The sequence below is a fragment of the Jaculus jaculus genome, chromosome 14 (assembly GCF_020740685.1).
Source record: "Jaculus jaculus isolate mJacJac1 chromosome 14, mJacJac1.mat.Y.cur, whole genome shotgun sequence".
Taxonomy (NCBI): Eukaryota; Metazoa; Chordata; class Mammalia; order Rodentia; family Dipodidae; genus Jaculus; species Jaculus jaculus.
Window position 1 is genome coordinate 45,392,356 of NC_059115.1, and position 72,089 is coordinate 45,464,444.

Sequence of the window (72,089 nt, forward strand, 5' to 3'; positions counted from 1 at the left end):
TAAAAGAGTATAACATTAGGTATTCAAAAAGCAAGCCATATTGTCTTTGAACAGCAATGAACTTAAATGACCTATTTGTTTATATAAAGAGACATTAGTGTTGATTATTTAGTAAAATGCAGTGTGCATGGCACAATACAATCCATGCACTGCAGGGGAGACATCATCTATTTATTCTCAAGCATATGGATTTTTGAGGCTCAAAATTAATATGGATCTATTTTCAGAATAATAAGTTGAAGAATCTTTAAATAATGATCGATAAGTATTTTGTCAAATTTAATCAGGAGAGACAAATCCATGCCATCCATGTTTTCCCTTCTCATACCCAAGTGTCCTTGGACTTAAAACCAATGCCATTGCTTTCCACTGAAACAGCTGCAGTGAATGAACCATGCAGTGTGATGGGAAACTGCCACAGTGATTTGTTTGTACAATTTTTTTCTGCTCAACAACCTAATGGCATTATTGAAGTTTATACAAGGTGCAACATTTAGGATTCTCTTGATAAATAGGAAAAAAAGAGGTGGATAGATGATAGAATGATAAATTAGCAGATGATAGATTTATATATGGAAGTGTTTATCTGAACATATTATATAAACCAATTACTATGATATTGGAACTTATTGTGCATCATGAAGAATTGGCCCATATGGATACAGAGGTTGAGAAACCTCACCATCTGCACACTGGAAACTCAGGTGAACAAGTGGGATAACACTTGGGAAAACTGGAGAATCAGAAGCAAAAGTTCCATCTTGGAAACAACCAGAAAACAGTGAATTATACCTACAATGTCCCACACAGGGGATCACAATCTGTTCTCAATCTAATGATTCTCCTGTTAACTTCATCCATATACACAATCTTATATGAATTATAACTTATGAATAATGTTTGATCAGATATTTGGGCACCCTATGGCCCATTCATGCTGACACACACATTAACCATCACGGAAAGTGAGCAGGATTACAGAGGAAAGATCCTTGATGTGGAACCCAGCAGTGAGAATGCAAGAGTCGGCTGTGCTCCCTGAAGCTCTGCAAGCCTCTCTTCTCCTGGGCTGCACTGACTGTACTCTCAGGCCCAGCATGGGGCTCTGGGAGGTCATCACCAGTGATCAGAGTCAGCTTCTAGCAGCCGGCTATGTATCTCAAGAAATAAAGTGTCATGCAATGGAGAAAGAAAAGTCAAGGAGAATAGATATAGTTAGATTATATCAAAAAACCTAGAAAACAACAGGAGAATTTTTATTCTGGATGGAGGGCTATAGACTGCAGTAAGCAGCTTGTCCTGTATGCTCTGAGATTTTCCCAGCTTGAGAAATGAAAGGTCTATCTAGGTCCCAGAATGGGGTTGGGGACCTTAGAAACACAATGGTGTTTTAAGTTGTCTATGGTAAAAGTCACATTTTTACTTCATGATCTATCACATACCCAAACTTGAATAAAATACAATTATAACTGGTGACTAGAGGAATTAAATTTAAAAGTACCAAAATGGGGCTGGAGAGATGGCTTAGTGGTTAATCGCTTGCCTGTGAAGCCTAAGGACCCCAGTTTGAGGCTTGATTCCCAAGGACCCACGTTAGCCAAATGCACAAGGGGGCACATGCATCTGGAGTTCGTGTACAGTGGCTAGAGGCCTTGGTGCACCCATTCTCTCTCTCTGCCTCTTTATCTCTGTGTCTGTCACTCTCAAATAAATAAATAAATAAATGAAAAAAAAATTAAAAAGTATAAACACAACATTTCATAGTAGGGTTAACAGATATAGAATTAACAAATAGTTATAAAGGTTATTAATATGCTTAGCTGCAGTTGCTTTACTCATGGGGGACCAGCCGCACATTGTTTGAGAAGGGTTGTGGCCATAGCTCACTCTGATTCAGTATGAGCATGTTTTATAGTCTGATAAGAAAAAAAGCAGCATGAGTACCTTTATTATGCTATCATGGATCAGAACTGTACAGGACTCAAATCACCTGACCAGTATGGCCATGCAAGGTAGAGATTGTGAAGGTGGGTAGAAAACAAGTGTGCAAATGTAGATATCCCAGTAAATCTGGTATAGACATTGAGAAAATAAACACAGAGTGGAATAGTTACATCTGCATCACTGCTAGAAACTATCTGACATAAACAGCTTAAGGGAGGAAGGATTGATTTTTGCTTAGTTTTGGAGGGCTCAGTGCACAGTTGGTTAGCCCCATGCACGTAGGCAGAGATTTATGGCAGCAGGGGTGTGGGATGGAGAAAGGATGTTCACCTTGTGATGGAAACAGAGAGAGAGGAAAAGGACCTTCAATTTCCAGATCAGGGCCACCAGCAGTGGATGACACAGTCAACACATGAGCCTGAAGAGGATATTATTTCACATTCAAACCACAGTCACCCTAATCCAGAACTTTCTCATCAAGCAATATCTTTAGAAGTAAAAAATCTAATGAAATTGTAAACATTTAAGATAATAAAATAAAAATGAGAATGTAGACAAGGAGAGAATGGACTTTGGTTATATGCTCACAGGAAATATAGTGCAAGAAACTCTAATGCTAGTTAATTAGGCAGGACCATATATAGCTGCTTACTATCTCAATTCTTGTGGTGCATCTCACATTACGTGTGCCACAATATAGTTGTCTTGATTACGTAAAACACTTGATATGCATAATTTATTGCAATATGCACTGATGCATATTTAATACATGACATAGAATTATTTCTATCAATATGATCAATATGTACCTGAACACATAAATAGATATCTATCATTTTGTAAGATATTTGGCACATCAATTGTGGTTATTCTTTGCTTACTATAGTTATAATGGATTCAGCATGATATAATGATATACTCAACAATATGATTCCAACTTTATTCCTTTTATAAAGCTTTTGTCCACAACTTATGTACATATAGACCATAATCATAATCCCCTCACACCACTCTTCTGACACCTCCCTCTACTGAATTCCTTCATATTTCTAAGTAGTCTCTCTTCTATTTTGATGTCATCATTTTTTCCTCTTATTCAGGTATTGTATAGATATTATAAGCCACTGTGATGTCATGAATACCATAGCCACTTTGTGTCTGGAACACATTATTGCAAAGCATTCCTCCCCTTCTTTTGGCTCTTAGATTCTTTCTGCAATGAACATGAGCCTTGGAAGGTGTGATAGAGGTGTCTCACTTTCTGCTGAACATTCCGCTGTCACTCATTCGCAACACTGGTGAATTCTGAATCATCCTAGTGGTAATAGCCATTTGAAAAGAGAAGCTCTCTAATCAAATGTGAGAGTAACAATAATATATTGGCATAAACATGAGTTTTTAAAAATATGTTATTATTTATTTATCTATTTGACAGAGAAAGAGAGAGAGGGAAAGAGAGAGATAGAGAATGAATTAGAATGGGCACACCAGGACCTCCATCCACTACAAACAAACTCCATCCACATGCATCCCTTTGCACACCTGGCTAACGTGGGTCCTGGGGAATCAAACCTGGGTCCTTTGGCTTTGCACACAAACAACTTAACTGCTAAGCCACCCTTCCAGCCCTAAGCATGAGTTTTGAGAGCATGATATAACTTGACCAGACAATAGTAGTGTTTCCCCACTAGGGCTTATGACCTCTCAGCCATAGGATATTGATTAGGTTTCCAGAATCAGGGACAAGATCCCTCCCAAGGAACCAGCCTCAAATTTAACTAGACAGCAGTTGATTTACCCCATAACAGACATGCCATCATTGCACCACTTGACACATTTGGACAACTTCATATCTTTTGAGAATAACTGTCTTGATATGCAAAGTGACTCATTGTAGTTATGGAATAATATGATTCTTTAATTGTTAGGGAAACTTTTCTTTCATTGACTTTTAGATTGCTTAACATTTGTCAACATTGTATTGCTGATTTTCTGCTTGGTTTATTGCCCAAACTGATATTTATCATTTGAAATGCAGAAATTCAGTAAGAGTGACTAATTTGCCTTAATTTGTTCTGGGGATATTTGAAAGCCTCATAACCAAAGTTGTCATTTAATTGCTTCACGGTATTTTCTTTTTTCTTCTGTTTTCATGTCATTCTGTAGGCACTGCTTACAATTCCTGTCCAGGGCATCTGCTTCATAACATCATGAACCTTGACTAATACCAGTCCTGGCCCACCCCTCCTCCCCATTCAGCATCACACTGTGGTCTCAGTACATATTCAATGCAGAATGAGTAAAATTTACAATAGCTTTGAGACAGTAGGCTCTCTGGTATGTCTGAATAATAGCAAGAGAAACATATGACAAGAAGAAGCTGGCAAGAGTGGAGAAGAGTGCCCGTTGAAGACCAAAGTGAAGAGCATGAAACTTCTGAGATATGTCAAGAACTTTAAGGGTAATAGAATATATTGGACGACTGAACAGAGCATGATATGGACAGATTCTAAAAGGCCCATTCTGACTGCTGAGTACCAAGTTCAGAAAGGCAAGAATGGAAACTTGTAGGGAAGGAATTACTCAGTATTCTAACACATAACCTTCAATAGGTTATTTCTTTTTCCCAGTCACTGGTACTCAGCTGACACTAGGTAAATACACTCTGCTCTTTTTTTCTATAAATTATATAAAACCAGAAGGCATGGAAACCCACACAGGTCTGCTGAAGGAGAATAGAAATACAAGAAATGGTTACATAGTCTCAATTGCCCAAGATACAGTGAGAAGATTTGGTGGATCCTTGACCAGTTCTGTATACTACCTTTTTTGACAACCACTGTTAGGTGTAATGCAGTGGTATTTCTGGAAAAGTAAAAAAAAAAAAAAAAAAAAAAAAAAGCAAAAACAATAACCTTTTCTACATTCCAGAGTGTGAATAACTCTACTGTGACCAAATTCAGGCTACAAATGGGATGTCAGTGGACATAGGGTTGGGACCTGGCAATAGCCAACTGATGCTCTATAAGAGTTGCAGTTGCTTCCAACAGACTTCCTAATTTTTAACTTCTTTGAATTGCTGCCAGGCCTTGTGTACTGGTTCCATTTTACCTCTTTTTACCTTTTACTTTTATTTTAAAGATTTTTCAATCCTTCTATCTTTTCCTTGCTCCCACTTATGAGAAACACAAAATTAGAGTAACTTCTCACTTTGATTACATACATGATTTTACTCTGGTCTCTGAATATAACATTTGCATATTTCCCTTAAACTCTAGACTGACCATGTGGGTGCTCTCACTAACCCCAAGCCTATTATCTGTAATTTCTTTAAATTTGGATTAACCATGAGTGTAACTTTCTTCACTTCTCGTCTCTGGATTGCTTGGTCTCTGCATTGATATTTTCCCTCTTATTTCCCCTTGAGCCTCACCATTTACCCTCTTAACTTTCCTCCACAGGAAAGCATATGGCAGATGCCATGTATGTTCCTTCTAAGTCTTCATACATATACACACCAAGTTCTGTCTTTCATGTTCTTGAAGCCCTACCTTAGTCTTTCCTTGAAAGCCTCAACTTAACTCCCCTCCACAAGCTTGTGGCTGTACTCCAGTTTCCCCCCCAAACCTCAGCTTCTCTTAAATGAACCTTTAAACTAGGCTGTGTTTCCACTTGAAAGTGTGGTTCCTACTTCCCATGTGCTTATGACTCTGCTCTAGCTCCCAACTGCCCTTAACAAAAACATAACCTGTGATTTCTCCCTAAACAAGCTTAATAATTCATAATTTAAAAAAGAAATACAACACACCTGCCTTCATTACATATATATGCTTTTTTTTTCAAGGTAGGGTCCCACTCTAGCTCAGGCTGACCTGGAATTCACTATGGAGTCTCAGGGTGGCCCAGAACTATGAAAGTCCTCATACATCTGCCACCAAGTGCTGGGATTAAAGGCGTGAGCCAGCATGCCCAGCTCTACATCAAATATATTTAACTTAGAATATGATATATGAGGAATCATGAAGAGTTTCCCATGTTTTATGATTCACCACATTTTATTTCTCATACCAGTGCTGTTACAGTTATAGATTCCAAAGCAGATATAATTGTTAATAAAGTAGGAAACCACAATTCTGTTTAGTACCCTGACATTTATAATATCAGCCAAAAATACCTCTAATTAAAGCATTATAAAACATCCTGCACTGTCTACACATGGGAAAATTTCCTGGAATTACTGCTTTTGCAGCCACAAAAGCATTAGATGTTTAAGCATTCTTTTATATCCAATTATTTCCCAGAAGTAGGTAGAGGATTGCTGACCTGTGGGTGAGCCTTTGAAATTAACTCATCCTACTAGACAACTGAAATTCTCACCTGTGAACAAGGGGACAGACTGAGTGAATGAGAAATGAACTACAGAACTACCCATTATTCTTGGCAAACTAAATTATAGTCCCTACTCCCTACTGAAAATAAGTGCTTTCCTCTGGTTTCAAATGTGATCAGTAAGAGTGACAGCAAAGAGAAAAAAGAAGATGGCCTGGCCTGATACCTTTGAATCAGCAACATGATCACATCATGAAGCCATGGAATAGATTGTGCAAACCCTGGAGTTGTTTGCAGATGAGTAGTATTGTGCCAAGCCAAGGGTATCTGAGCTTGCAGCCAGGATGGGTATGATGAAGCATAGAATATAAATTCACAAGCCTCGATCAGTTCTTTGAATGTGCAGTGATTATTAAAAGTATGCTTATAATTTGCAAAAAAATCCTAATACATCTGCTAATTAAATTACTAATCATGTAATAATTCCTAATGTTATATTACCTGGAAAATAGAAGGACATGGTCACAATCATCCAAAGCCTTATTTAAAAGATTTGGGGAGGAAAACTAAGGAGGCTACAACTGGATGAAAGGAGTGAGGTGACATGAAAGCTTTCAGTGAGCATAGCTCATTAATCCACCTTCCATGCTATTCAGAAAATTGTGTTCAGTAGTTCTTAGCTCATTTAATACTTGGAATGTGCCATTCAGATGGTTAAACAAATGATATTCCTCCAAGCTTCGTCACCTGTGATTTACACCTCATTTGCTCTTTCCTTTCTGCTAACACCTGCTACATCATGCTTACTGTTTGAAGAACTCTTGTAAATGTCCCTCCTGAAAACTTGGGAGGCCGTGTTCAAACCCATTGACATGATATATGTTCTGCCATCTCTATGAAATGGAATGTAGGCACTTTTATAATGTGAGGTAGTACTGGGCTTCAGGAAATACCTTTGCAATTTTAAAATTTTAAACCTCAGAGAACCAAAGCCTGCTTTTCTGAACCCAAAGTCATATTCCTGAAATCTCATGTCATAGAAGTCTAACTCAGCAAAATAGGTTTTCACACCCACTGAGCCCTCTCATAGTGAGGAGCATCTGGTATTTCAGATAACCCAAACTGCTGACTTTACAAAACCTTCTGAGGCCACTAAATGAACCTTTGCAAAAACATCAAGCCTTTCCATTGTCCTGGGTAGTTGCTGACACCCAAATAGAGCTGAGTCTCAGCCTTTAACTTCAATCCAAGACTTATGTGGATATCTCTAATAAGCTACCACATTTCACAGATCAGCACAGCAGATAGTGACCACAGAAATTCTATTATAAATTGTAATTAAATGCCTTATTTTCTACAAGGAAAATTTAAACCCAAGGATCTCTTGTACTACTCTTGTAAAAGAAAGGAAAGATCCTTCTCAGAGAAGAATTTGTGTAGGACAGTCACACTCCTAAGGCTTTGAAGTGTTTGGAGTCACATATTTCCTGCCTCTCGAGACAATATTAGGATATTTACTATAAGGCAATCTTTTGTAAAGCAATTTTTGCCAATATCTAACATCATTTTCTGGTAAATGGACCATAAGACTCATCTCTAATACCAATACAAATTTCAGCTAATTTTCAAAAGATATGACCATCACTTTTGAGAATATATTTACATTTTGGCTCAACATATTGAGGGGCTATTCCACAACTGAAGACCAGTGAAGAGTAGTAAAATGTTGTCACTCATTTAATGGAACTTACAGCTTGCTTGAGCAGACAAAAGATATGTAAGGTGTTTTTTTTTTTTTCCTTTAATATATTAAACCCATGACTTTGCTGTGAGAATGTGTATCATTGTAATTTATTCTCCACTGAGACTCTGATGCTAATTATGGTGCCATGTGTACAGATCATTAAGCTACCACTTGTGGAAGGAAAGAGAGATAGGAGTACAAGTGTGTGGTCATGTGGTAGCAACAAGGTCCCCACACTACAATGCAGAGACTGATTCCTAGAAGGCTTTCAATCTAAATAATGTTTTAAAACTAATTTGGCAAAATCCAACCTGTTTCCTTTGCTTTCCAAATTAAGCAAACAGCTTGAACACAGACCCCTAAATCAGAATGTTGTGTCTGGGAAACAGAGGCAGTTTGGTTTTATCATGAAGTGGAAATGCAAGACGAACAGAGATAGAAAGTGCATGCCAAAGAGAGACGGGGAATCAAAGAAACCTGTGTATTACATGCAACCATGGAGAGGGTTTTCAGAAAACTGTTGTTTGGTCATATTTGCTTTTGAGATAGATCTCAGAGAAGAAGATCAGTAGAAGAAATATGGAAGGAGAGAGACTGTGAAGTCAATTGTAAATAGTAGTCTCAAAGAGAGGGATAGCAGTGACATGAATACAGGTAGTAATTATAGGCACAGTGTATAAAAATGCACATAAATATTTAGGAATTATAAGTGGGGCTTGACAATAGATGAGGGATGAATGCATGGGAAAATTCTCATGTACTCACCACCAAATGAGCTGGAGAATACAGAGGGGCTAATTTGCTGGTGAGGCATCCATCTCTAATACTATGGGCTTTGTGGCATATCCCTGTGGATATAGATTATGGACAGAAAGGGTTAGTTTTGTTCTTGAAAAGGTCAGATTTGGAGATTCTCTGGCTTCACTAGGTAATGGATGTTTAACACACAGGAATTCAGAATATTGCTAGGGAGTTTTATGTGAATTATGTAAACCCCTAGGATTATGACAGAAGGAGTTTATCAGATTCACCCAGATCTAAAATGCTCAAAGTCCTGGACAAAAATTTTTACCAACTCCCCAAGTTATGCCTCTCTACAGTAGAACTTGGGCATCAGTTAAAGGAAGAATCTTGTAAAAGAAAAGAATGGTCAGTTACTAGTGGCTACAGAGAGATGTCAACTGGATCAGTGTCTTTGGGGGGCACTGGTAGTATCTACTAAATGTTTGTCATTTTTGGCTCAACTTCAATTTTCAGTAATTCATCTTAGAAAAATATGCCTACATGTTCACAGAGAGAAAATATTCATATCTTCAGGACAGCATTAGTTTGTTTTATATTCTAATGACAAAAGATGAGAAATAATCTAAATGCCTATAAATACCAGAGGTAATTTTTTTTTCCATATTGTGTGTGTGATGTGTTGTGTATGTATATGTGTGTATGTGTGTATCAGGGTGTGTGTGTGTGTGTGTGTGTGTGTATCTATGCATGCCCATACTGTTCATTACTGCATATACTAGGCTATCTGTCCCACAAGCTTCTGGGATTCTCCTGCCTTTACTTCACATCTTGCCTAGGAAAGCTGTGGTTACAGACACACATTTTTGGGTCTGACTTTACATGGGCTCTGTGGATCTGAACTCAGGTCATCATGCTTGGATAACAAGTGCTTTAGGCATTGAGCTATCTCCCCAACCCACTATCAGAATTCTTAAAGAATTTACTGTCTATTGCTTCAGTAATATCAGTGGAGAGATGGGAGAGAATCTTGACATAAGTGGCAAGGAGTAGAGAGAAGATGGTAAGGCAGTGGAAAAGGAGAGTGTAGACAATTCTTCTCAGAGATTTGTTGAGAAAGAAAAGGTGCAAGAATGGTGACTGGATGGCATAGGATCATAGCTGGGATTTGTATGTGGCAGTGGAGGTTTTCAGGTCAACAGAGCAGAGAAAGTGCAGAGAGAGAGAAGGAAAAGGTTAATGGCAGAACTGTTTCACTCATCTGTGTCACTTGGTGACCCCTAGAATGGATACAGTATTGTTCAAAGTGGCCATGCCATGGTTTGCTGTGGCACTGATGACACTCTAAATCTTGTAAATGATCTCATTCTCACACTGTACCAACAAAGCTCCAATATTATTTACTTTTACAATAGCCTGAGAAGAAAGAAAAAGGCAAGGTATATATGCCCTTTGTTTAAAACTTTGAAGTGCCAGTCTGCTCTGGATCATTTAGCACGTACATGATAGTATTTACATTGTGAGATTGTGCACCATGTGTTAACAGATGTTAGAATAATAGGGTCAAAAGAATCCTTCATCCATCAAAGTGAGAGTTGCCCAGCCTTCTGGTATGGCTACTTCCCAAACCAGCAAATCCTGAAAACAATCAGATCCTGTGGCTCCTTGAATAGCATTCCTGAAAAATGTCTATTTTATTAGTCATGTTTATGAACTAGATCTTATTGTTCATAGAAGCAATTATCTAACAAATTGCTTTTCTGATCATAAACAAGATACCATAAAAGTAAGTGCATAAAAATACATATCTCTATAGCCACTCAAATTATTAACCTTCTATAGTACTATAAAATCAGAGCTATGATATGAATAATAATGCATGATCACACTATATATGAACTAGCCACATCTGTTCAATAAAAAATTTAAATAGCATATTAAATTATTTTATTCAATTTTAAAGCAATATTTTAAAATTTTTAATAGAAGTTCTAAGGATTTTGTAGGCCCTTAAAAGTATTGTGAGGCTACTACTCCACTCTGATGGAATAGAAAGTTGGTCCTATTTAAAATGAGCCAGAATAAATAGTTAAAGGGAGTTTGTACACTATTTAAAAAGCATCACCTTTGCTTTAATTGCTACTTGTATAAAATTTAAATATTTGATAAATCTCTTATTATTTTTAGAGTAAGTACACATTTTATTTCTTTGTCTTTTAATGAATGAACCAATCAACCCATATCTCTAAGGATCTGGTTCCTAAAGATTGTGCCAATAATTCTTCATCTCCTCTTGGAGTGGAAGGAAAGTTATTTTTTTAAATATGATCTTTCTATATTCTTTCCATTTTTAGCTCTCATCTATGACTGCCATTCTTTTAACATCAAGGACACCTTCAAGAAGAAAATGAATCATAAGGAAAATCCAAATTAAAACCAGCTAAAAGACACTATGGCTTAATCTAAAAATGTAGAAAAACATAAAAGTTGTATCATATTAAGAAGTACTGAGGTACCTGGGATGCTCACACAGACATGGAGAGAAAGTGTTATCTAGTTCCTGGAATTCCATCTGATGGAGTTGAAAGTAACAACACACCAGAACACAGTTAGACCCATTGTTTCATGTCTGTCTCCAAAATCCACAGTAATTGCTAGGATGTCTATTGCTGCTCTGTGATAACACAGAGTTGGACACAACCTGATAATCATTATTAGGGAAAAGGAAAAATGAATACATATGCATGATAGAACATTCTTCTGTAGTCACATATAATGAACTTTATGCATGGCCATATGGATCTTAAAAGCAACATTCTATAAAAAATACAAAATGAAGGGCTGGAAAGATGGCCTAACAGTTAAGGCACTTGCCTGCAAACCCAAAGGATCCTGGTTTGATTCCCCAGGACCCAAATAAGCCAGATACACAAGGGGGCACACACGTCTGGAGTTCATTTGCAGTGGTTGGAGGCCCTGGAGTTCCCATTCCCTCCCTCTCTCTCTGTCTCTGTCTCTCTCTCTCTCTCTCTCTCTCTCTCCTCTCTATCCTCTCTCTCTCTCCCTGCCTATTTCTTTATCTCTCTGTCAAAGAAATAAATAAAAATAAAAATTTTTTAAAATACAAAATGAGGGCTGGAGAGATGGCTTAGTGGTTAAGCGCTTGCCAGTGAAGCCTGTGGACCCCGGTTCGAGGCTCGATTCCGCAGGACCCACATTAGCCAGATGCACAAGGGGGCACACGTGTCTGGAGTTCGTTCGCAGTAGCTGGAAGCCCATTCTCTCTCTCTCTCTCTCTCTCTCTCTCTCTGCCTGCCTGCCTTTCTCTCTCTCTCTCTCTCTCTCTCTCAAATAAATAAATAAAAGTAAACAAAAAAATTTAAAAAATAAATCTCTAAAAAAATACAAAATGAAATGTGTGTTATGCAATTATTTGTGCAACTTCATACTCAGAAGACTATATGACAATAAATTGTCAAGTAGCTATGCATCTAATAAATGTTTGTAAGGATCCATTTAGCAAAATATATCTCTAAAATGTGGGCAAGAAAGATATCTGTTAAATACAGTGAAGGTATGTCCACAGTGTCATGAGTAAATATGTCAAAAACATAAAGGGAAAATTTTGGGTTCCTCCAGAATGTCAGAATTTATTTAATAAAAATGAATTAAGCCAGGTATGGTGGTGCACTCCTTTAATCCCATCACTCAGGAGGCAGAGGTAGGAGGATTGCCATGAATTTGAGACAGGCCACCCTGAGACTACATAGTGAATTCCAGGTCAGCCAGAGCTAGAGTGAAACCCTACCTCAAAAAAAGAAATGAATTAATAAGCACTTATTTGGCTTTAACTCTTAAAGTACTCCCAGTTTTACTTGATAGTATGGCTATTGGCAGTTATAGGCTTTATGTATTTTTTATGATGTGTGTATGTATGCATTCGCATGTATATTTGTGTGTGTGCGTTGTGGGTGCGGACATGTGTGCACCTGTCGTTTGTGTGGAGGTCAGAACAACTGCGGTGTCAGTCCTTGCCTTCTACCTCGTTTTGAGGCAGAGTGTCTCATTGTGCACTACTGCATTTGCCAGGATACCTAGCCTATGAATCTTCCAAGCAATGTTGTCTATGCCTCTTTTCTTGCTAGGATTATAGATCCTTGCATTTTAGCATCCAGATTTACATGGATTTTGGGATGTGAACTCAAGTCCTCATGCTTGTGCAGCAAATGCTTTATCCACTGCGCCATATTCCAGACCCTTATAGGCTCTTTTATTTTGATCTTAATTACTAGTAATTAACATACCATACATCAACATTATACAGCGAGTATGTGTGAATTATATTGACTACAAAGGGGTTGAAGATGGTTCCGAGTTTAAAGAGGCTTTACTGAAGAATAGGACTGACACAGATGCAAAGAGAGTGTGATGGTTTGAGGTATAATCTCCACCACAGTCTCGTGTGTTTATGGCTATACTTAGTCCCCAGCTAGTGGAGACTTTGAGAGGCATATCCTTGCTAGAAGAGGTGTGCCACTGAGGGCAGGCCTTGGATATTATAATCCAGCCCAATTTACCAGTGCTGTCTAGATTTTTCTTGTAGCTTTCCTCCCTGTTAATGTGGGATGATGTGAGTCAGCTTCCTGCTCTTGCCTGGCTTTCCCCACCATAATGAAATTTCCCTTGAAACGGTAAACCTAAGTAGATCTTCCTGCCATAAGCTGCTTCTAATTGTGTGTTTGGTCTCAACAATGAGAAGGAAACTTCTACAGAAAGTCATTGCTGGTATCTAGATAAGATAGTAATGAACCTGCATCACAGGGCTCCTGGAAAAGAGTCCATTCAAGTCATTACAAGGCCAGGAAAAGCAGTAATGCACAGAGCTCCTCGGATTTGGAAGAGTGGTATTGAACAGAATTGATATTCCATCATCTACTGATCAGACAACACATGAACTGAATGGTGCCACCATGTTCCACTATCAAGTGACCCTCCTGTATGTTCCAAGTAATGGGATTGCATCCTTTTTTCTAATGAAGGTTTGATATCACACGTGTCCATGTGTACTTCTAAAAGTTTACAGGTGGCAATGTTTTACTAGCATGAATAAGCTAGCTATCAGTGTTTGCCATGGCTTGTGCTAAACAGATAGTGCTTGTTTAATAAACAAGAAAAATGTAACAATATTCTGTCAGCATCTACATCAAAATGGATCCAACTTCCAGGTGCGGTGGTAAGCACCTTTAATCCCAGCACTGGAGAAGTATGAGGATTTCCAATGATTGGACACCACCTTGAGACTATATAGTGAATTCCAGGTCAGTTTGGACTACAGCGAGGCACTACCTAAAAGATAAATAAATAAATGGAGCCTATCAATCATTTGTAAAATGAGTAACTTAATGTAAGGCACAGCCTCAAAGCCACTTTTCCATACAAGATTAGAGAACCCATCTCCACATATAGTAATAGAGTGTGTTAGAAGTGGAGACACATTACCTAAACATAAGAGAAGAGAGTGGCAATGACTACCATGTCATGAATTCACTAAGTATAAGCAACTTAGTTCTGTGTACCTACATGCCAAATAATTTGATTTTAAATTAACTAAAACTTTACTGGCTTAAAGAGAATATGTGAGAAAAACAGTTTTGACCTCAAATGCTGATGGCGGTTCAAAGACAAATGAAGCCCACTATCCCCCTCCCATGAGCTGCCACTGAAGCAGTTTCGGGGTAACAGACTCCAAATTGAATAGCTTTATTTTATTATTTGGATAAATTCAGGAATTGCCCTTGGGCATGTAGAAGAAAATTTAGGTCATTACACTTTACTATAGGTCAGAAATATCAGAAGGGTTTAGTCTTTTCTTATCTCTGCCTCCTTAGGGGGTCCTTCTACTCCCCACTGAGAAGGCCCTTCCTATAGAATTATGATTTCTGGGTGCTGGATAGATAGCTTAGCAGTTAAAGCATTTGCCTGCAAACCCAAAGTACCTCAGTTCAATTCCCCAGGACCCACATAAGCCAGATGCACAAAGTGATGCATGTCTGGAGTTCGTTTGCAGTTATTGGAGGCCCTGACACACCTATTCTCTCTCTGTGTCTGTCTGTTAGTCTCTCTATCTCACTCTCACTCATGAAAATAATAAAATATTTTTTAAAGATTTATGAAAAGATTGCCATTTTCCAAATATTCTGACCCCAGACACCAAGCATCTGGACTAGATTTGCTAAACCAGTCACCCATCCATAAGGCTCATAACAAAAATAAATTTAAGGGCTGGAGAGATGGCTTAGTGGTTAAGCATTTGCCTGTGTAGCCTAAGGATCCTTGTTCGAGGCTCATTTCCCCAGGACCCACGTTAGTCAGATGCACAAAGGGGCATATGCATCTAGAGTTTGTTTGCAGTGGAAGCCCTGGCATGCCCATTCCCTCTCTATCTGTCTCTTTCTCTCCCTCTCTCTCTCTGTCACTTTCAAATAAATAAATATGAACAAAAAATATTTTAAAAAATAAAAATAAATTTAAAATCTAACCTGAGTCTTGAAATGGGCTTCTAAAACCCCCTCTTGCCTGCATTTTTTCCTTCTCTTAAGTTCAGAGTTTCTCAAAACCCATCTTGCCTTAATGGGCAAGAGCTGTGTCTTCCTTCTCTCTCTTAACTATAATCCAATCTTTTTGAACCTAGTTCTCTGGTCCATAGATTTCATTCTTCAAATTCATAAGATAAGAATCTGGAGGGCATCGAAGGGATGGGAAACACAAATCTAGACCCAAATGGCAATGGTACCATAAAATTCTACTTCCTAAAAGGCAGACCAAATGGCTGAACCTTCACCGGGCCCTTACAGTGAACACGTGAACCACAAGACACTGGAGAGGGTAGGATCAAGGCTAACTTTAATCTTCTACATCTTCCCTCCTTCCCTTTCCTTCTCCCTCCCAATCTCTCTCTCTCTCTCTTCTTTCTAACTCTTGTATATTAGTTATCATTTTCCTCATTTTCTTAGTGGGCACTGACCTGTAACTCCCAGTACCAGCATGGGGCTGTCATCCACAATGAGCTTTGATCAGAGAGACCTACAAGGTTTCCTAAAGACAGACAGATTTTTGTCCAAGTACTTGATGACCCACCAAAGGTAAGTGTTAAGACCCTACTGCTGAAGACACCATATGCAGTTGACACATAAAATGGAATGGCATGGCAAGAAGCTAGAAGAGAGTCAGTCCCCAGACAGTCAGTGCATCTAGTGCCAGAAGGTGCTACATGGGTGACTGGGGGAAAATGACCAACATCTCTCCAAGCAACTCATGGTCTAGCCTACTTAGCAGCAAATAACCTGTTGTGATGCCCACACAAGTGCATAAAGCCATGGTGGGGAACCAACTGCTCTTGATTCAGCTAACTGGTCCCCTCAGTGGTACGGGACCCATAGCTGGAGCTGGGAAACAAGTCACAACCATATCCAAACATAAGCCTTCTCTCCATTATCAAGCTACCATCAATCGTGGGCTACAAGAGGGCCACCCCATCATACCTCACAAGGGCCCCGGCTGAAACTAAGAAAAATTGGCGAAACAAGCAAGGGTGCTGTTTTCCTGGTGAACCTGGTACCAGCACAAGGGTGAAGGAGATCAACACAGAGAAAAATAAACTCCTACCAAATCAGAGAGCCAGAGACCCAGAGGCCCCCAACACCTCATCACTGAAGCAGACCAAAAATGAACCCAACATGTCTCAGGGAAAGTTTGTGGAAGAGGAGGCAGAAAGAATGTCAGAGCCAATCTTGGGTCATTATATGCAGAGACATTTATCCTACCCATAACTGTGGGCTAACTCCACAAGGCATGACCCATATACCTCAACAAGGAGGGACCATTGGGGGTGGGGGGTAGGTCACGGATGAGCCTAATAATTGTACCAAAGTGACTGTATTTGCTGAAAACAAAACATATTTATATATATATATAATTGGCACCACTCCATAATGATCAGTTCATTAGTGTTTTACATTGATGTATTGGCAAGGAATTCCAAATGTTCTCTATCACCATCATTAGCTAAATCTTACTAATATCTTCAAGAAATATAAGCCTGTCTCCAGAGGGTGTGCACTTTGAGTGAATAGGGCAAATCTCCCTGTTCCCACCAATTCACCAAATTCTCTGGTCCCAGTAGGTCCTCCTCCTGATTGAATGGCTTCTGTGTCCCCAGCTCCTGGATCCCCCACTCCAGAGGGTGCTTGCAGGAAGTGAATATAGCAGAGCCCCTGCTTAATTTCCCACTTTCCAGTTCCCTGGTAACAGAATCCTTGCTGCTGCCTTAGAGAGACCTGGTCCCTTTGTGTGGACTGTGGAATCAGGCCATTTGCTCTTGTTTCCTGACTGACTGGCCCCTGAGTAGCCACATACTTATTCCCCTGAGTCAGAGGGTGCTTAGACCAATGTGGAAGCTGGCCTCTGGTTCCTGGCTATCCAGCATCCTGGTTTTTGGCTCCCAATCCTTGATTCCTGTGTGATGAAGAGTATATGCATGTAGAGTGAGTTGGCCAGAGCTCCCAGTACACCAGGTACCTTAAATGTACTTGCAATCTCCACAGTCTGTACATGTGTAATTATAAGCACACTGTACACCAATCCAATCCACATTTAAAACAGTGCATCTTCTGAAGATGCTACAATGACAAATACTTGTTTTCCTTCAATATAATGAAACATTTCCTCCAGAAAGTTAGGAAACTAAGAGATCTCCACAAAGGATGCCTAGTCCCACAGTAGAAAGCCTCCAATGAAAACATAGAGAAATCAACAGAAATTCAATACAAAAATGAAAACAAAACAACCAATGTAATCCTGATTTAAAAAAATATTGCTTAAATGGAAGCAAACCATCAAAAAAACAACAATCTTGAGCTGGAGAGATGGCTTAGCAATTAAAGTGTCTGCCTGCAAAGCCAAAGGATCCCAGTTTGACTCTCCAGGAACACATATAAGCCAAATGCACAAGGGGTTGTGCATGTGTCTGGAGTTCATTTGCAGTGGCTGGAGGCCTTTGTGTGTCCATTTTCCCTCTCTCTCTCTCTCAAATATATAAATAAAACGCACTTTTTAAAAAGCCAACAATCCTAACAATGAAATTAAGAGAATTGTCTCTTAGAGCACTCACCTTTTGACAGTAAGCTTAACTTAATTGACGAAAATTTTAGAAGCCAAAAAATAGGTATAAATATTTGATGCTTAATCCACAAATGGAAGATCTCAATAACCAATTGATTGAGCTAAATGAAGACTTGATGGAATGGTAGAATGAATACTAGGAAGCATCAAGAAAATCATAACTCAAACTGAAATTTTACCTCAAAAAAGAGGAGGACATGATATAAAATAACACAAAGGAAAACAAAAAAATTAGATCTTATAAAAACCTCTCTGGAACCCATCACTAACAGACTTATTCATGTAGAAGGCAGAATCTCTGACTTTGGATGTCAAGAGAGAAGAAATTGATCAGGGAGGCCAAAAACTTTGCTAAGTTCAAAAAATCATATGAACAGAATATGAGGGAACTGTGGAATACCCTAAAATGACCATACCTCTGGATCATGGGTATACCAGAAAGGAGGAAATCCAGGCCAGAGGCACAGACAATATACCCAACAAAATATTGAAGAAAATTTAACCAATCTCTCAAAAAGGAGGACCATCAATATACAAGAATCCCAAAGTACCCCAAACAGACAGGACCAAAGAAGAAACTCTACAAAGCACATCACAGTTAAAACTCTTAAAAATGAAGACAAAGAGAGAGTGCTAAAAGCAGCAAGAGAGAAACAATGCACTACATACAAATGCAATACCATCAGAATTACCAAAGATTTCTCAGTGGAAACCCGGAAAGCCAGAAGGGCCTGGAATGAAACACTTCAAATGCTATAAAACTATGGCTTCCAATAAAATCTACTGTACACAGAGATATATCCAACATAATAGAGGATGAAAGGATAACTTTCATGAAAAAGTCAACTCTATGATTATATGAACACAAAGCCAAACCTACAGAGAATACTTCAGGGAATACTCTACATAGAAGAGTCTTTAAATGAGTCTTTAAAGCCTTTAAGAAGATCAAAATAAAAAAAAAACTATAACAGGCTTTAAAAAGTATAAAACAAAAGATAGCACCATACCCCATAAAGCAGCCCATCATGGCAGGGTGGATCAGGAAAACATGGACCATTCTATCTGCTGTCTTCAAAAAACCCAACTCACCACTAAAGGCAGACATCTCCTCAGGGTGAAAAGATTGAAAAATGATATTCCAAACAAATGGAAATTTAAAATAGCAGTTGTTGCTATATTGATATCTGATGAAAAGAAAGACTTTAAACCAAAAGTAACCAAAGAGGTCAAAAAAAGGCCATTTCTTACTCAAGGGAATGATCCAATATGAGAATATCACAATCATACATCTATGTTTGCCAAACACAGGTGCAACACAGTTTGTACTTGACAACAAAACAGAAATAGACACAAGTACCATCGTAGGTAGAAATTTCACTACTCCAGTACCATCAATAGATAGATCATCCAAGCAGAAAATCAACAAGGAAATAACAGAGCTCGACAACAGCATAGATCAACTAGACCTAATGGATATCTACAGAATGTTCTATCCCAACTCTATAGAATACACATTCTTCTCAGAAGTCCATGGAACCTTCTCCAAAATAGACCTTATTAGGCCATAAGACATGCCTCCATAAATTGTAATAATTTCCTGTATTATAGCACATCATAATACTTTAAAGCCAGAAATTAACAACAAGAGACAAATCAGAAATTCCACCAGCTCCTGGAGACTAAAGAACACATTTTTAACAATGAATGGGTGCTATCCCAAGCAATATGACAGGAGAAGGAAATAAAAGGGACACAAATTGGAAAGGAAGAAGTCAAGTTAGCCCTATTTGCAGATGACATGATCCTGTACATCTCAAAACTGCTAAAGGTGATTGATGCCTTCAGTACAAGTTGTAGGATATAAAATCAACACAAAAATTTAGTAGCCTTTCTGTATATTCAGAGAAAAAAATGAGTAAGGCTGTCCCATTTCCAATAGCAACAAAAATGTAAATACCTTGGGATAACACTAACAATGGATTTGAAAGATCTATATAATGAAAACATAAAAAAAATTCAAGAAAGAAATTGAGAACTTGAGAAGATGGAAAGAACTCCCATTCTCCTAGATAGGTAGAATTAATGTTGTGAAAATCCTACCAAAGCAATATACTTATTTATACTTATCTAATGCAATAACAATAAAAATTCCACCATCATTCTTCATAGAGACAGAAAAAAATGATCTCAAAATTCATATGAAATGACAGCAGATGTTGGATATCTGAATATATTCTCAGCAAAAAATAATAGCAAATAATAAATAAATAAATAAAAACTTGTGGAGGTATCACCATATCCAATCTAAAGCCATAGTATAGTATAATGTATACATATATGTATGTATATATATATATATATATATATATGTATGTATGTATGTATATATACATATGTATATATATATATATGTATATATATATGTATATATATATATATGTATATATACATACATATACACTATTTGTATATGTATAATAGTATAACATATATAGTATGTTATAGCATATATTATCACAGTAATAAGAAAAACATGGTACTGGCATACAAACAAAAAAATAAACCAATGGAACAGAATTGAAGACCTGGACTTTAGGTCAAGTAGCTATAGCAACTGGATCTTTGATAAAGGCTCCAATAATGTTGATTGGAGAAAAGATTGTGTCTTCCACAAACTGTGTTGGACAAATTGGATGACCATATGTAAAAATCTGAAATTAGACCTACTCATCTCTCCCTGCACAATAAACCAAGTCCAAATGTAATTAAAACCTCAATATGAAGACCTGAATCTCTTCAAATACTGGAAGAAAAAGCAGGAGGCACTCTCCAAGATATAGGAATGGAGAAATAATTCCTGAACAAAACCCCAGTAGGCCAGAAAATTAATCACTCAACCAATGGGATCTCAGGTTAAGACATCATGCACAAAATAACTGATTTCTGTTCTCTCAATCCATAAACCACAACCTTACAGGGAATATTTGCAACACCATTGGGGAGTGTCCTCAATGAAATAGGGGCAGGGACAAGGTAAAAGAGGGTACCAACACATGATATATCCATATGAAATATGTTGCTAATAACAATAATAAATTTAAAAATATTGATTTAAAATATGTCATCATATTCTTGAAGATACACAGTGTTTTGATAGAACATAATAAAATATCCTCTGTAAATGTAAATTGTATTGTTATAAACCTAGTTCTTACAAAAAGAAACACATGGCTATGAAAACAAAATCATAATATATGAAGCTGCAAAGAAAACACAAATGTCAGCCTATGATTACCATAATTTCTAATTTTTTGCATGTGTGATTTTGTATAATAATTTTGTATGTGTGGATGTGTGTTCATATGAGTGTATATAACATGTTTTCATGTAAATATGAAAGGCAGATATCTATGCCAGGTGTTCCATGCTTCCCACCTTGCTTTTTGTGACAGGGTCTCTCACTAATCTTCAAGTTAACTGATTGTTCTAAACAAGCTAGCCAGAAAGCCTGGAATACTCCTGTCTCTACTTATCTAGTTCAGGGATCGTAGGTGCTCACAGCCATGACTGACATTTTACATGGATGCTGAGAATCTGAACTCAGGTCCTCATGCTTGTATAGTAAACACCTGTTCTACAGCCCCAGATTATTACTTTTTATTATTTTTTTTCTTAAATACTTTTCTGTTTTTATTTTTTTATTTGAGAGCAACAGAGAATGAAGCCAATAGAGAGAGAGAGAGAGAGAGAGAGAGAGAAAATGGGTGCACCAGGGCCTCCAGCCACTGCAAACGAACTCCAAATGCATGTGCCCCCTTGTACATCTGGCTAACATGGGTCCTGGGGAATCAAGCCTCAAACTGGGGTCCTTAGGCTTCACAGGCAAGCGCTTAACCACTAAGCCATCTCTCCAGCCCCAGATTATTATTTTTTAGAAAGGAAATGTTTAGATTGATATAGGTATATTTTCTTCTAATCTTAAAATACTATTTACATCAAAATATAATTATGAAAGAGAATATAATCATCCATATCACAGAAATATAAAGTCAATCCATATCAAGTATTTTAGTTAACTCAAGGACGAAGTGTAAGATGCGACCAGGAAAATCCACAAACCAGGAGCACATAGATCAGGTTTACAGAAATGAATTTGCTTACTACATATAAATGTAGTCAGTATCCACAAGGCAACAACAAACACATACATCTTCACTGGACATGATTTGCATTTTTATGGGCCATAGTCATTTGCATTATTATCAGTCTTCTACAGCTGAAAGACATGTAAAACAGTACAAAGACAAGGAAAAGCACTGTGATTCCACAGAATCAGATAGCCCAGATGCTGAGGTTTCTATTGGAAAATTGAATGATGATTTGACCAAATTCCTAAATGTTTCACCCCTCCCCCACCTCTGCCCATGTTGTAGAGTATAAAAGCCCACTATAGAATATGAATTCCCTTGAAAAACATGTTTTCCATTTCTGATATACCATTGAGCAAGAAAAAAGTGTCCTTTGCATTTAGTGATAGTCAGAGGGTCTTCAAGAGCTCTCGTGAACCTTTTCCTTCTGTTCTGGGTATGGTAGCATGTAGTATACTTGCTCACAGTTTCCCATGTGCACCCCTGTGGGAGGATGTGTTCACATGATAGCTGGAGCTGAACAGCAGACACCTCCTCCATGGCTCTTATTAAATGAGCTGAAGTCTCTTACCGATCCCAGATCTTACTGATTCTCATGAGCTTCTGTAATTCTCTGTTCTCCCCAGCGCCGAGGGCTGGGGTTACAGACATGAATGGCCATACTTTCTTTTAAATTTCTCCCTTTTCCTTCCTTCTCATCTTCATGTGTTTATCAACACTTACTAGATAGCTATAGAAACTGTCAGATAAATGTGTAACAAAAATACAGGTGTTATTCACACTGTGTTGAAAAGAAGGTTAAATTGAATGCATAGAAACATATGGCTGAGTGTATCTTTAAGATATTCTTCTAACAGAACAAAACCTATCCAATAAGATTCAAGTCACCCTGTGCCAGGGAGAAAGGTGATAGTTTTCCATGTTTTAATGAGAAGAAGGGGGAGGCCATAACTCGAGGAAGCTATCATTTTCTGTCTTGTAGAGAACAGTTTGAAACTTTTGCCTGCCACTCATCTGTGGCTTCCTGATTTATTTATTTTTCATTGGCTGAAACAGTCTGCTGCATTCTTAGCTCCAAAGTTACTTGATTCTCTTCATAATTTACAATTTGCAATATACCATCTAATCATCTTTCTATATTCATGTAGATTCCTGAGTTTAGCCTTTCTTGATGATAGCCCCAAGAAGGCTTTGTTTTCAGTCTAACTGGATGCTTACAGCAGAGTGATAAATGCAGTCTGCAACGTGATCCCAGCTTTTTCCAAAAACCTGTATTGGTATAAATCCTGAATCATTAACTTGAGCTAACTTAATTGCAGTCTTGAATTTAAAATACCTACTTCATAAGCCTTCTCCCAGTGGGGCAATAATTCCTGTGGACTCCAAACCATTTTGTCAGGGAGTTAGGTAGGATAGGTAGATATATGATCCAAGTACCTATTTCCAGAAAAGCTTTGCCTTGCTGTTGAAAATAATTTAATGCTTGCATATTTGTGTTAATTTGAATGGTGTGACCTGTTGTAGCAGACATATTTAATCACCAGAACAGAACTTGCTATGTTAAGAATAAATTTATTCTGACTTAATGTTTGTCGTGAGATGTATGCCATCAATTTCCTGCAGTGTTTTTGTTTAAATCAGATTCATCTCTGTCTGTGAGAAAGAATGATGTGCATACAGCTCCAATGTGCCTTTTCAGCAGTGTTTTCATTCGATCATAACACAAGGACCCTTTCTGCTTTGATTTTTCATATTCCACTCATCAATGGCACTTTCAAGGTTATCCAAGGACCCATTTCTAGTCATTAGGAGAAAACCTCACCTCATCAGGCTTTGACTTAGAATTTGGTTTGTGTGTGGCATTTATATTCATGTTGTATGGATGCATGTTTCTCTGTCTGCAGGTACACACGTGTGTGTGTGTGTGTGTGTGTGTGTGTGTGTGTGTGTGTGTGTGTGTGTAGACCAGAGGCCAGCGTTGGCAGGGGAGGGGTACTTCTCACAGAATATAGAGCTCATAAATTCCACTAGACTAGATAGCTCTAAAGATCTTCTGTCTCCTCCTTCCCACAACTAGGTTATAGCAGTGTACTACCATGCTGAGCATTTGTATCTGGGTACTAGAGATCCAAACTCCTTGTATTTATGTGGTAAGTACTTTTTACCCACAGATCCATCTCTTCAGTCCGTGAGTTTTTTTTTTTTTTAATCATTTAGGTATTTACTTCTAAGATGCAAAATAATCTGTACAACTATTCTTAGTTTTTCAACTCTGATGATATTGACATTTCAGAAATAGTTTTGGATTTTCCTGTATATTGTGGGGTATTGACAGCATCCCTGCCCTCTGCCCATTAATTAGATATCTGTAGCATAGCATCTCCCAGTTATAACAACAATATTTGGTTTTGGAAATAGGAAAATTGCATCCTTCCCCTTAATCACTGATTAAATTCAGGTGAGGATAGGAGAGGTTAAATTGTCAACCTCCGCCCTTCATTTGACAATGAGTATGGGAGCACGCATTTCCTTGAGTACAACATGGAACAGCATGATGTCAGTGAGAAATGCACTTTCATTTATTTAAAATAGGCAGAAAGAAAAAGGCAGGAAAACAGAGAGAGAGAGAGAGAGAGAGAGAGAGAGAGAGAGAGAGAGGAGTATGGGTGTGCCAGGGCCTCTTGCTACTGCAAACAAACTCCAGACGGATGCACCACTTTGTGCATGTGGCTTTATAGGGATACTAGGGAGTGGAATCTGGGACATCAGGCATTACATACAAGAACTTTTAACCATTTAGCCATGTAGCTATCCCCTCCTTTTTTTTTTTTTATGCAAGCCCAACAGACTGCCTTTTGTTATGTGAGAATTAGAGAGTTAGAGAGTGAATTGGAGTGCCAGAACCTCTAGCCACTACAGTCCAATTCCAGATGCATATGTCCCCTTACACGCATGCATCATCCTGCACAATTGCAGCTCTGTGTATCTAGTTTACATGGGAACTGGACAGTCAAATATGGGTCCTTAGGCTTCTCAGACAAGCACTTTAAATCCTTGCTTAAATACTTGCTTAACTGCAAGCCATTTCTCTAACCCTAGCCCCTCTTGTTTTTTTAGTTATTTTTATTTATTTATTTAAGAGCGACAGACAGAGAGAGAAATAGGGGAGCAGAGAGAGAGAATGGTCATGCCAGGGCCTCCAGCCACTGCAAATGAACTCCAGACAAGTGCACCCTCTTGTGCATCTGGCTAACGGGGGTCCTGGGTAGTCAAGCCTGGAACTGGGGTCTTCAGGCTTCATAGGCAAGCGCTTAACTGCTAAGCCATCTCTCCAGCCCCCCCCCCCCTTGTTTTATTAGAGAGAGAGAGAATTGGTATGCCAGGGCCTAACCCCTCTTTTACAACATTAATGTTATACAAAGCCTCTTACTATGCAGTTGGCTCTGGGGTCTGCTTACTTGTCTGCTTACACTCTTTCTTTGGGTGACACATGTGAAGATCCCTCTCTTATGATGGATAATTTGATTCTAAGCACAAATTTCATGCTTTTCCATGGTGGAGAGTTGCCCTTTTGAAAACAATAAATAACGTATTTTGTCTGCATGCATCTCTATCTAGATTTTTTCCTTTCATAAAATTGCATAAAACTTCCTTAAAACAGGACACAGTTGTGAACTCTATGTAAAATAATGGAGTTGAGCTATTTGTATGAACTAATCAGCTCCCCTATTAGGTTTGTCAATTAGTCTAAATTTTCCCTCATTATAGAAGATTTCAAGAGTGTAAACATTGTCTCTGAGTTAAAACCCCAAAGAATGTCAAACTGAGCATTTATGATGCTGTTTTGCAAACAAGGAAGCCATGGCGGTGGTTTAACCAGCTTTCATGCAGCCTCCCTCTTCAGAATGCAAAGTACAGAATACATTCATTTAAAAATTGTACCTAACTTTAACTCAGTTATGGGCTCAGTAACAAGCCACAGATCTAAAGATTATTAAGAGTATGAATCAGGTCAAAACAGTTTCTCTTGGTTATGTTGCCCAGAGAAAACCTTGATTTAGTGACTTTTTGGTTTTGTTTTTTTTTTTTTTTTTTGCTTAATTATATTAAATTGGTAAGGAAAACAAAGACGGTAAATTACAATGGTCTCATCCAAGAATTTAACCTTCACAGGATTCTAAGATTTTCTGAAAGCCAGCACAAGACATCCTTGGTGATGAGGATATAAGAATGAAATCTCTTTTCAAAGACAGAAAAAGTTATCTCAATTCTTCTTTTTCTCCTTTTGAAGACATGGGCTCTGCATTCCAGGCTGAAAGAAATATCTGCTACTTTGAGGTGGGCTTTTGAGAAGGGATAGTTTGATTGTAATGGGGAAATGTATCCTATCCCAGGCGGTTCTAACCTTCTCAATCAGCAGTCTTTTCTTACCTAATTACATGATTCTAAGAAGACCTAATGAGGTGCTGTCAGATTTCCATTGGAATTATTTTAAATGCTATCACAGTAGCCATGGTGATGATATATAAATGGACAAAATACCAAAGATCTGGAAAAATGTCACTGATGCTCTCATAGTTACTCTACTAAGGCATTAAGTAAGCTTCTTTTCAACCTTTTGAGCTATCAAGAAAATGGAATTTTTTTTTTTTTTTGGTTAAAAAGGAGTAATTAATAAGGAAACAGATTAAGTTACATGATGAAGCTTATCTTTATGATTTTTCTAATCAAGGCACCTTTAAGAGGTGGAACCTGATGAAAATAAGTGAGGTCATTGGGGGTGTGCCTTTCAAGGGAAAGGTGTGATCTGACCCCTCCTTTCCTTTGGAGCTCTCACCACCCACCGTGATGAGGTGAGTGCCTCCTGCACCCTGTGCTCTTCCACAATGTGCTAAGCAGTGAGCATGAACTCAGACTTGTTTTGCTGTTCAGTTCTCTCAGCATTGCTGACTGGTTTTCTAAAGGTCTTGCATCCAGTAGATGTTTTGCTACAAAAGTTTTCTACTTTAATGATGCTTTCAGTAGCTTTCTGGGGATCTGCAATAATGAAGTAACTTTTTAGTGTGCATTTAGTTTAAAAATATCGAAATAAAATAATTATCATACTCACAGGTTCCCAATTTCAGTAGAGTTGTCACTTATAAGCACGAGGTGGAACTTCACTTCTTAGGGGAACTGACACAGCTCACTCAGCTTGTTCAGCTCCAGAAGAAACAAAGTCAGGGCATGTGGGAACCACTGTGGCCTTCCCGCCTCCTCAAACACTTTGATAGGAGACATTTTCATCCATATTCATAACTGTGATACAGATGCAGCACAGAATCGGAACTGCTTCTATTTCGATAATTGTTTAGAGATACAATTTCTTCAACAAAGCATTGTTTGGCTAGTTACTTCTCTTATTACAATGATGTAGTAGAGCACCAATGATGCAGTCAGTTTGTGCATGGAACTTACATGACAAAATAGGTTTGGTAAATATGACATAGAGACAGTATTAACATAACCTTTGTATGGTAACTTATAAGCAATAGAGCCTGATTTTATTTTTTTTATAATTGTGATCTTTACTGTATGAACCTATTGGTAATATTCCCATCAGGTTGTACTCAAATTCCCTTTCCCCCACATTATTGAGGGCTCTCCTTAAAGGGATTATCAATATTCACTGTAGGGTCATGATTGTACCAGTCACTCTGTGGGGGACAATGCCTCAGAATCATACTTTGTACCATGTGGCTCTTACCACTTTCAACCTACCTCTTCCACAATTTTCCCTGAGCCTTGTCATGTGTTAGCCTTCCTTTAGTGTTGTTTTCTTTGTTGTCTCTGTTTTTCCATTTGATGCCCTTTGAATCTCCTCAGTGTATACCACCATCTCCCCGGAGTTCTCAGGCTAGCTGTGAGAACAGCACCCATGTTTAGTCATCCACTTTGTCTGTAATATTTCCTGGACCCTGGAAGACATGCTAAAAATGGCTTACCTCATACTAAGTAGTTGGCTTTCTCTTCTTGTTGCACCAGTAGGTCTTGGGTCTCCCTGACTTCCTCTGCCATCTGTGAAAAGCAGATTCTCTAACCAAGAGTGAGAGTTAAATGGATCAAAGAGGTAAGTATATACAAATTTTTAAATTATTCTTGTTTTTCCAACTTATATAAATGTATAAATTGTTCATAGGTTATAGTCTTATGTCCCTTAAGCCCCATCTCCATTTCCCTGACAGCCTAACTCACTAGGGTCCTTGGTGTTTACTGTAGGGTAATTAAGGGCTCTGTCAGACTCTGGGTGGGGAGGGCTGTGCCTCAGGATATTTATAACCACTCTGTGGTGCTTACAACCTTTGTATCCCCTCTTCTGCAACAGTCCCTGAGCCTTGGTAAGAGTGTTAGCAGTTTGTTCTTCGTGAGTTCTCTGTAGATTCTGTATTCCTGTTATGTGTTTTAGTTCTCCTTAACATTTGTTGCTATTTCCCTGGAGGCAGTTATCAGCCTAGCATTGGGAGCAATACTCATCAATGCTTCCTCTGTAGATACTTCTGGGCCCCAGGAATGTGGTAGAAATATCATGTCTCACGATAGGCAGTCAAGTGTCTTTTCTTGTCAAATTGATGGGGTGGATGCTATATTCTCTACTATCTATAAAGTAGAGCAGATCCTCCAATCAAGGATGAGGGCATAGCTGATTAAGAGGTATGTGCATATAATTTAGAGGGATATTTGATGAGGATACCCATTCAAAAGGTTCAGAGCACAATGGAGGTTTCTCTCTGGTGGTTGTGAGCTTCCTGTCTATGGTACACTGACTTACTTGGTTCCCAGTACCAGGCATGAGTTCTTTCCCACTAAGCAGGTCTTGTGTCTAGTCAGAAGGTAGATGTTTTCCATAAAGGCTGTGTGCCACTGTTGTACAAGTGAGTAGTTCATTTACAAATTTTGATGAGTAATCTCTCATTTTAGCTAAAGAATAGTGACAGTCTATAATAACCTAAGCCATAGGCTTCTGACTTAATTCTCAGTAGCAAGCATGAATTCCTTCCCACTGAGCAGATCTCAAGTCCAATCAAGGAGTAGTTGATTAACCCCAGAGCCTGTGTGCTAATATCACACAGATGTGTACATCTTGCCCAGTTAGTTTATTTTGTATATTGCAGGAGCCCTAGGATCCTTTGCTTGTATAAACGGATTTCTTACAGGTCTAGAGGCTGGGAATTCCAGTAGGAAGCTGTTTTGTATTCTTTCTTATGTGTCACCCAGAGACCATATGTCAAACGCTTAGTAGCTAGCCTATGGCATTATTGAGAAATGGACTCTTTAAGAGGTGGGGCCTGGAATAAGAAAGTGAGGCCATTGGAAACATGTCCTTTGAATGGAAACCCTGAATTCCCCCTCTTTTTTGCCACCTGTCTGCCCTAATGTGACCTGTGATATACTGTGTGGTCATTGCTCCAAAGGAACTGTAACAACTGACTATCATCCGAGCCTTCTAGAAGCCAACTTTTTTTTGTTTGTTTGTTTTTGTTTTTTTCTGATTTTAATGTGACTACCTTAGGTGTTTTGTTGTGCTGATGGAAAGATAAGATAGTATATGAGGTTGGGTATCTGACAATATAATACCACCTAGAACCTATCGTCACTATATTCTTACATGGTAGAAAAAGTGAATGGACTCCTTGGGCCTTTTTCATAAGAGCACTAATTCTGTTCATGAGAGCTCCAACTTTGATATAATCACCTTTCAAAGGCCTCCCCTCACAGCATACAAATTACAGCACCAAATAAAAATTCCGATCATAGCAACTATCTCACCTGGAAACTGTGGAAGATATTGCAAATTGCTTTTTGCACATATTTTTATACTCATATTTGTTTCCCACTACAGTCTTCACAGTGCTTCCAAGTCTATTTTGAAGTTGTCATGTAGAAAGAAAAGTCTTCCATTCCAGAGGTGCAAGAGAATGATGTGTCTTTAAAATGTCTCTGCTTGCTACCTAAACACACACCCCCATAGCAATATCCACCCATTATGATTCTGGAGCTATTAAATTGCCTTCTCTAATGGTGACCAGTCACATATTATCCTATGTGATCTGTGTCCTTTGTATTATACAGTTATCATGCCTCTTAAAATGTAAGTCTGTGGAGGCTTTTATTCATATCAAATCACCTACTTTTAGATAAAGCTCTGGAAATTTGGTTGTTACCAACTGACCAAAATTTAGGGGTTCATAAATGCTGTATACAGCACTACTAAAAGGATGAATTGGATGTGGAATCTCCTATCAAAGTGTGTGATTTAAAAAAGAGTTTGGGACTGGAGAGATGGTTACAGCACTTACTTGGCCTGAAAAGCCAAAGAACCCAGGTTTGATTCTCCAGGTCCTACGAAATCCAGATGTACAAGGAGGCACATGCATCTGGCATAGGTTTGCAAAGAACAGAAGCCTTGCTGCATGCATTTTCTCTCTCTATCTGTCTCTTTCTCTCTCCAATAAATAAAAAAAATAAATTGATAAAAATGCCTGACTGGATTGTAGACCTTTATTTAATAGAAGTTATTAAGTGCCTCCTTCCCTTATGTTATAAAGATCATCACTGGTCATAAGTCACTGTTCATAGTGACATCCTGGGTTTACTGAGAAAAGTTGTATCACATAAGGCTTACATTAACTGTTTGAAGATATAATAGAATATTTTCAGACTTTAAATTCAACTCTCTCCTAATGACAGGGTACTCTCTCCTAATGACAGTGTGTTACTCCTTGATCCACTGAGAAATCCTTCTCCACACTGGGTTCTGTGAGGTGCCTTCCTTTACAATTCCATGCTGAATTTTGTTGTCATTTCTTCCCTTTTGTCACCAGAGACTTGTAAAGAATGCCAAATAACATTGGTTGATATAGGAGACCCTACAGTCATAGATGTCACTTTTATTTACAAATTATATGATCATGGGCATTTAGTTAACATTTTTGGTGCTTAGTTTTCCTTGGTGTACAAAGATAGATTATCAAGGATTAGAACTGTAATGACAATTAAATACATTTATAATACTAGAATAGTACCAGCACTCATTCAGTTATGTCAGACACATTAGCCATAATCATCATTAGAGTTTCTGCTTTCTTAGTAATGAAATCAATAATTAACACCAAATGCATATGAGACAAAGTTTTTGTACTATCTGGACTCTGGAGTATTGACACCATGAATAGAATGGTCATCCCTTTTTAATTCAACCTTAGCTTTAAAATAAGCAGAGAAAAAGTTTCATCTGTGCTGATCATGCATAGATTTTTTTCTTGTCATAATCCTTCAAACAATGCACTGTAACAAGCATTTACATAGTATTTGCATTATGGTTAGCATTATAAGCAATACAGAGGCAATTTAAAGCCTACAGGAGGATGTGTGTAGGTTATATTTAAACACTGTATCATTTTATGTTAAGGGACTTGGGCTGCAGAGGTGGGCATTGGTGGGGAGCCCTGTAAACAATATCTTGCAGACACCAAGGGACAACTGCATTCATATTTATGAATAAATAATAAAGAAAAATGACAAAAGAAAATCATGAATGATAATAAGTCATAAAGCTATTCCAGGATGAATTTACCTACTTGAAAATTTTCATATTGGCTCAGATTCAACTCCAAGCCTTACAAGTACTATATGTAAGATTTTTAAATAATACCAGCTATCTAAACCTATCATATGGAAGTATTTGCTTAAATGCTGCTCTTTTCCTACAGCAAATTCAAGCACAGGGAATGGATAAAGTCTTTCTTAGAAAAACTAATTTATTGGCTGGACAAAGAATAAATAAATGAATCTAATGGAAACTGTTTATCAAATTAGTTTTTAGAAATTTTATTTTTTTGTGAAAAAAAAAAAAAACAACATCTGAATAAGGACCTTACTGAACTTTCCTGCTTGCCTCAGAGTTTTCCATACAGATCCAGGCAGTACCAAACAAGGGAAGAATACATTATTTCTTTTTTTTTTATATTTTTTTTAATTTTTTTTTAATTTTATTTATTTATTTATTTGAGAGCGACAGACACAGAGAGAAAGACAGATAGGGGGAGAGAGAGAGAATGGGCGCGCCAGGGCTTCCAGCCTCTGCAAACGAACTCCAGACAAGTGCGCCCCCTTGTGCATCTGGCTAACGTGGGACCTGGGGAACCGAGCCTCGAACCGGGGTCCTTAGGCTTCACAGGCAAGCGCTTAACCGCTAAGCCATCTCTCCAGCCCACTTTTTCTGTGTGTTGGAATTCCTCTAGTGTACATGTCAGTGGAAGGAGAGAATCAGGTTTTGTGCTATGGCCTAAGCAAAGTCATCTGAACAAGGAGAGTCCTAAAATGAGGTCATTTAATTACACTAGGTAAAGCATTGATGACTTCATCTCACCCACTTACCTTTCCCAGTAACTCCGAGGTAAACCTCAGAGAGGAAAATGGCATCAACACAGAGAAGCCAGTGATAAACATGGTATGTTATGGCCCCATAATAAGCCTGCTGGAAACTGACTTTGAGACATCATTTCCTAATAGTCTCACATGACCCTTCATTCATTTGTATTAGTATCTTCCCCCTTTGCCAGGCTGATTTCTAATAAGGAGCCACATAGGAAAGAAAGCAAATGTGTTAGTTTCCAAAGCCCTGATGTTTGGTAACAATGCCAAAGTCAATACCTTAGCATGTTTCTTCCTTGTTTTTCAAGAGGGATAAAACTTATGAAAAATAAAGGTATGTATTCAAGAAGTGGTCATAAAGTTAAAGAATGACAAAAGTTTGTGTGTTTGTGTGTGTGTGTGTGTGTGTGTGTGTGCATGCACACACATGTATGCATGTGTGAGTGTGAGCATTGGTATGGTGAAGGATGCAATAGAGGTTGAAAATGAAAAGAGATGTCAATGGAAAGGTTATGAACACCAATGACTAGAACATCTGTTCATTAATGTGAAAGCTCTTTTAAAACAATTAACTTGAAGCAACAGCTAATCAGGCCGAGAACGTTCCAGGGGATCTAGTAATCTCTAAATCATCCAGCTTGTTCTTTGCTTTCTTCACATACTATATACAACCTGGGCTATTTTTGTGGGGAAGTGCTACAGAGCTTTGTGCCAGAATTTCTTGCTAAAAACTATACAACTTAGGAGAGTGTTTCTGCAAGATTCTATTTTTCACAAATGCCAGAAAAAAATTGCTTATAATTCTGTTTTAGTAGAGTCTTAAGGTTTTGATTTGTTTCAATGAACTCTGAATCAGTTGCTTTCCTATAACTGGCTCAAAATACCTGGCAAAAAATCAAGTAGAGGAAAAAAGAGTTTATTTCAGTGTACAGATCCAGTCTACAGGCTCCAGTCTAATATCAGTCTATGAACTGGTGCTACACATAGTTAACATGGGTCCTCTGACCCCAATTAACTGGTTTGTGGAATGATTCTTCAAAATCCTTTTTCCACAAAGTGCATTGAAACTTTAAAAAATGGCTATGTGGGGTTGGAGAAATTGCTTAGTGGTTAATATGCTTGCCTACAAAGCCTAAGAACCTAGGGTTGATTCTCCAGAACCCACACAAGCCAGAAGCACATGGTAGCACATGAATCTGGAGTTTGAAGTGGCTAGCAGCCCTGGTGTGCCCATGACCTCTCTCTCTCTCTCTCTGTCTCTCATAAATAAACTATTAAAAAAAGAATGGTTGTGGTTATATGATAGGATCTCTGGGCCTCCTGAAGTATTGATGTGGTTGGCCTACATGACCATGAGAAGATAGAATTCTCTCTGAGCCCCAGTGGATGAGTTCCTCACAGCTAACTATTATTGCAGAAGAATCAGACTAAAAGCACAGTTCATTCATTTCTAGTGCTGAGAAGTGAATAAATAGATAAATGTTCTCACTCATACTAGGTACTAATGAGTACAGTGGTTTTGTTAAAATGTGAAAATGAACTAGAAGAGATTGCAAGTGAACATTGGGTATCTATGTTCATAAAATACCTATTGATGACCATATAATCAAGCCTTTCCACAGGTTCCAAACAAAGCCCTTCTCTATCATACTAGTTATCTATTCACTTCTCTCCCTTCTTTTAAGAAATGAAATTTTTCTTTTGTTGTGCCCTATGACTACACTTCTTATGTGCCTTAGTGCATGGGTAGACAAAGTGTGCTATATGCTTACAACAGAATATTAATTAGCCTTAACTGATAGATACCACAAAATGCAAAAGCCATAAAATCATGACAGCAAAATAATCTAGACACAAAACCACAAATATGGTATGATCCCATTCACATGAGGAACTTATGGCAGGGAAATTTATAGGAACAGAAAGTATGTGATGTTTAACTGGCATTGGGGTTGGGAGGACAGCCAATGAAAATTTTTGGTTTAAAAGTTATATAGATTATTTTGGGGAAAATGGAATATTTCTGGAAAGGGATGGTAGTCATAGTTGTACAATGTTGGGAATGAAATGAACATCACTTAAAAAATGGTTCCATTGTAATGTGTGTTGTGCATATTTAACCATAATAAAGTCACCATGAATAAATAGGTTTAAATGTGTTATACTTTGTGTTATTAAGCAAATAAATTAAAATCATCCAATTAATGAGCTCACAGAATTTCTGAAAACTGTAATACTGATGACCATAGATGAACCTGAAGGTGCATATTTACACTAACACACTACAGATGGAAGCAATATTATGGAAATGTGATAATTAAGAAGATTGAATTTTTTGAGACAAGTTCAAATTTGTGATCCTTGTATCTCAGCCTCCCAAATGGTGAAATTTTAGCCATGAACCCTTACACCCACATCTATGAATACTGCTGTTTTGATTGAGCAATTTCAATTCTCTAATAAATAATTTCAGTGACAGTGAATACTAAAATATTAGTTGTCCATCCAAGTTATTTTTTTACATATTGCATTGTCAAGACCCTTCATAATTTCATACCATTATATCCAGGTGTGTAGCTATGTTAGCATTGAACAGGGTGGAATTTTATGCTTCTCACACCTAACTGGAAGCAGAGAAATGTCATGCTTACAAAGGTGGGCAGTTGAGCTGATCTTCTCTATTTTACAACACCAAATGTATATAGTCGAGGGATGCAGAGATTGCTTAGTGGTTAAGGGACTTGCCTGCAAAGCACAGGGACCCAGGTTCAATTACGTAGTACCATGTAAAGTGAGATGCAAAAGGTGGCACACACATCTGGGGTTTGTTTGTAGTGGCTAGAGGCCCTGCCACACCCACTCTCTCTATATCTGCCTCTTTATCTCTCTTTGTCCAAAATAAATAAATAATAAAGCAATTATATATGTGTGTGTGTGTGTGTGTGTGTGTGTGTGTGTGTGTGTGTGTATTCCATAGTTTACATGTATGAGAGATCTTTATAGTTTGTCTACATTTTTCCTATACTGTTTCCTTAGCAATGATGGATTAAAGTTTAAAAAGTTCAGAATGGTACATGAAAGACTCATAAACAGGCATATTCTCATGAACTTTTCATGTTCTATTTCTATTACAATGTTTCCAAACTTCTAATCATTTTCAGATACACTAGTTCAAAATCTGACCCTTTTCTTCAAGCCCTGCCCTTTCTCTTTGCTTTCTCTTTGGTAAAGCTGAAATGCTGAAGTCACTGAGATCATACTCACAAAAAATAACCTTTCCATTCCTGTGTAATGGCCTAGCTTAGCAGAGACTTTCCAACAGATGCTTGGAGATTTGAAGCTTAAGTTGAGAAATTTGAAGTCCGAAAAGAAAATTGAACAGAATTACTTTAATGTTAGTGCTAAATAAGATGGTGCACTAATTTAATGCTATTTACAGAGTCCATAACATATCATTATGTGGATTTATGTCCACGAATTTCATAATAGCCTAGCCCATTTGTTGTGATAAATGTCCTAATAGCATGAACTAATCATGTTGTGGAATTCCTATAAAGATTTTCTAAATCCAATAGTAAGTTGAATTTCTTTAATATGTTCACAAAGTTTTCATCCATTAGGTTCTTGAGAAATTTGACATAATTACATTTTATGACTCATCAAATTCTTTAAATAAGATGAAAACCTGGCCAAATTCTCATGATATTGAAGTGGTAGAGAAAATTTTGAAAAATAAAATTTTATTTCATGCCTTTTTGTAAGCATAGGTTATTATTATTTGACACAAATGAAATAGTTGACCAAAATTTCATAAATATTCTGAAATAAAGAAGTTATATCAATGAAACAAACTTTTGGTTTTCACTGTCCTGGTAAAAATGGGTGGTTTACAAAGGATTCTGGGCTAAGGTGACAGCTTAACAGTTAAGAACACTTTCCATGCAAGCATGACGGCCTGAGGGGGCCTGAGACCACCTGAGTTTGACTTATGTAAGCAGGAGGGCATGGCTACAAACAACCATAAACCCAGTACCCAGTCCTATGGGGAGCACAGACTGAAGAATTACTAGGGTTTGCTAAAATGGTAAGTTCAGGAATCAGAAAGAGACTGTCTCAAAGGAAAGTACTGATGGGTGGTGGAGAGGAACATCCAAAGTTCTCCTCTGGCCCACACACATATACAGGGCATATAAATGTTCACACATATGTACACATACCATGCACACATATTAACCACATTCTTACACAACAAAGTATCTTTTCATATTCTATACTACAGCACTGTGTTAGTACATACTAGATCCTAAACAGTGATCTAATCAGAGTCTGTTTTTTCCCTGAGCAAAACTTACTCTCTGTATGTTTAGCAGCAAGAATAAGCAATTAAGTAAACATATTGTACTGTGATAATCACTGTGAAGGGAAAGCAAGGTAAACATACAGAGAGTGATGGAAACAGAGTCATAAATTTTCCTTTCGTTGATCAATGCTAATTTTGTCACTAATAGCTTTTCTGCTTTTGTTCTGGTTATCTAAAGCTACAAAGCTAACCTTCCTGAAATGTGGTGTCTTCAAATGATGGCATGTTTTGTTCATGTGTTTCTCTTGCCCCACTTCCTGTAAGCTGGGATAGTTGAAATTTTGCCATAGAACTCATCTATAGCTCACTCACTCACTCACTCAAGCATTTTGTACCTAAGCCAGGAGGACATTAGCATCTCTACATTCTCATCAAGCTCTCTCCACATAATGGCTCCTGCATCTTACATCTTCACATCTTAGAAAGAAGCTGTGACCTAGTCTGGCAAGTCACATAGCATCAGCTCTATCATACTCTACTAGTACTAATCACATGCATGCTCAGTTCACGGAGAAAGGTAATAAACAACATAAGAAATCATAGGTACTGTGTCATGGCTCAACTATCTTAAAATAGTAAGTATTATTCTGACCTTTAATGTGAGGATTTCACAAAATTCTCTTGAAATAACCACTTTTGACTATGCTTATGAGAAAATGAAAAGATGTGCAAGACCTATGTATGGAGGACTAAGTCTGTGATAACTCCATCTAAATGGAATAGAAATAAGTGTACAATGCTGGCACTTTACCTTCTTTGAAACCATAAAATGCCCTAACTACGTGACATAAGATACAGTAGCTCAAGAACATTGATACAAATCCCATCCTAATTGTGCATTCACAAAAATGAATGTTCCATATAAAAAAAAAAAAACACGCCACATTCATTTAGCAATGTTTGTTTTAATATAAACCACCCAAACTTATCAGGGGCTGGGTTTTCCATAATTTTCCTGCCAACATTCCTTCATTATGCTTTCCTAATTAAAGCTGGTATAGCAGTAAGTCTCCTGGAGTCAGTCTCTCTTTCTCTCTCCTCTCCTCTCTCTCTTCCCTCATTCCTTGAAAACTCCTTGACAGTTTGACAACAGTCCACAAAGACAGACTTTTCAAAATCTCACTGATGAGAAACAAATATTTTACTCTAGGATCAACTGGGCATTTAGGATTGTTATACCACACTGCACAGCATAAACAGAATAGAACATCTTTCCCTGCCGAAGATGCAACAATTTCATCTTGTCTTATTTTAGGAACTCACATATGCTCATAAATTACCACTTAATCCTGAAATAACTCAAGTCCCCAGGCCACACTGTTTACAAACCCAAAATAAAAAATGAAAATAATAATAAATATAATAATAAAATAATAAATAGAAAATAATAATAATAAATTTTTAAAAACCCAAAATAAAAAATAAAAGTGGAAGCATTCTACAACACTGGAGTATGCAGCATTCTATGAGAAGGATCATGGAGAGCTCCGTGTGTTCTATGTCAATCTAGACTGAGTCCTAAATGTTTAGCACAGTGGTTCTCTGTGTTTGTACACTAGCATCATTGAGGGTCTTGCAATTCACCCCAAACAAAATGAGACTCATACTTGCAATTGTAAATGCACAATTATATGTAATTTAGTGCAAGTGGAACAAAGCCAGCAACCCTTACCCCATGAGACCGTCCATTACTTTCAATCACTTCTACTATCAGTGATTTTTAGTGTTACATTTACCTAGTCCCACTTCCCATGTCTATTCACACATATGGTCTTTGCATTCCAGGGAACAATGAAAATAATTTTATAGATAGAGTATTTGAGGTAGAGACCTGAAGAAGTAGTTTTGAGAATCATTTCTTACAATTGTGCTAAATGATTTTATACAACTAATAATAGTACTAATGCAACTTGACAATATTTACCATAAGTTAGGAAAGTAGTGAAAAAACATAAAAATTAATAGTCAAAACACATACAGTCATGTCTTTTCATAATTCTACTATCACAAACAGAAATTGGCATATGAGATTTCAATGATATTTTCTTCGCCCCAAATATATTAGGATATTTTTACATCTTTGTGTGTTTGCATACTTGCATATATTTTCAAACTCATTTACTTCCTTACTACAACACTTAATTTCCATATATAACAAATCATATGCTTTATGGACTAATGGTTCCTTGACATATGAATGAGAAGTTTTCAGCACAAGGCAGAACTAAAATAGGTAAGGTTGTTCCTGCCTCAGGTACAAATTGTAAGGTCCAAAAGTTTATTGATTATAAGAAATGCTATTTTATGTGATACTTGCCAAAATCAAAATGAAAAGCCCCAAGATTGGGCTGGAGAAGTAGCTTAGCAAATAAGGTGCTTGCCTGCAAAGCCCACGGACCCAGGACAGATTCCTCAAGACCAGATGCACAAGGTGACACATGTGTCTGGAGTTTGTTTGCAGTGCTTGAGGCCCTGGCATTTTCATTCTTTCTATCTGCCTCTCCCCACCTCATAAATAAATAAATAGTTTAAAAAAGAATAAAAAAATCAGATGAACATCAATAATTCTTTTTTTAGTCTATTTTTGTTTATTTCAAAGCAGAGAGAGAATGAGAGTGAGTGTGCCAGAGACTCTTGTTGCTGCAAGTGAACTCCTTGATGTATGTGCCACTTTGTGTATCTGGCTGTATACATAGATACTGCAGAATTTAACCCAGGTTGGCAGCTTTGCAAGCAAGCAAAGTTATGTCACCAACCCCAAGATCAATTATTTCTTTTGAAAATATATTTTATTTTATTTATTTACAAGAAAGAGAGAGGCAGATAGAACTTCATACACATGAGCCACCTTGTGCATATGGTTTATGTGAGTCCTGGGGAACTGAACCTGGGTCCTTTAGCTTTGCAGACAATCATCTTAATTGCTAAGCCATCTCTCCAGCCCCCCAAATCAGCAATGCATACTAAACCATATTTAAAACTAGAAAACACATGGATAAGACATATTGCATGTTTAATTACAATTATGCTATATCCTTATGGATTTTTGACTCATTTGGTAATTATTTCAAAGCATCACATTAAAATATTGTCTTGATTATTGGTTCACCTTCCATTACTTTGTGTCCCCTTTGACTCTATACTGAATACACAGTTTGATTCTCATCATTAGTTCTGGATTTGCAATGGTGTGTGACACATCACAGGTCCTCAATAAACATCTGCTGATTGACCAAGAGGAAGTCGCATATCCTGTGTCTTCCTTGGTCTCAGATATGTCAGACTCTTTAGCATTAATAGCAATCAGCTGCTGAACATAAACATGCCGTCATTTGTTTCCTTCTGCAGGACTGGGCCCTCACTAAGTGCTACTACTTTGGCAAGAAGTGTGTAAATGACTTAGCTTTACCCACATCATCTCAATTACACATGTGGATTTCCTCAGTAACTCTTGCAAAATATCTAAACGTTTCTTTCTACTTTCCAGAAAACTCCATCTGCTTCTTTTTCTTTTCCAATTAAATCTGGTATTCATCAAACATTAGAAAATGTTAAGAAAATATCATTTTGCCTAATTAGTCTTATTGTGAAAACATTATCTTTTTTTCTGGTATGATTAAAAAAAAAAAAAAAACACTTCATGTATTGTATAGGTGTCCATAATATGGGGAAAACAATGATCCGGGTAACAAAGGCATTACATTCAAATCATGGCTTTTACTCAGTGCAAGTGATTTGAACACATATCTTCCATTTGAAATATATTTTGTAAACTAAAGAATTATGCTATTATGTGCTTTAGTACCATTATCAAAATAATAGGAGAAATTTACTAAGGGTATTTGGAGTAGTTTAGAATCTAGACATAAACATTAACCCAAAGGTCAATAAAATGTATCTTGAGTTGCATACAAATGATGAATCCTGAAAATATTTACAGTGTAAAGATATTTGTGGATATAGCATGAAACAAATGTAAAAGAGATAATAGATTATACTTTATATACCTCATGTTTATGTATTAGTAATATTGTATAATCATTACTTCTTAAAAACATTGTATTCTGGCCTCCAGGTCAATTTTTCTCAGAATTTAGCATATGTTTTTTAAATATAGATAACTGGAATCTGAAACATTTAAGCTGATACAAGTAGAGAAAGAAAGCAGTGGTGGTTATCAAAGATTGAGAATGTAGGGTTTGTCAAAGATTTCTGGATTTCCATGAGGAGAAAGAGATAAGTATTTTGGGTAATGAATATGTTTTATTAGCTTTGTTGTCATTCCACATTGCATACATGTATCATGTCTACTATAGAACTACTGTTTGTCAATACTCAGTACAAACTTTTAAAAGAAAATGAAGATAATGAAGGGTGACAGGCTCTACCCGCAGAGATGCTGCCTGAGGAGGCTGCAGCTGAGGTAGAAGGATGTTCATTTGTAGCTAGTTATGGAATAATGCTGACACACTGGTCCAGGGATCTCATTTTGCAAAACATTGCTCTAGTCAAATCTCTGTTGTGGGATTTCATCCAACTGTTCAGCAGAACTCTGATTCAACAGTACAATGAAACTGCAAAAGAGAAAGGGAAATTAAGTAGAAAAAACAATACAGTTTAATCCCTTATCAGTATAGCCTCCTGCAGCTACCAGTCAAGCTGACAGCAAAATATGAGTTGTTAATCAGATTTTCATCAATAGATTTTGCATAAATGATTCTCTTCATCACACTATAAGGCATCATGAGACATAAATGAACACTTCCTTTTTTTCCTACTGCAGATTGAAGGCTGTGATTCTGATTTCTGGTTCCAGAAAAGTTCTTGACTCTGACATGGGCCATTATCTCCTCACCCTGCCAATTTGATCTTAAAATGGTTTGGGTTCAGTCTGGGCAAAGTGCCCTGATGCAACCAGGAAGGAGAGTTGATTGCTATCAAGCAAACCTTGCCCTCTTTGTTCCTGTAATCAAGTTGGAGGCAGTGGCTGGAAATGTCTTCAGAATATTTAAAGTTGTATCTAAAGTGTTATTCATTTGAAACTAATGAGCATCCCATCATAGTCACTGGAGTTTTCTTGGATCTCAGTAATCTTTGTCCATCATTGCCCTCTAGTGCCTGTGGGTATATTTCTAATGATGCTGCCAATTTTCTAAATAGGGCCTTTGGAATTAAGCTAAATTACTTAGAGGAAGATATCTTCCTAAATCTCACAGCAGGCAAAGGAAAAAGTCAAGACCTAGACAGCAAGAGAAATTTCATAAGGCTTTGTTACTTGACTTTAGGAAAAGGTTAAAAAAAATGAGATATTCTTTCTTTAGTATTACAAGTGAGACTTACGTACATATAGTACACATATACATCTGAATTTTCTTTTTGTGCTAAAAGTTCACTTGACTAGGAAAACTCATAATTACATGCATTTTTCTAGACACAGGATAAAACAAGTTGCATCCTTGGCATATGTGAAAAGCAATTTCTCTTCAGACTACCTACGACATTTCTGGATGGTTATTTGTCTTAGTTTTAGGAATGTTTGGAATGTTTAAAGTAGCTTTTCCCTTTCTACTTTGAATAAAAAAAAAAAAAAAAAAACTTTGTATTCCCTTGTGAGCCCTTATCTTTCTAGACTACACAAATAATTCTCTGCATAGTGTGGCCACCAAGAGTCTCAGGCAAGACAATCTATTATTCTCATGTGATAAGAAAAGTGGGTTCTAATTCTGGTAAAAGAAGACAAATGTAATTTTATCATCTTCTCCAAATCCCCAGAATTTTGTTGTTGTTGTTGTTGTTTTGAGGTAGGGTCTCACTGTGGCCAGGCTGACCTGGAATTCAGTATGTTGTCTCAGGGTAGCCTCAAACCCAAGGCAGTCCTTCTGTCTGCCTCCCCAGAGCTGAGATTAAAGGTGTGCATCACCATGCCCAGCAATGTCTCTGACTTCCCGTTTCTGTTGTTGTTGCTGCTGCTGCTGCTGTTGTTTTGAGACTGCTTTTGTGTTCCTGTTGGGTGAGGAGTTCATCTGTGGCTTCGGCTTTGCTTGAAACTAATGCTGCAGAGGGATCCTCCAAACTGGCTTGAACAGCAGTCTATGTCAGTTTGGCAAGGCTGTAAATAAAATCTCCAAGAGATGGCTCAGACTGTAAAGTGTTTGCCTTGCAAGCATGAAGACTCAAGGTTCATTCCCAGAAACCACATTAAAAAAAAAAAAATCCAGGCATAGTGGTATGCACTTGTATTTCCAGCCATGGGGAAACAGTGACAGGCAGACCTCTGGGTCTCACTGACCAGCCAGGTCTCACTGACCAGACAGTCTGGCCTAAAAGGTAAGATCTGGGCCAGTGGATGAGCTTGTATCAAAAAAAAAAAAAAAAAAAAAAGACAAAGATTAGACAACTGAGTTTGTCCTCTGGCCTTCACATACAAGCACCCAAAAATGTACACAAACCCACATACATACATACACACAATTCCCAAGAGAAAATCCCTAGGCTAACCATATTTTACATTAGCACACACTGGGTGAAAAAATAAATTTATATATAGCTTACTGTGATCAATAGCACTTATAGCAGTGCAAACAGAACAAATCAAAATGTAATTGTAAGTAATGAAATTATCAGTAATGATTGGGTTCTCTTAATGCTTATCTTCATAAAGTTTATACAAAATCATATTTAACAGCTTTGTAGAAATATAAACCATATACCAAAAAATTCATCTAGTTTAAGAATACTAAATGGTTTTAGTAAACTAAGTTGTATAGTCATACCCACACTTCAAATGCAAACATTTCCATCCTCCCACTAATAAACTGCATATGAATTTTATAGTCATGCATTCCCACTCTTGAACTCTGAAACCAATGATTTACATTTTCACTCTCTCTCTCTCTCCCTCCCTCTCTCTCTTTCTCTCTCTCTCTCTCCCTCTGTCTCTCTCTCTCTCTCTCCATTTCTCTTGGCAGGACACATAAATAAAACCACACAAATTTACATCTTTTTTTTGGTCTGGCTTCTTTAACTAAGCACCAAGTTTTAAAGGGGTTCCTATGTTATAGCACATCATTGTGCTTTCTTTTTATGGCAAGGCACTATTCCATTGTGTGAATATGTCATACTAGATGCATAAGTGCATCCATTGGTGGACAGAGGGTTATTTCTGTTCTGCCTGTTTCAAAATACCACTGCTCGCCACAGGCATTACCAATACTTTCTAATAGATCACTGCAGCTGGGATTTATGTATAAGAAATAATTAGGATTTTTTTTTTTTTTTCAGCTTCTCACTAACAGTGCATGAGGTTGTTTCCCCATATACTCAGTAGCATTGGGGGTGTTCGCTATTTTTAATTTTGCTCTTTCAATAGGCCTGTGACCTCACATTGCACTTTTAAGGTGTGTGTCCTCAGTGATTATTGTGAATGGCTTTTCTTGCTTCAGATTTGATTTTGGAGAAATGTTTATTCTAATAGTTTGTCTTTAGAAAACTTTTTGTGGCAGAGCCGAGAATGGGAGCCCAGCGCAGCGTCTGAACCGTACACCGATGTCCTTACGTGCTCTCTCCACCTCGCTCTCGCCGCCTGCCCACCTTCTGCTGGCATGCGGCCGCCCAGAACGCCTTCCACCAAGGCCACCTCAGCAAGTTCCAACTTGAACAAAGGCATCCAGCAGATGTACATGGCCCTGCCTCAGGGTGAGAAAGTCCAAGCCATGTATGTCTTGATCTATGGTACAGGAGAAGGGCTGCGCTGCAAGACCCGCACCCTGGACTGTGAGCCCAAGTGCGTAGAAGAGTTGCGGGAATGGAATTTTGATGGCTCTAGCACTTTCCAGTCTGAAGGCTCCAACAGTGACATGTACCTCCTCCCAGTTGCCATGTTTCGTGACCCTTTCCGCGAGGATCCCAACAAGCTGGTGTTCTGTGAAGTTTTCAAGTATAATCGGAAGCCTGCCGAGACCAATTTAAGGCACACCTGTAAGTGGATCATGGACATGGTCAGCAGCCAGCACCCCTGGTTTGGAATGGAGCAGGACTACACTCTCATGGGGATGGATGGGCACCCCTTTGGTTGGCCTTCCAATGGCTTCCCTGGGCCCCAAGGCCCTATTACTGTGGCGTGGGAGCTGACAAAGCCTACGGCAGAGACATGGTGGAGGCTCACTACCGGGCCTGCTTGTATGCCGGAGTCAAGATCACAGGAACAAATGCCAAGGTCATGCCTGCCCAGTGGGAATTCCAAACTGGACCCTGTGAAGGAATCCGCATGGGAGATCACCTGTGGGTGGCCCGAAAGGCGTGGGCTGCCATGCCGACTTCAGCACGAAGGCCATGCGGGAGGAGAATGGCCTGAAGTACATTGAGGAGGCCATGGAGAAACTCAGCAAGCGGCACCAGTACCATGTGGGTGCCCACGATCCCAAGGGAGGCCTAGACAATGCCCGGAGACTGACTGGCTTCCTCGAGACCTCCAACATCAACGACTTTTCCGCCGGTGTTGCCAACCGCAGCGCCAGCATCCGCATTCCCTGCTCTGTCGGCCAGAAGAGGGTTATTTCAAAGACCAGTGCCCTTCTGCCAACTGCGACCCCTTTGCAGTGCAGAAGCCATCATCCGTACACGTCTTCTCAACGAGACTGGCCATGAGCCCTTCCAGTACAAAAACTAAGGGGACGATGCTTCCAGCGACTGAGCCCTTCCCAGCTCTTCATCCCACTGCAACTCTCCCTCTCCCTGGTGTCTTAATTATCCTCATTACTCAAAAGTGGGATTTCAAGGTCTTTTTTTTTATTCCTCATGCCCAGTGAACCTTGCTTTTCCCTGGTCAGGATAGAGGGATCAAGTTCTTAATCTCCATGTACCCAGCCCCCGTTTTCTTCCTTTCTAATGTGTGGGTGGGCTCAGGGAAAGGTGGTGACCGCTTCTCTCTGGAGGTGAGCTAGTCTGGCAGATGTCACCTCCGCACAAAGCAGTGTTTGAAGGAGGGGAGAACTTTCTCAAAAGGACAGCTGAAAGGGCAGGCCTGACTACTTAGGATGGCATGTCTCCTTGGTGGGAAACTTCAATTCTTAAGATTAAACCAACTCTCACTAGTGGAGATTAGGAGAAGAGCAAGAACTGGGGGTTAGTTTACCTCTTGTGTTTCTCTTGCTTGGAGCCACCCACACCCTTCACAAACAGCAGCTCAGCGACAACAGATGGCTGTCCTACCTTAAGAGAAGAAAAGTTCTTTACTGCTTGGTCCTCCATTTATAACACAAAACAAAGTAGTATTTTTATATTTAAATGTAAAAACAAAGAAAATACATAAGGGTTGTGGATATGTGTGTTTTTCTAAAGAAAACATACATCCTGGTCACTGGGTGCCAAATGTGAGGTAAATTATTTGGTTCAAGGTTCCCTTTTATAGGTAAAGGAAGTAGCAGTGGGGAGCATAGTACTAGAAAAATTGGTTATTTGGGACTATTTCTCATTTTACCAGGATTTCCCTACCCATTTTTTGCAAGCGATAGGTACACATTACTTGCAGTCTCTGCGCCCCGTGTCTAACTCTAGAAGACGCACACGCACTTGTCCACACGTGGGTTTAGAAGTATGAGTTGGCTGGTCAACTTTGTTACTGACAAGGGGGTGTTGGGGTTATTTTTTGGTGGGATTTTAGCATGCCACTAAAGCAGGCCTTTTGATATATTAATTTTTTTAAATTTTTTAAAGCAAAACAAATTTTAGATTTTAATCAGATTTGTAGGGTTTCTAAGTCTAGTTTTACAGAATTTCCTGTTTGCTTCAACTGTCTTTCCACTTGCTTCTTGGTGGAGCTGGGGACAGACCTGGAGTTAAAACACTTGTAATTTTGTATTCTAGTGTCTTGTTCTCCCAGCAAAATGTTCTAGTTTGTTAAAATTCCTAGGGAGTACTCTTTCCTATCGTAATAAACAGGCGCCGCCCCGTCCTCGTGTCCCTTGCTGTTCTCTGTGGCTTGTGTGCTGTGGGTTTTCTCTTCCCGTGATGACTTCTAATTGCCATGTGCAGTACATTCAGAGTTAGATAACTCGTCATTGTAAACAAACTGGAACTGCCCAGAGCAGGGCTTATAAATCACCCTAACATTTAAAAAAAAAATGTTATTTTATTTTTGGACAATTTCATAAATTATATTTAATGTATTTTGGTTATATTCACCTTACATTAGCCTCTTTGATCTTCTTCCACTCCCACTGAATGCTTTCTACTTCCCAAATCATTTTCCGACTTCCATGTCTTTTGTGTGTGTGTGTGTGTGTGTGGTAGAGTTTAATTAGGGTAACTTGTGTAAGCATAGTTGGGAGGTTGCTTACTGGAGTGTAGACAACTTCTCAGTGGTTACATTGCTGAAGAATATGAATCCCCTTTCCCCAGAAACCATGAACTGCCAATAACTATTCTGGGAGGTTTGGGCTTGAGCAGGAAACCACAGCTACTATGAGCTCTATTCAAAGTGTCCCTTTTTTAATGAACTTTTTATTTTGGAATAGTTTTAAATTTAGAAAAAGAAGTTACAAAGATTTCACAAAGAGTTATCTACCTCTAAAGGCTACCGTAATGAGGTCTCCCATGAGCTCCGTGTACTTGTCATAGCTGAGAAATGGTGCTGGTAACATTGTGGTCTGAATTGTGGCCTTGGCTGGTATTCAGTCAGCTTGTACAGATTTTCCTGTTTGTGTTCAGGGTTTGAATTCAGGTAACAGATCACACTGAGTTGTCAGGGATCCTAAGTCTCCCCTGCTGTGTGATAGTTTTTCAGACTTCCATTGCTCTTGTTGTTGTTATTGCTGTCTTTGTTTTGTTATTGTTATAGTGGACAGACTTAAGGAGCCCTGGCCACATATCCTGTGGAATGACTCTTCATCTAAGGTTAATTAATACTGTCCCTTGTGATGAGGCTGAGATTACAATTTGAGGAAATGATTTCAGAGATAAAGTTTTCTCCACATGTAGATTGTTTTATAATCACTAAATTGTGGGGGTTTTGTTTACTTGCAGTTTTAAATTTTTATTGATAACTTTATATATGAACATACAGTAATTTTAGCATGTTCTCACCCCATTGTCTCTTTATTGTCTCTTCTCCCCTAACCCCCTTCCTCTTAGGACCCTCCTCTTTCTAGGTAGTCCTTTCTCTGTTTCATTATATAATTTCTTTTGACCTTTGCTGTCTTCCCTGTAAAAAAATGTTGACATGGTCATAAGAGCACTGGTCTTATGGAGATATCAGTTAGTAGGTAAACACTATGGGGTCATGAATGCACCCCTCAATCTCTTTTTTTAATATATATGTGTTTTTATTAGTTTTCTATTCTACAAGTACAGGCATTTTGGTACCATTATTAGGCTCATCCACGACCTACCCCCGCCCCATTGGCCCCTCTTTTTTGAGGTGTATGGGTCGTGCATTGTGGGGTTAGCTCACAGTTATTGGTATGATAAATGTCTCTATATCATGACCCAACATGTGGCTCTGACATTCTTTCCGCCCCCTCTTCTGCAAAATTTCCCTGAGCCATGTTGGGTTCATTTTTGGTCTGCTTCAGTGCTGAGGTCTTGGGGGCCTCTGGGGCTCTGGCTCTCTGACCAGATACCAGCACAAGGAGGAAGGACACCAACACAGAGAAAAATCAACACCTACCCATTAATCTCTTTCAGAGGATAATGCCCCCCCACAGTACTCCTTCCCATCCTGTGGCTAATAATTCTTTCATCCTGCTCTTCAAAAATACTCCCCAAGCCTTGGAAGGCATGGTAAAAATCTCCTTTAATGTTGAGTGCTTGGGAACTCTAATTTTCTGCTTTGGTGAGTTTTGAGTTTCCTCAGTGTCTAAGGTCATCTCCACAGAGAAGGTTCTCTAGGTAGCAATGGGAGCAGCACTCATCTACAATGTTCCTGGCACTCGGCAAGTGTGATAGAGATGACTCATCTGGTAAGGTTTCTCTATTTGTCATTTTGATGAATTTTAAGTCTCCCTTCTATTCTCTACCACCCGAGTCCAGGGCCTGTGCTGTGCTGTCCTATGCTTCTGGCTCCCTTCAATTGTGTTTTTCATATCCTCTCACACAGGAGCCTTCTCACATATATGCAGATTTTTAAGGTGTATTTTAGTTATGTAATTAATATATGTGCCAGACAACCACTAAAAAGGCATTATTAACCAACTCAGCAGAGAAAGGTTGAAGATAATTAAACTATCTATACTCAGTGTGAGATGAAACTATTACTTTAATAAATACTGTTGTTGGAACAAACCTTTAGAAAGTCACATGTATCATATCCTAGTAAAATTGTCCACTACTATTCGAATTGTTTCTGTTCACTTGGCTGAGTATAAAATAAAGTTGAATTGTCTTTGGAGGTCATTTTGTGTCTAGTTATCTATCTATCTATCTATCAATCTATCTATCTATCTTTAAATTCAATGGTATCCTACAACTGAGAATTTTAGAAAGACCATGAGGTCCATATATTTTGTGGTGCCCCCAGATGATTGAACCACTGACTCTGTTTCTTTACACGTGACTTAATGCTGTAGTCAGATCTGTGTTGCTGGAACAAAAATCCAACCAGAAATAGTTTATGGGAGGAAAGCAGGTTTATTTCTGGCTTACAAATTCTAGGGGAACATCATCAATGGCGGAAGAAATGATAAACTTTCATAGATCCAAGCAGAGATGCCACTACACAGCTAGCACCACCAGCAAGAACAGTCAGAGCTCCAGACTTTAAACACCCAAATGTACCCTAGGGCTGGACTCCAGGAATGGCCCCCAGTTACATACCCTGTAGCCACTAGGGCTCTGCCCACCAGAGACTCAAGATTCAAGCCTGAGTCTATGAGGACACACATTTAAATCACTACACTTAATGAAAGCACTTGAATTTGCACAAATTAAACTCCTCACGTGGTGCTGTTATACTACAGAACATGCCATGCACAAACTAAGACATGATTTTGATCTATGTTAATATCTTCCCCCTTAATCAAAGTGTACTAACCCTCAATAGTTGAAAATGTAACTGTGTTTAGATTTAGGGTCTCCTTAATCTCCTTTAGGGGGGATGTTCATGTTGAAACAGTGTCACTGGCATGAGGATCAAATCCAGTATGACTGGCATCCTTGTTTGAAGAGAAAAATCTGCATTCTGAGACCCACAGAGGAATGATGATGTGAGGACACGGCAGCAAGGTGGCCAGGGAGGGTGGGTTGGGACGGAGAGTTCCCGAAGGAGCCCAACTTGGTGGCAAATTGATCTGGGAATGAGCACTTTTCTGATGGGTCCAACTCAATGACACGGTGATGTTAGACACATCTGTATGGCATGCATTTCTAGGGTGTAAGCCGCCCAATATGGTATTTTTACTTCAGCTTTATCACGTTAATGGAGTAGGGAGTGACATCTTCATGAGGTTGTTGACCTCCACATGCCCTGAAATAAATGGGAGACATAAGGTCAGAACAATGCACAAACACCAATCTCTGGGGCCACCAACTTCGTAAACCTTTGGTCAAAATCTGTTGAGCTGAGGTATGGTCCTTTCTGGACATCAGTGGGAAGCGTGAGTCAGGAAATCAGTTGTGCTCTGAGTACAAGCTTTTTTGCCTTTCTATAGGAATAGTCTTTTCTGCTGTTCATTCACCTTCCAAGTTCCCTTTATGTTATCTGTTATCTACAGAGACCATAATGGTTCTGCCCATAAATATTTGCACATGAAGGATTAAAGGGTACAAAAAGAATAAGAGAACAAAACAAAAGAAGCACTACCTTGAAAGAGAAGTGTTTTAAGGGATTGGAACATGAGGGAAAGAGACAAAAAAGAATAAGATCATGGGAACACAATCAAATTACTGTATGTTCATATGGTAAGGTTCTCAATAAAATAATAATAACACAATATGCTGTGTTAGGGTAAGTGATTCTAATCTGTCATTTAGAAAATTTCATGTGGTAGTGGGAGGCCTGAGAAGAAAATATATGAAGGCAAGAAAACTCTTCATGTATTATTGAGGGGAATTAGTCATTATTGTAGAATGAGGAGATTTTCTTGTCAAGACTTATACATACTATTTTACTCCATTCCAGTATATGATATTCATAGCACAAGGCCATGAAAATATTTGCAGAATTACACACACACACACACACACACACACACACACACACACACACACGAGAGAGAGAGAGAGAGAGAGAGAAAGAGAGAGAGTTCTACATGGCTGCTTATTTCTCTTTTTGATGTTTTAGTCATTTGTGACTTTATTATAAGCTCTTACCACAAGCTAATAAAATGTTGAAATAAAATTCATTTAAAGTGTTTTGACAATAGATGTCAGAAACACTTTCAGCAAGTTCAAGTTCTCTTACACAGGGTCTCCACTGATGCACTGATATACCAGATAAACCTATCATAGGAAAAGCACTTCAAAGGATTGGGTGACCTGTCAGGAAATTGCAGTGAGTATATGCATAAAGAATCTAAAAAGAGAAGAAAAATAAAAGATTTCCTAAAAATAGAGATGAGGCAGATGGCCTTATTATACCCTGAGACAGAGCAGGCCGATGGCTTCTTCTTCATACTGAGGATAATAGAATGTTTAAATATTCAGTTTAAAATAAAAAATTTAGCCGGGTGTGGTGGCGCACACCTTTAATCCCAGTACTTGAGAGGCAGAGGTAGGGGTATCGCCATGAGTTCGAGGCCACCCTAAGACAATATAGTGAATTCCAGGTCAGCCTGGGCTAGAGTGAAACCCTCTGTCTGTGACAGACAGAGAAAGAGGGGGAGAGAGAGAGAGAGAGAGTGGGCATGCCAGAGGCTCCAACCACTGCAAACAAACTCCAGACGCATGCACTCCCTTGTGCTAATGTGGGTCCTGGGGGGAATCGAGCCTTGAACTGGGGTCCTCAGGCATCACAGGCAAGCGCTTAACTACTAAGCCATCTCTCCAGCCCTGATTGATTTTTTATTTTTTATTTTTTATTTTTATTTTTTTTTTAATTTTTTATTTATTTATTTGAGAGTGACAGACACAGAGAGAAAGACAGATAGAGGGAGAGAGAGAGAGTGGGCGCGCCCTGGCTTCCAGCCTCTGCAAACGAACTCCAGACACGTGCGCCCCCTTGTGCATCTGGCTAACGTGGGACCTGGGGAACTGAGCCTCGAACCGGGGTCCTTAGGCTTCACAGGCAAGCGCTTAACCGCTAAGCCATCTCTCCAGCCCCTGATTGATTTTTTAAATGCACTGTTTTCTTCTTTTGTCTCTATTTATCATCCTTCTTTGTAAAATATATATATATATATATATATATATATATATATATATATATATTTGCTTTTTTCCTTTTGAATCAATTCATTTTTGTCATATTTCTTTACTTAATGTAAGTTTGCTATATATTTGCTCTTGAATACAAATTTAGCTATGCTTATCATATTGATATTTTATTATTATTTACCTCCCTTAAAAACGTGATATTTTCCACTTACAATTCTTCTTTAATTTAAAAGAGACTGTTTTTGAAATTCAAAGTTAAATATTTTTTGTTTATATGCAGACACATGTACTACTTCATGTATCTGGTTTTACATGGGAAATGGGGAATCGTACCCAGGCCATCAGGCTTTGAAAGCAAGCACCTTTAACTGCTAAACCATCACTCCAGCCTGAGAAAAAGATTTTAAAACTACTGTTCAGGGGCTGGAGATAATGGAAAAGATTTTGTTATATACACCTATTGCCTGAAACAATACTTGGGGCGGAGAAGTTATATTTTGTAGGAAAGCGTCCAATACAGAAATGCTCATGGTTTTGCTCCATCAGTCTCTCATTTATAGGAAGGGTTCTTTATGAGAAAATTGCCTTTCAAAAGTAGTATTATAAGAGGCTATATATTAAATGCAAGAGTCCAAATGAAAGAAAATGGTGATTTAAAAATGAAAACCTTCTCTCTGTTGTACAAAATCCCTGTTGGCAAAGAAGAATTCATCTGTGGCAGCACATAACCATGTTGTCCATGAGCAGGAGTAGCTGTAGGGTCATCCTAGCTTACATACGTTGACTTGCAATTCCTTACACTCCCAAAGTCTTGTGGCCAAAGAAGAACATATCCAGGGCTTGAATTTTTTTCTTCAGTAATGTGCCATCAAAAACAGCCTATCCTTCCTTTTTGAAAGTGTTGAGATGTTGCTTTTGAAACAAAGTTGCATTAAACAAAAGAATAATGCATTTGTAAAGCCTTCCACCCTCATTCCATCTCTCCTTCCCACTTTCCCCTCTCCTCCTCTTTCCTGCTTTCCCCTTCCTCCTCTTCCTCTTCTCCCTTGGCCACTCATACTCTATACCGATCTGATTGGTAGTTAGCATTTTCAGAGGAAATTCGTAGAGGCAGGCACTTCAAAGCATTGCCTAGTCTGACAAGTCAAATGGATGGGGTTATCATGAGTTTCCATCAAGGTGTGGCTCAGGCTCTTCATAACCGGACATCATTTGCTGTCTTCCAAACCTCACCTTGTCCCACATTTGTTCCATTTCAAGTCATCAAAGGCAACACAACCTTGACTCATTATCTATGTCATACTCCAAGACAAACAGTGCATTCTGCTCTTGCTCGTATGGAGCTGTTTTTGTCCATTGTCTGTCTTTGTAGCTGATAACCGTAGACTGGATCATTTAACTTTTTAAAAGGTAGGGGCAGTATTTAGCTCATGATTTTGGAGAAGGCGATATCCAAGATTAAGGAACCTGTGGTGGTTTGATTCAGGTGTCCCCCATAAACTTAGGTGTTCTGAATGCTAGGTTCCCAGCTGATGCATATTTGGGAATTAATGCCTCCTGGAGGGAGTGTATTGTTGGGGGCGGGCTTATGGGTATTAAAGCCAGTTTCCCCTTGCCAGTGTTTGGCACACCATCCTGTTGCTGTGGTCCACCTTCTGTTGGCCAGGGGGTGATGTCCACCATCTGCTCATGCCATCGTTTTCCCCTTCCATCATGGAGCTTCCCCTTGAGCCTGTAAGCCAAAATAAATCTCTTTTTCCCAGAAGCTGCTCTTGGTTGGGTGATTTCTATCAGCAATGCGAACCAGACTGCAACAGGACCACATCTGGTTAGTCCTACACTTCAGAGTCCCATCATAACACAGAGTATCACGTGGTGAGAGTGCGACATAGGAAAAGAGAGACTCAGATGGTTTTGGTAGCAGACCTGCTTGAGAAAACCTACCCGCCCTTTATCACCTGATGGTATCTGGTCTATTTCATCACCTAGTGGCAAGTATCTGTCTTTGCTCTATTTTTCTCCAAACTACATAAATGTTCCATGGTTCTGCATTTATAAGGAATCTCACAATTCAAAGAGTGTAGAAGTAGGGAAAAAGCCATTAGAGGCAGGAAAATCAGACGTCTTTCCAATTGTAGCTTTCTAGCTTTCCAAGCCTCTGTTCACTAAAGGAGAGTTAACATCCATTTTTCAGGGTTTTTCTTAGCAATAATTAGTGTAGACCATATTGATAGTAGCTTCTTAATATTTGTCCCATGGAATAGCTTTCAGAAATTACAGGTTTTATTTGCTTTTGTCCCTCCATATACTGAAGCAAACAGCATTCTTCATTTGGCTTTAATTTGTTTAAATGAAAAGGAAAAGACATAGGCTGTTGTGTGTTGTCATATGTAAGATTGCTTCTCCTTTCCTAGTGTTATTTTTACAACACCTAAGAAAGGGCCTGACTTAGATTATGCTTAAAAATAATTTCAAAATACACAAATTAATGAAGATACAGTTTTGAAAACTTCAGTCTGGTATATATTTATTTTAAAACCAAGGCTAATATTCTTAGTTTGGAAATGTAATTATTTTGATTTCACATATATTTATGAGGACTTTAAAAAGTCAGCATGTATAAAATATTTTCCTGTTATATAATGATGGGAGTTATAACCATCATCATGAAGGAAACATTTTTATTATATATCCTTACTTGATATTTATTTCTATGTGCTTTTTATGAATTTATTTATTTGAGACAAAGGAGAGAATGGCATGTCAGGGCCTCCTGACACTTTTAACAAACTTCAGACGAATACACCTCTCTATGCATCTGGCTTTACATGGGTACTGAGGAATCAAACCTTGGCAACCTGGCTTTCCAAATAACCATCCTTAATCAGTTAGCCATCTCTCCAGCCCTCATATGTGCATTTTGTTATGGACAGACTTGGAATAGAACGTATATGCATGTTAAAAGTTTGTGTGTGCATGCACACACATGTGTATATGTACACAGGTATTCAAGGGTCTCTTGCTGCTCCAAACAACTCCAGACATATATACCATTAGTGTCCAGTTTTATGTGGGTGCTGAAGAGTCAGACTTGGGCAGGCAGGTTTCTCAAGCAAGTGCCTTTATCCCGGAGCCATCTGCCCAGCTCATATAGACATTTCAAACATGGACTTTGAGGTCATATATTTGACAAACAGCAGTTTATGTCTCATTGTCAAATTTATAATTTTACACATAGAATAATATATGTGTATCATCCTAGCATTTTGATTAATGGATTATTTTGCAGGATTCAAGTATTTTACTTATTATGGAGACTTGTAAGGATGAAAAATCTGCAATGCAAACAGCTAAGTGAATGCTCACATGCAAATAATTAATACTTCTAGCTGCCTTACAATTTACATGTTTAGAAAGTCTTGAAGCCATTGCTTCCACAGTGTTGGGACTGGCAATAGTCAACACATGATGATGTCGTGTTTAAAAGGTCTTCCTTATTAGTTCATAGTACTCAGACAAATCATTGATATTCCTAAAAGGAACAAGGTGATTCTCAAAGGGTGATCAGGTACTTCCAGGCAAGAGATTTAGATGTAGAGCTGTGAAGAGTAGATTTCTTGAACTGATATTAAAATGAGCTACTTCTTTTTATGTTCACAGCTTCCTGTTATCTAGAGCTAATCAGCAAGGAAGCAGAAAGCCATCTGATTCCAGATCAGATATTTGAGGAAAATTGGCTGAACAAGCAAGAAGATGTGCTTCTCTTGCCAAGTAGTCCTGATCACATCACGTTCATGTCTGTCACTGTTATGATGGTAAGAGGGAGATTATCATTTGCAAATGCAGGGACTTCTGTGGAGCCCTAAAATGATTGATTTTTTTCAGTAAGATTCTTAATGCCTGGCACTCAAGAAAAGTTGAAAAGATCTTGGGTAATGCTTTAAGAGCAGATAATATATATGTCATGAAGAAAAAAAAAAACACATAATGTGAATTTCACAAATGTTTTTATGATGAGTCAATAGATTTTGGTTTTCCAAATATGACTAAAATGTGTCACTGTGCTATGCAGAATTGGCAGGCTGCAGCAGAGTATCCGCTGGAATGAAGCAGTTGTTTAGAAGTGCATCAGTGTATGTAGAGGGAAACAAATGGACAAGCAGGATTATAGGAACCCAGTGCCTCTTTGCAAGACTATAAATCCAGCTCTAAGACTCTGAAATACATTCAAAATGGATTTGACACCTGGGAGCTGTAACTCAAAAACTGTCAACTTACCAAAGCTGGGCTGAATTCAGATGCTAAGGGTTCTTGCTGGATCATCTTCAGTAAAGGTGCACATGCCCAGGGAAACAGGCCTGAGCTACTTGCACACCAGCAGAACTCAGCCTTCGGTGTGATGTATTTATTGGAATGACTTTACTAATCCAAAACCCATGTTTGGCCACTCAGATTCTACTACCACCAGAGTCATTGTACTAAAACTTAGTGTTGGGTAGCAAATATTATTAATTTGTGGTGGAAGAACTGAGCAGGAAGACCAGCAAGACAACCAGAGGGATTTTCTAAAGTTTAAGGGTCTTTTTACTTCCCTAAGTTTTCTAACCACTTTTGTAGCTATCTGTGTTTTAACTGCAATAGGTGAATGTCTACCGAAAACTTTGAGAGGAATTGATCTTAAGTATAGGTTTAGGTTTTACAGAAGTGTTTGCTTTCTACTGTGAATTGTTTTTTTTTTTTTTTTAAGATTTTGTTTCATTGCCCAAATATTTAATTAAACCGAACATCCCTAAGTACCATAAACTTAATCAAATTATATAAGTTTGTGCTAACTGCATTCATGATAGCATTCCCTGCAATGATATTTCATTATGCTCTGAAGGGAACATGCTACACCTTCCAGTTGAACAATTTCAGGAACCATTGAGCTATAAAAATACCATTTCTCCCCATTAAGGCTTTCAGCCCAATTAAAAAGCAAACATCATAGGGAATGATTATTATTCCCATCGTCAGTCATTCACAACTGAATGGATCCATGAACTACCTTTCTATTATTCTCAGGCACCCTGTTGATTTTTGCAATAACTTTTTCACAAACTGTAATTAGTTATTTAAAAGTCTATCTTTCATTCTCTTTCTTTCCCTCTCTTTCTTCCCCCTCCATCTAGCAGAAAATTCTCTCTGAGACTCCAGGCCCAGTGAGTTATAATGTAAGAGCTTGGTAATATTTATTAATTGATTAAATTTGTTCAACTGATAATTGTATAACTTCTAGTCTGTTTTAATTTTTAGTGAACTGAACATTTCTTGACAAATTGGCTGAGTGGCTGTAAGACAAAACAATTCAAGTTTGGAATGTATGAGTGGGTTTAAGAATCATACAGCTAACTAATTATGAATAATGTTGCAAAGCCCAGGAGAAAACCCACATCTTAGTGGGATGTGCATAAGATCAACACATACCTTAACACTCATAAACAACTGGACAACAGAATATGTACAGCAAACCATGGGAAAGGAGTGTGAGCATACCTGATTCATGGAAAGGGCTAATTCTGCAGTATGACTAATTCTTTATTATAAAAGCAGCCTTTAAAAGATAATTTTTAGTTTCTTTTTAGCTATTTTTCAGTATTATTTCCATTTATATTTCCATTTATCACTTACTGAGGTGTCATAAGTCATTTCAAGCAGATACTATAATAATTTATTTTTAAATATTTTTGTTTATTTTTATTTATTTATTTGAGAGCAACTGATAGAGAGAGAGGCAGAGAGAGAGAGAGAGAGAGAGAGAGAAAGAGAGAGAGAATATGGGCGTGCTCCAGCCATTGTGAACGCACTCCAGATGCATGTGCCCCCTTGTGCATCTGGCTAACTTGGGTCCTGGGGAATTGAGCCTCCAACCGGGGTCCTTAGGCTTCACAGGCAAGCACTTAGCCTCTAAGAATAATTTCTTAATTTTGAACTACTAGTTTTTCAGTTCAGTGTGTATGTGTGTGTTTGAGTGTGTGTAGCATGCATGCATGTATGTGTGTTCATGTGTATGTAGAGCAGGTGTGTGCATGTGGAAGCCAGAGATTGCTGTCAGGTATCCTCCTCAATCACTCTCTACTTTATTGACTGAGTCAAGGTCTTGCACTTGAACCAGGTAGAAGCCAGATGGTCCTGGGGATCTGCTGTATCCAGCTCCCAAGTGCTGGGACTACAGGTGGGTCACCATAACCAACCCAGCATCTATGTGGGTGCTGCAAATCTGAACTCAGCTCCTCCCACCTGCATGACATCCCCTGAGCCATCTCCTCAGCCCCCACTTTTTCACTTTTTAAAAATGTGTGTGCATGTTTGTATGTGCGTAGCACATGTGTGTGCACATGTGGGTGTGGTCATATGTGGAGACAAAAAGACCACCTCCTATGTCACTCTTTTCAGGAAGCAGATACTCTTTTTCTTTTTTGCAAGGTGGGGTCTCACTCTAGCTCAGGCTGACCTGGAATTCATCAGGTAGTCTCAGGGTGGCCTTAAACTCATGGTGATCCTCCTACCTCTGCCTCCTGAGTGCCGGGATTAAAAGTGTGCAGACAGTGACTCTCATTGCCCTAGAGCTCAACAACTAGGCTAGACTGGATGGCAACAAGACACTGGCATCTGCTTGTCTCTACCTCTTCAGTGCTGGGCTTACAAGTGTGTGTCACCATGTCAGACATGCATACAAATGCTCTACGAATCCACTCATGTTCTCATATTCATGAGTCAAGTGTCTCCCCAGTCCTTAATTCACGTTCTAAGAGCATCATTTCTATGCCTTTATTCAAATGACCATCAATATCACTGGAAACCCTAAAGCACAGCTCTGTTCTGCTTGGAGGGTTATCAAAAGCAATCCTTTGGGATCTTTACCCTTAGATTCCCCATCATGGCTGACCATCCTACAAATACATTTTTTTTCTCTTTTAATTGATATAAAGTAAAAGTCGCCTATGAATATGATAAAAGCATGCAAAGAACCATATAAATTATAATTATATTTTTACTTTTTGGTGTGTGTACAGTGTATGTGGTGTATAGACGCATAGCATATTCATATGTGTGTAGAGATGGATGTACACTATTTCTGGAAGCCAGAGGAGAATGTCAAGTGTCTTGCTCTATTGCTCTTCTGTTGTTTCCTTGAGATGGAGTTTCTCACTAAAACTGGAGCTGCTGGTTTTGCTTAGAGCAGCTGAGTAGTGAGCTCCAGAGATTCTCTGGTCTCTGTTCTTCACAAGCCTGGGGGTACAAACATATGTGGGCATGCTCAGAATTTTTTATGTGAGAACTAGGGTTGAAACTCAGGTCCTCATGATTGCATGGCAAGCACTTTTACCAACTGATCCATCCCCCAAATCCCTCTTTTCACTTATAATCTAGATGGCTGCCTTCAGCAAATACTTCCAAATACCCAGGAGATCCAACAGTTGCACTGGTTTTGAGACCCCACGAAGAGTAATCCTGAGAAAACCAGTACTCTAAGAAGAGCTAGGTGCATGTGATATACTTCAACATTCAGAGGTTTCCTCACACTACCATTTCCTTCAAGCTGGGAATTAGGAAACACAATTAAATTTGGTGAACCAGGAGATAAAGCTATTCACCCAAAAGTACCTTGCTACTCTTGCTAATGGAACACTTCTTAGATCACATGTGCCACCGAACAGCATGACCTTGGGGTCCCTAGGATGTCTTCATTTCATATGCTATCCTTCCCTCTGCTCTTGGTCACAATTTCATCTTAAGCTCTTTCGATCCTCCCTCATGTTCACTTTCTAAATGGCTCTTGTTCTGGGGCTATTTGCAGCACACAGCACATCTAACTGTTTGTTTCTTTCCCTTTCCTCAATCTTAGATGGTTCAGATCTTGTCGGCTTTTGTCAGAACTCATTAACAGAGCTCACCTTTCCTGCTCGCTTTCACAGTTTCGATCTTCTTGCATCTCCCTTCATCCTGAGAAATCATGGAGTGTTGCATTCCTCTCTTTCTCTCTCTTTCTCTCTGTCATTAGTTAAAGGCCCTGAATTCAAAGGCTAAAAAATCATCTATCCTCCAACACCCAACATCCATTCTACCACAGGAATGCTCTCCTTTCCAGATCTTAGGGCATAGAATTTGGGTGAGGTTAATTAAATACAATATTATAAAGGAAAATGGTTTAAAATCACTTCCACAGGTAGGGAAAGACTAAGAGGCCCACTAGTAATGTGTTTCTATGTCAGTGGTGTTCACACCATGACCATTTTTCAGCTGGTGACTTCCCTGAACATAGGAAAGAAATGTGTGGTACTACATAATTGTATAGTTTCTACCACCAAGTGTAGATCACCTCAAGAGCATATATGGGGGTCTCCAACATATTTCTGTAAAATAGCACCTAATAAGTACATAGGCTTTGAAGACCACAGGTTCTCAGTCACAGCCACTCAGCATTGCTGTAACATGAGAGTAACCTATACATAACTGAATGGGCAAGGCTATGTGCCAATAAAGCTTTATTGATACAAGTAGATTGCAGATTAGATTTAGTCTTGGGGATATTGTTTCCTTACTTATGGACAAATAATGATAAAGCATAGTAAAAGAATTACATTGCAATGAGTTTTGAGTGTTAACTCTGATTTTGATAATTTGATTGTGAGTCTATATAATTTAATGTTTAATGACTATGTTGGATAGACAGCTTGAAAATTCCCTAATAAATTAATAATCAGCAGTTGTGAACTGGTTCTAGCCAACTATAGCAAGTCACTGAGTGTACCTCTGCTCCAAGTGTGCTTATTTACTTATTGACTAAGGCCAACCCAGGTATCCATAGTTAATGGAAATTTTCATAAGTTTAAAAAGGGAAATTGGCTGAGGAGATGGATCAGTATTTAAAAGTACTTTCTTGAAAAGTCCTACTGCCCAGGTTCAATTCTCCATTACCCATATGATGCCACATACACAAAGTAGTGTTTGTGTCTGGAATTTGCAGCAGCAAGGGGCCATGACATGCCTATTCTCTCCCTTTCTCTCTCTCTCTCTCTCTCTCTCTCTCTCTCTCTCTCTCTCTCTCTCTCTTTCTCTCTCTCTCTCTTTCTCTCTCTCCCACTCTCCATCTATCTATCTTTCTCAAATGAAATAAAAGCAAAGGGAAATGAACCAGTGACAAGTTTAGGTGAGGAAATTCAAGTCAAGGCATAGTGGGCCCTCTAGAATAATAAATATGTCCATATTTTTTTCTAAATTGACTTTGCTTAGTATGGCATTGTAAATGTAATTGGGTAAAGCCCAAATATTGAATTGGCACTCTAAAAGCATGAAGATGGGTGCTGGAGAGATGGTTTAGTGGTTAAGGCACTTGCCTGAAAAGTCAGAGGACCCAGATTCAATCCCCCAGTACCGATGTAAGCCAGATGCACAAAGTGGTGCATGTGTCTGGAGTTTGTTTGCAGTGGCTAAAGGCCATAATGTGCCCATCCTCTCCCTCTCTCTCTCCCCCCGCCCTCTCTGCTCTCCCTCTCATAATAAGTATTTTAAATAGGAAGGAAGATAGGCAGACAAAACATGCACCCTTTGTAACATCATCTGAGTGACTGATTAAGTTTTGTTTGAGACTGGAACTAATGGTCATTTTTGAATTAATACTTCCATTGCATATTGTTATGCTAGCTACAATGTTCATATCTATCCTTGGGTTCATGTCACTTGTAACCAAAAAAATTGCCAATAAGTCAGCTGTACATTTTGTGTTCTGCAATTGTCTTGCTAATGAGTCCAGATTGCAAGCAAATATAATTATCATAAAGGGACAACTCTTGATGCAGTTAAAATTTAAGTACCTTATTTATTACCAAGTTATTTGTCTGTTCTCATTAGTTCTTGGTTTTGTAGGCATGATATTTCCCTTTTGGATGATGTGGTATAAGGACATGTGGAATGGTTATTTGTTCATAGATGAGCAGTCCTTGAACATACCACTTCATCAAAATCTAGATGCTGGTGAAAAATACAGACAGTGTGAGGAGATGGTTTCATCAGCAAAGTGCTTGCTGGGCAAACACCAGGATGAGAATTTACATAAATACTGAGTCTGCATGGTGGCTCCTCTGTAATCCCAGTGCTTAGAAGGCAGAGACAAGGTATCCTAGCCTCAAGTTGACTAGCCAAATGTGTAAGTTCTCGATCTCAACAAGAGAGCCTGCCTCAGAAAATTTGGTGAAGAGTGATGAAGATAGCTCATGTCAACCTCTGACCTCCTCAAATATGCTCACTTGAATACACACTTTGCCCATACACAAATGAACACACACACACACTTCATGAGATTTCCTCTCTATTTACACACTCACTAGTGGAGAGTGGTATTTAACGTCTCTGTCATTGCCAATCAACAGCTAATAGTAGTAACCCTGAAATTTTCCTTAGCAACTTTATTTTGAGTGAAAGTGTGCTTTGAAAGCAAGGCATGGAAGCCTTGTGCTGAAGAGGCTGATGTTGAATAATCCAATTAGTTCAAGACCAATAGGAGCTATGTGGTGAGGTCCAGGTCAGCTTGTATCACAATGGAACCTTGCTGCAAACAAAGAAAAGAAAGAAAGAAAACTCAAACAATGAGCTTTTTTTTTTTTTAACATCATCTATTTTTATTGAGAACTTTAATATGTAAACATTCTGCATATTGGTTGCATTCTAATAGGGTTAAATTTCTTTTTATAATTTATTTATTTGAGAAAGAAAGGAAGAGGCAGAGGAGAGAGAGAGAATGGGAATGCCAGGACTTCCAGCCACTGCAAATGAACTCCATGCACATGTGCCACCTTGTGCATCTGGATTATGTGGGTCCTGGAGAATCAAACCTGGGTTTTGGCTTTGTAGGCAAATGCCTTAACTGCTAAGTCATCTCTCCAGCCATGGGTTAAACTTTTTTGTGCCCTCTTCCTCATCCCCATTCCACTGAGGACTCTCCTCTGTGAGTTTATGGGTATGCACTGTGGGGTAATGAATGCTCCAGTCAGTCCCTGCCTGGTGGAGGGGATGGAAGCAATGCTTCAGAGTACAACTTTCCAATTTGTGGCTATTATGTTCTATATTCTCTCTTTTCTGCAATGTTCCCTGAGCCACATAGGGCATGTTAGAAGTCTCTTTTAGTGTTGAACTCTTAACAGCTTCTGATTTTCTGCTTTGATAAGTTTTGAGTCTCCTCAGTATCTACCCCATCTCTCTGGAGGAATTTTTCAGGTGACCAGTGAAAGCACTTTCTCTGTAATGTCTCAAAGCCCTGGAAGTGGTGACAGGGATGACTTGCTTCATACTAGTCACTTGGCTTTCTTCTCTTGTCATTCTTGTGGGTCTTGGGGCTCCTTGTTTTGTTTTTGTTTTTATCCTTCATTTATTTATTTGAGACAGAGAAAGAAGCAGGTAGAGAACGATAAAGTTAGGGCCTCCACCCACTGCAAACAAACTCCAGATGCATGCACCCCTTGTGTATCTTGCTTATGTGTGTCCTGGAGAGTTGAACCTGGGTCCTTTGGTTTTGCAGGCAAATGCCTTAACAGCTAAGCCATCTCTCCAGCCTGTGTCATGGGTCTCCTTAGTTTTTGCTGACATTTGTAAAAGCAGATTCTCTAACCAGGAGTGAGAGCAAAATGGCTAAAGAATAGACAACTAGATGTCATTCTGCTAGTCAGAACCTCTCCTCTTAGCTAAAGAGCAGAAGCTTCCCCCTAAGCTCTATGAGCTTTGAAGCCACAGGCTTCTGACTTCGTTCTTGTACCTTGCAGGATCCACTCCTTGTTCATCACGTTAGTTACCATTATCCCCCAGCAGCTTGCATAGCACTTTCCAGCACTATGAGATCTAGCTAGTACAGAGCTGACTTCCATCTCAGTCCCAGCATGATCTCTTTATGTCTAGCAACTGCAGCCAATGATTTACCTTTTGAATATGTTTAAATAAGAGCACGAGTGATGGCTCAGTGGTTAAAGGAACTTGCCTGAATGTGTTTAAATGCCATGTTTTCTTCATTTATGAGTCACAGTCATTTTCCCATGATTTTTGCAATATTTTGTACTGATATTAAGCTTTTCCTTTTGATTTGCAATTATTTTTATATTAAGGAACTTTATTTTTGAAAATAATTTCTAGGACTGGTTAAAGGCACTTGCTTGCAAAGCCTGACAGCTCAGTTCAATTCCCCAGTCTAAAAGTAAAGCCAGATGCACAATGTGGCACATGCATCTGGAATTTGTTTGCAGTGGCAAGAGTTTTTAGCATGACCATTCTCTCCCTATCTTTTTCTCTCTATCTCTATCTGCCTCTCTCTCTCTCTCTCTCTCTCTCTCTCTCTCTCTCTGTGTGTGTGTGTGTGTGTGTCTGTATCTCTCTATCTCTCACATAAATACAATTTAAAAGAAAAGAAAAGAATATATATCACAAATAGTGTTATATAATATTATTTCTTGACTCAATAACTTTCCCTCGTAGACTGTTATTACTTGTGCTTTGGCTGTAAAATGTTCTGCACATGTTTAAAAACTTGTGCCACAGCTGGTTTTAGGAAGGTTGTGGAACAGTTAGCAGATGGAGCCTTGCTGGTGGAAGTCTTCATTGGTGAGTCTCAGTTTCCCCTGTGCATTTCCTCTGGGCCCTTGTTTTAGCCTGTTATATTTTCCCACACAAGAATGTCTGATGGTGGGTCAGATATAAAGAAAGGAAGTTTGAGGGACTGAAGAGAAGGCTCAACAGTTAAGGCATCTGCCTGCAAAGCCTAAGGACTCAGGTTTAACTCCCCAGTATCCATGTAAAGCCAGATACACAAGGTGGCACATGTATCTGGAGTTCATTTGCAATGTCTAAAGGCCCTGGCATGTGAAAATTCTCTCTCTCTCTCTCTCTTTCTTCCTGTTTCTCTCTCTCATAAATAAATAAAACATCTTTTAAAAAAAGAAAGAAAGTTTAATTGGGTCACAACTGGCATGGTATTTGCTTCTGGTCATTCCCTTTCCCCATCACTAACTGTGTCTACAGAAGATGAAGGCTTTAGGACAACATACTGTGTGGGGAACAAATAAAGTCCAGTAAAAACAAGAACTCACTCCATGATGAAAGCACTAATCTTCTACAAGTCCAATCACTACATTAACAACCACATTTCTAGCACATGAGGTTTCAGAAGACAAACAATATCCAACCCACAACAGCAGCTCTGTCTCCAGAAACACAAGCTGTCCAATGCCAGAACAGCTGGCTGACTGCAGGCATTGACTGAGCCAACAGAACAGGTGGATGTTGGGCTCTGGTTCCCAATCACTCTGCCCTGGTCCAAGGGCCATGGCTGCCCCTGTCTTGTTGCACAGCTCCCACTGGGACTGGCGCTGGGAGCTAACATATGAATGGGAACTATGCCCCTCCTGCACTTGTTTAACTTGATCCTGAAGGTGCTTCAACTCACACTAAGAGTTCCAAGAACTTGTGAAATGGACCAAAGGATGACCATTAGGAGGGTAACAGGACAAGAAATGACCAGATTACAGAATTGTTCTCATCTTCACTTCCAATTTCCCCAGGAATCTGTATGCATATGCATCTTTTTTAAAAAAGAGAGAAAAAAAAAGAAGGAGGGGGATGGAGAGATGGCTTAGCTGTTAAGGCATTTTCCTGCAAAGCCAGAGGATCCTGGTTCAACTCTCCAGGACCCACATAAGCCAGATGCACACGGGGGCACATGCATTTGGAGTTTGTTTGCAGTGGCTGGAGGCCCTAGCATGCCTATTCTCTCTCTCCCGCCCCTCTCTTCCTCTTTCTCTCTCACAAGTAAAATAAAATATATTTTAAAAATAGCAGTGTGGTGACTCACACCTTTAATCCCAGCACTCAGGAGTTCAAAGCTACCCTGAGACTACATAGAGAATTCCAGAAGAGACCTTACCTCAAAAAAAAATTCAGGGGCTGGAGAGATGGCTTAGCAGTTAAGCGCTTGCCTGTGAAGCCTAAGGACCCTGGTTTGAGGCTCGGTTCCCCAGGTCCCACATTAGCCAGATGCACAAGGGGGTGCACGCGTCTGGAGTTCGTTTGCAGAGGCTGGAAGCCCTGGTGAGCCCATTCTCTCTCTCTCCCTCTATCTGTCTTTCTCTCTGTGTCTGTCACTCTCAAATAAATAACTTTAAAAAAAAAATTAAGAAAAAAATAAGACAAAATGCAAAAAGTAATTTATTTTGCTCATCCCTAGCCTCGTAATAAAACCAAGAGAATTTATAGTGTTATCTTATGGTATGTGCCTGTGGTCTGGGTATGGCTGGCCCTGGATATTAGGCATTTATTAAATCCAAAGGCCAGACATGTGCAGATGAGGGCTGGACAAATCAGGATAGCGTGTGTGAGAAAAAATGTTGCTATGGAATTGGCCATGAAGCCTTGTCTCTTAAATTTTTTCACAGCTGGAATAATTTTAAGCTACTGTAATGTAACTATACCCCTAAGCACACAAAATCAATGATCAAACTGTAGAGAGTACCCAGATACTTATTTAGATTTCCTCTCTCAACTAGGAATGTCATTCCAATTGTCTGTTTTCCCTGCTTGGGAGTTGAACACATTAAGGATTTTTTAAATTTCAAATCAGCAATTTACTAAACAACAATAAACCTAAGGAAGTGCTAGGATCAATAACATCTTCTGTGAAATGGTAGCACTCCCTTCTGACTTCCTCAATTTTACATTTAGAATGCAGTGTCAGTGCTGGGGCTAAATTAACAGGAAAAAGATAATTAGTTCTCTCGTTTAAAAGAATCCATTTTATTTCCCTTACTCTTGCCATGAGACAAATAACTATAGGATAGTTCACAAGCATTTGGCAATGAAAGACAACAAATAAGGACAGAACAAGAGCAGTAGAGATTCTTCCTCCTCCTATTTTCTCATATATATTCCATCCTCAGCCCACACACTGCATTCATAGCCTGTTTATGGAGGAGACTGGGGAAATGATGGAAAAATGCCTTATCTGCCCTAACAAAGAAACTGTGGATAATAAATAAAGCACTGAATTTCCGAACCAGTCAAGTGAGCTCTCTAGGTATTATATATTTTGCCATCTCTGTAGCATTCCTTCTTCTGACTACAAATCTTTATATTAGGTTATAGCTTTCTGTGTCTGGGGTATGTGTCCTGTCTCCTTAAGACATGAAAGAAATAAACAGCCCACCAGTCAAGTGCATGAGTCCAACCATACCGCTCGTAGAACAAGAAAACAGTGACGGGACACGTGAGGACACCGTGTGGTCCTTAGCCAAAGATGGGCTAAAGCAAAGCAAATGATTTGACAAATTCTGCTCAAAAGTAGGTATCGTCATCTTACAGTGACTGAAGAAATATCTTAATGGGCATGTGTAGGACAGGCAATGGCACTTTGCACTCTGCTCTCCTCCGGCTGGCTAAATTTTTCCATGGATGATGGAGTTTCTTTTGAGAGTATATAGTCTTAGAACCTGGAACTTAGTGATATCAGGAAGCCAGCACGGTCTGTCCCATTAACCACCTAGCTTATGTCTTATTAGGAGTGGGAGTAAGTGTGTGGACCCTGTAGGCTTGGGTCTCATGAGAGGCCTGAGATGCCTTACTGGGCTGCATCATCCATACTTCATGCTCTCTAGGACTGTCTGCTCTGAACATGCTCATTTGGGACCTTTCAAGCCTGTTCTGTCATAACTTCTAAGTGTAGGCTCTCGACCTTTGTTTCACTGCTACTGGTTCCATTCTCTAATTTCTGCTATAGATTTGGTTCTCAGAAAAGGAAAATACATGATTTCTTGTATCAGTCTTGCATTCTCATAAGCCAGACTAAGATGAGAGTTTCTTTGGCTCATGTTTTCACCTTTGGTTCAGTTAACTAGTTTTTAAAGATAATTTAGCCAGGGCGGTTGTAGATTAGTATCTATCAGGGAAATATCAAGAAAGCCATGTCTTAAAGAGATTCTACCCCACCTACCCTACTCATTTCTTCTAACGCATCTTAAAAGTTCCTGCTTCTGAAAGTTCCCAAAACAGTTATATATTTTACCTAGTCCACTGTTGGTTCTGTGAGGTACTTATTCAATTCATATCCACTTAATGATTCAATGGAAACTATTTGTTTGAATATCTAAATTCTAATGCAATGGAGACAGAATGGCAATATATGGCTAATCACTATCTTCAGCCACTCAGACTTCCGAGGAAGAGAAGTTATTATATATTCATCTACATATAAATTAGTTAAATACATTATTTTTTGATTGAGTCAAAATTAGTCTCCCTTGAGGCTTCATCGTGATAATTTTGCATTTTTTTATTTCTACATTTCTGGCATTCATTCCTACCTTCAATGATTAATATGGCTCTAGTCAAGATAAACAAGTGTGCTTAAAAGTACTCATAAGTGCATTCTTAAATGTAAGCCAAAATGCTGACCAATTAATCGGCTTCTATGAAGCATTTTCATCAACTTTTCATTACTTAAAGTGACAAGGAAACTTCTAACTCACTCAATGGATGTTTATGTAATTGGCCATGCGACTGTGACTAACTACTTACACACAAATTTTAGATGCTGGGAATAGCTCTGACAATGTCTCTGCATTGATTCTGCTTCCAATGAAATAGAGAAAGACAGACAATAAATATTTAATTTTGAATAGAGCAATAAGTAAATGAATCAATGTAATTTGGATCTCTTAACACAAGGAGTGAAAGCCTGGTTAATGAATGAAATGTACAAACTTGAGCCTCCTCAGTGATCCTGAAATCTTCCTCAATCTCAGTATTTTTGCAGAAATATAACTGAGAATTATATCTATTGAGCTGTATAGTCCTGAAGGCCAGTAATTAATAAGAGTGCTGTTGTCAGTGATATAGAAGGCAGAACAGAAGCTCAACAACTCTAGACTTAATCAAAACATGTTTGTTTGTTTGTTTTTTAATTTGTTTGTTTTTGGTTTTGCTTTTTGAGGTAGGTTCTCACTCTGGCCCAGGCTGACCTGGAATTCACTATGCAGTCTCAGGATAGCCTCAAACTCATTGTGATCCTCCTACCTCTGCCTCCCTAGTGCCGGGATTAAAGGCGTGCCACCATGCGTGGCTCAGCCCTGGGCCAGAGTGAGACCCTACCTAGAAAACAAAGAAAAAGAAAAAGAAAGAAAGAAAGAAAAATACATGTTTTTTTTTATTATTAAGAATGCATGTATTTTTATTTACAAGCAGATGGAGAAGAAAGAGAGAATAGGTGTACTAAGACCTACAGCCAATGCAAACCAATTCCACACACATGCACCACTGTGCATATATGGCTTTACTTGGGTACTGGATATTTGAAGCTGGTTCATTAGGAGTTGAAGACAAGCTCCTTAAGAACTGACCTATCTCTTCAACCCCCGAATATATGTTTTAACTACTTCTCTTGAGCTCTTACTATATGAGAATCACCTTTGTATGCTCTCGAGTGATTGTCCTGCACATAGGATCCTAATTTGAGAGGGACAACCCCAAGCATTGCACTGTGGAACACTGAGGACCTTGAGCTAAAAAGCAGGCTCAGAACCAGCATCGTTTATTCCTCCCATATATTCCTCCCCCATACTTGTCTTTTCTACTGAAATGCAGGGTGTTCTTCCAGAAGGGATACATTTGTCATGATCTACATACCCTCATTTTATACTGTGAAAGTCAACTCCCATAGCAGGGAAGAGATTAAAGATTTCTATACTCTGGACATATGGATGAGACAGACTGTTCACCTATTTTCCTAAGGACAACTGCCTGGGGAATTTTATTATATAAGAAAACAACTTTTCTTGTAATGCTCTTCCTCCCTTGTCCACACCAATCCCCAGTAGTTTACTCCTTATCACTGCCCTCCTCCAACAAATCCCACTAGACACCTTTATTTCTTTTTCTTGCTCAAAATGCTATGTAACATTCAACCCTCTGGTTGTCCTTTTGTCTCAAATATTGGGTAGCTATGTGTGCTTGCACACTTCTCTTTATTGCTGTCTATTATCAATGTGTTTACACAGGCACAATTATTGAAACTTCAGAAGACAGGGGGAGTTCTATTTGCCTTCACAAGTAGATTTAGAGAGTATAACGGAAAATAAATGAAAGGAAAGATAAAAGTAAGAATATAGATGGTAGTGAAAGAAGATGGTTGATTTTACGCAAAACATTAGAAACACCCAAAGATGTGTCTTTTTTCTTTTTGCATATCTGTCATGAAGAAGGATTTGGCAGGCAAGTTTTAGAAAAAGAAATTTTTATCATATCAAAAATGTCATTCAATATATTGGGACTTCATTTACAGTGGCTGGAGCTCTGGCACACCCATTCTCTCTCTCTCTCCCTCTTCCTGTCAAATAAATAAATAAAAATAAAATTTAAAACTAATATCATTCAAGAATGGACTTAACAATTAATTCATGAATTAATGAACCAAGTTATTATTCACAAATGAAAAATACCAAGTATGTATGAACTGAGATAAGAGCTGGAAGATATTGACAATCTGTTGAGCTAAAGTGGAAGAGCTTATTTTGCTTGTTCTGGGACCTTGAAAGAGTTAGACATCAGACTTTGGTTATCCTGTCTGTTGCTGAGAAAACAGGGGATCACAAGCTAGATTACTTCAACAATAGAACTTTATTTCCTCGCAGTTCTGGTGGTTAGCAGCTCAAGTTCAACTGTGGAATGAACTCTATGAGCAAACTTGGGAATGAACTATGGGAATATTTCTTATGGACCTTACAAATGACTTTTCTGAGGAAATTTATTGTGAGCAGCTAAATTCCCTACTTGTAACTTGCCCTAAAGTTAATCTTACAACTGTGCAATCCACCTACTTAAAGTAATATGACTGAGTTTCCTACACCTTGGCGTATCTTTGACCTAAATAGCACAGATGACCAATATTGACAAGTAATGTTTAGAGACGCTCACTGATCTTAATCAATGGTCTTTACTCACTTTCTTTTTATTACAAAAAAATGGAAAGAACAACAGAAAGAGAAAGAGAAAGAGAGAGAATTGGTGTACCAAGGCCTCAGCCACTGAAATCAAACTCCAGATGCTTGATACACCCAGTGGACATGTGCAAGCTTCTGCTTGCCTCACATTTGTGTGTTTGGTTTATCTGGGATCTGGAAAGAGATTGAACATGGGTCCTTAGGCTTCACATGCAAGCGCCTTAACCACTATGCCATGTCTCTATCCCTCTTTGACCAGTCTCAACAGAGGTCTGTTTGGTCTCTCAACTCATAAAAAAATACATGCCTAAGATGTGCTGTCCATAGTGTTGAAGACAACAAGGTCAATAAATATGGGCCCACAGATACCTTGAGGACATCAGGAGGACTTAATGGGATTCCATTTGTAATCAAAGTGTATGTGCATTCTGGATCAGCAGAGTCCAGCAGTCATACCCCCAAATCCCTTCCTTTGACAAATGTTTAAAGATTATACAAAATCGGCAGTTCCTTAGCTTTTGGTTATACAATGTACTACTTGTTCAAGTATTACTGGTTTTTGGTTATCCAAAAAAAAAATTCCAATGACTACCTCTATGTAAGAAAGGAAGCCAGCACTGTAGTAACATCAGAAAAACAGTGACAACAGGTGCAGTGGGTTTACTAATGGCTTAAACTACTTCCCTTTAAGTTTCTGTACTTTTCAGGCTATTGCTAGAGGCAGCTGGCCTACTCCAGGGCTGGGTAAATGATGAGTTAGCTTACCACTTCTCAGACTTTAATCCTAGAAGCAGTTTGCCAATGTCTAGATAGAAAACTTCCAGAAGTTACTCTTCCACAAATTCAGAGCTGTGCCCTCCAAATAATGTAATCAAGATTTCAGAGGGTTGGCTGCTTATGTGGTGATGTGGGGA

The 72,089-nt window shown here is 38.7% G+C and overlaps 1 pseudogene; it reads left to right on the forward strand.

The window, feature by feature from the left end:
• The first annotated feature begins 32,482 nt into the window (after window positions 1-32,482).
• LOC101612420 lies at window positions 32,483-45,648 on the forward strand (annotated as a pseudogene).
• The last annotated feature ends 26,441 nt before the right edge of the window (window positions 45,649-72,089 follow it).